The following is a 72089-nucleotide window of genomic DNA, read 5'->3' on the forward strand; positions in this document are numbered from 1 at the left end:
GAAAGATATTAACACAACAACAAGAAGAATGGAGGCTTGAGAGCCACACCATTTGGATGGTCGGAGGAGATAACAACACAATTCTTTCTCACAATTTTCCTTTCAAAGAAGAAGGGAACATACTATTTGGGACTTGGAGGATGATGAGGGAAGACATATATACAAGCTAAAAGATCTTCACAAGGAGGCTATCAAATATTTTGGGAATTTATATAAATCCAAAGAAGGGGTGGACATAGATACACAATTAGGGGTTATCAACAAATATCCACAATTTTTTATTGAGGAGGAAGATGCAGTAATCAGGCACCTGATCACAATTGAAGAAGTTGGAACCTTTCTAAAGTCATTTGCTAGAGACAAATGCTTGGGTCTGGATGGGTGGATCTTTGAATTATTTATTCATTATATGGATATCATGGGGTCAGATCTGCTTCTCTTGGCTAAAGAATCAAGGACCACCCGTAAAATTTTTGGTGCTTTAAATTCGATTTTCATCGCGTTGATCCCAAAAGTTTCAAAAGATTCTTCCTATAAGGATTACCACCCTATCTCTCTATGTAATATTACTTACAAGTTGGTGTCCAAGATAATTACTACCAGGTTAAAAGATTATCTTTCTAAACACATTACATGTGAACAATTTGGGTTTTTAAAACACCGTCAAATTCAAGATGTAGTGGCTATTGTGCAAGAGTGCATACATTCAATTAAGATCTATAAGAAGGAGGCAACTTTACTAAAACTCGACTTGATCAAAGCATACGACTGTGTCAACTGAGATTTTTTTAGAATGGTTTTACATAAAATTGGTCTTTTTGTGGAGGCTGCAGATTGGATAATGGCTTGCATCACTTCGATGAACTATGTTGTCCTAATAAATGGAGTGCCATCTAGTTTCTTTAAGGCCACAAGAAGGTTGAGGTAGGGATGCTCTTTATTGCCCCTTTTATTTTGTTGATCATTGAAGAACTTAGCAGAATGATCACTAAGGCTAGAAATAACAATTATTTTGTGGGTATAAAAATAATTAAAAATAATTCCATTACCCACCTCATGTTTGTGGATGATGTTTTAATTTTTGGGCAAGCCTCCATTATGGAATGGAAATATCTACACTTGTCCATTTCCACTCTTGGTGATCCTATAGGTTTAGTTATGAGCAACTTGAAATCAATGATTATTAATGCGGCCACTAAACATGACATGTTTATGGAGATTGCTGATATATTTGCTATAGATATGGTTGATTTGGACAAGGGGTTTTAAATATCTTGGTTTCCACCTGAAACCAAATAATTATGGCATTAGAGACTGGGCCTGGCTGATTCATAAATTTGAGAGAAAACTAGCCATTTGGTCACTAAAGTGGGTCACTCTTGGAGGTAGATTAATATTGGCACAATCTGTCCTTCAGAATTTGTCAATATACTGGATGCATCTCTATTTGATTCCTAAGCATATCATCAAACAAAGTAATTCTCTATTCACTGAATTCATATTGTTTGGTACAAGAGATGTTAATAAGATACATCTAGCCTGTTTGGCGGAAATAATTATGAGGAAAGAGGACAGTGGTTGGGGATTAAAGAACATTGAAAAAATGGACGGGCTTTAGTGGTGAAGAGCTTATGGTTCGCCTTATTTGGAGTAGGCATCTAGCAAAGGATAATTATGGAAAAATACTTAAAAATCTGTCTTTTCTGGATGGATTAAATCTGGAACATGGGTTCCATGCAAAGTCTCATATATTTGTAACAATTTTATGAAGGTAAAGCACTGGCTGCTTGGGAACTTGAAGTGGGCGATTGGGTCGAGTACATCGGTCAAAATTGGATTGGATCCTATTATAGGATTCTCAGAGAATCATTCTCTGCCATACCCTCTCATCAGGGACATCCATGACAAATGTATATATTATTTACTTAAGATTCAAATGGATGTTGATCTGATCTTCCATTATCCAACCTGGATGTGCTCAAGAGACTTGGGTTGAATTGGCAAATTGGCCGAGCATTGGGATATGTATGTGATTAATTTATATTTAGCTAGTATCTCTTTGATTGAAGAAAATGACCAATATACATGGGCTGGAAATGTAGTACAGGGGCAAATTTATGTTAAGGAGGCCTATAGGTGTATTTCACAATCACATCAGAAGGATGGGGAAAGGTGGTGGTTTAGGAAGGTTTGGAAATGGAATTTTCCTCTAAAGCTAAAATGTTTTGGGTGGTTGGTTTGGAAAAACAAAATATTAACTTGGGAAAATTTATGCAAGAGAGGTTTCATAGGTCCTGCTAGATGTGTCATGTGCATGGTTGATAATGATGATGTCTCCCACCTATTCCTCACTTGTCCCTTTGTAGTAACCATTTGGAATGGTGTTTTAAAAACCTTAAATGTCTTTGCTGGCTGGAATTCTACATTAGTGGAAAATAGTCTAAAATATTGGAAGAAGGAGTACAAGGAATATATAACACTTCCTTTTTATATATTTTGGGGTATTTAGAGGAGCAAAAATGATCATATTTTCGAAAATATCCCAATGGATATTAGTAGAATATGTTTAAAAATCAATGCTTATTTTAATGAGATAGGTCTTGTGGTACATAAGAACAAACATAAATGCATTCAACAATTGGAGCTACGAAATAGATACCGCGTGGGATTCTTTGGTGGTGCTACAAATATTAACATATGTGGCAGTGGGACATACATTGTCTTATAACATGAACATTTTTATCATTTCTCCTGGAATAGTGGTACAAGTACAAATACACGATCATAGATTATTATACTCTAGGGAGTCCCACTTTGTGTGAAATGGTTATTCTTGGAGACATTAGATGTCTATTGGGATTCAAACATTGCGATTGACTAGGCAAATGAGAAGTTTACTTTCGATCCCCCTATGCTCACAAATTGCATGAGTAGAACTAGAGAGTTGATTGGATTTTTTTTAGATGAGTGACTTTTTCACACATTCACAAAAATTAAATAACATTACTAATACACTTTCAAAAAAAAGCCATAAATATCCACTTGGCGAGATCCACAACACAACTTTTCGAAATGACAAAATTTAAAAGGCTAATCCAGTTTACTTGATGATTTCCTTATTTTGGCATTTATCTACTGACATTTTTGTTTTTAAAGATGAAATTACCCTTTTTAACATTCGGTTATATATTTATGTCTTGGTGAATTTGTATTATATGGACAGAATTCATGAAATGGTTTATATTGATATCTATTTTAAATGATTTATCTTGATATCTATTTTGAAAATAACATAGGATATTAATATGTATGAATGTTGAAATTATAAAAACAAATGTACATAATTTACTAACATAGGGTATTAATACGTATGAGTCTTGAAATTATAAAGACAAATGTACATAATTTACTTAAATACAAAGTTCCGTTGGTTTTCTTTCCTTGAAAAAAATAAAAAAATAAGATGAAGTATACAGAGCCCAAAATATGAATATTGCTGTATGCCGAACGCAACACCTCTCCAGCGATACAATGATGGCACTCGACAGACACAAATGATTCATAGAACTCGAGTATATGCAAAGATGATAGGCGAGACATAGAAACGTTATGCGGTCATGGCGTCCTTGTCAAGGCCATGGAGCTCACGCTACCCAAAAAATACATTCCTTTCATTGCTTTTGTTTCGCAGAGGCACGGCCACAGCCATACCCAACCGTTCTCATTCCCGGTTGGATTACAATGAGGTGGAGAGGGTATGCACAGTGCTAGAGCAGCAGCAGTTCTCCTCCGATACCAAGCTCCGACGCCTGCTGGGCAATATCAGTCTCTCGCATGAATTCGTGCTCAGCGTACTAAACAGATTTCTGAGGGAGAGGAGGCCCGCATGGAGGTTTTACCTCTGGGCAGCCACTCAGACAGAATTAGGCTACAGCCATAACACCATCACTTCAAATAAGATGATCGACATTCTGGGCAAAACCAGAGATTACCGGACCATCTGGGAAGTTCTTCAGCAGATGGGCACCAATGGTTTGCTGACAGTAAAGACCCTCGAAGTGTCTGTGAAAGCCCTTGCAGATGGTGGGCAGGTTAAGGGGGCACTGCGTGTATTCGATTTTATGACCCACCATGGCGTTAATGTCGATGTTGGGGTCTTGAATTTTGTTTTGGACTCGCTGCGCAGGGCCAGGCTGGGTAATGAAGGGAACAAGATATTTAGGCAGGTAAAGCGGATGATTTCTCCAAATGTTACTACGTATGGTTTGGTTCTATCTGGTCTGTGTAAAGTGAATAACTTGGTGCAGGCCATGGAGGTTTGGAATGAGATGGTGGCCCTGGGGATGAAATCCGATGTCACAGTCTGTAACACCATGCTGGAGGCCCTCTTAAAAGGTAAGAGATATCCAGATGCCTTTAAGCTCTTTCAATTCATTTCTGCCATTGCCAATGTGAAGACTTATGCCATTATGATTGACGCCCTTTGCAAAGATAACAAAATTAGACAAGCCCTGAGATTGTTTGATGAGATGAGGGAGTATGGGTTGGCACCTGACGGGGCGGTGTATAAGTCCCTCATTACGGGTCTTGGCAATGCAATGAGATTAGATGAGGCATATAGAATGCTTGAGGAGATGGGAAAGCCTGATACTGGGGCTTATAATGCTCTCATCAAGGTCATGGTGAATCTGTGCCGATCGGATGAAGCTAACCGTTTGTTCCATAGGATGATCCAAGATGGTTGTGAGCCGATTATGCACACCTATGTTATGCTCATGCAGGTGAACTTTGGGTTTCGAAGGTGTAGCGAGGTCCTTTGTCCTGATGTTGATTTTCATACCGTGTTTGTGGGTGGGCTTGTCAAGAAAGGCAGATCAAGGGAGGCTAGCAAGTATTTAGAGGGCATGATATATGAGGGTGTTGACGTTCCTCGCTTCGACTACAACAAATTTCTCCATGATTTTTCCCCAACTCCTGATGGGTATAATATCTTTGAAGAGGTTGCAGAGAAATTGAGGCAGGCAGGCAAGGCGGATCTGTCGAATGTATTCCTAAGGTATTCACAAAAAATGACCACCAGGGACAGAAGAAGAGTAGTTCGAAGTAGCCAAATAGGCTAGACAAAGCTCTTCAGTTGTTTAGGGACTGATACACTTTTTAACTTGTGAGCATCTGGTGTGAACCCTCGCATGTCTTAGTCAGGACTTAGAACATGGGTGCATAAGACAGCCCACAAAAAATCTTGCTTTATTGAGCGAACAACTTCTAGCGCTTGTAATTTGTGATCTTTCAGTTTGAGCCTTCCTTCTTTCCTTTCATGGCTGTTTACAAGCAGTAAAATTGGCGCAGGAACAGGTGTATTGAAGACTAACAGATAACCAATCATCCCATAAAGGGATGGGGTCCGACTGATATTGTTATGGCATCATCACATATGAAGGGATGATCTTCAGATATTGCATGAGTGTATGAAAGGATGATAGGAGATTGCATCAGTGTATATGAAATGAACATAGGAGATTGCATCATCTTATATGAACGGAGACAATCAGAGATTGCATCAACGTATATGAAGGGACCAAGCACTAGATGTTACACTGAAATGTTTTACAAATGTGAAGATTTTTTGAAAATTATCACCCGTTTTATTTCCCTTTTAAAATTCATTACACAGAGACAGCTACATTTTTGAGCTTGAATTAACTAAGATATAAATGGTCTTCGTGAATGATGTCCAAAAGGTTGGGTTTTATACGGATATACTTAATGTCTACTGAGAACTAATGTGGTTATCATCTCTCATCGTGGTACGTATGCTTTACCCCTCGGAATACTTAAAGTTTCGAAGAGTCATTCGAGACTTATGCTTGCATTGTGAAGCTTGCCCTCATATTGTCTACCTATTATTTGAAGGAACAGTGGCATGATTTCTGAAAGTCATTCTTGCATATCTTTTGGAGTGGGACATCATCATTTCATGTAAGAAGGCAGCTATTACTGGACTGAAAATGCTCATACTTTTGCCACTGATGTAAGCAGAAGTTATTGTTAGATTCGAGGTATGTAATACTCAAGCACTAATTTACCTGCTTGGGGCATGAATTTTGATCCATTGAATTGGATGAATTTGTGATGGGAGCGTTACTGATAGGAAGAGCACATCAAGATGTTGTTTTAGCTTGGGATCCGCCGTGATTTCCAGGATGAGTAGGATGCATAAATCTGTCGCTCTTAGTACAACCGAGGTAGAGTACATTGCAACTAGTATGGCTAGCTGTGAGGCAGTGTGGTTGCGGAAGTTCTTTGCAAAGCTATTTGATTAGGTGCTCGATATGACTGTGATATACTGTGACAATCAAAGCAGGATTTGACTTTCAGAGAATCCAGTATTCCATGACAGGTCGAAGCACATCGAGATCAAGTACCACTTTATTAGAGATATGGTACTGAGAGGAGCAGTGAGGTTCCAACACATCTTGACTGATGAGCAGGTTGCAAACATTCTCACCAAGCCTTTGTCAAAAGCGAAGTTCTTATTCTTCAGAGAGTAGCTTGGAGTGTAGGAGAATGTATCCCTCCTCGAGAGGGAACACTGTTGATCGAGAACACTGAGCATATGCTCTCCCCCAGTCTTTCGACTAGCCATGGACTTGGTGAGGGGGGATTGAGCAACGAGGCTCTTGGGTGTGAGGGTACTCCTTAAAAGCCATGACTTGGTTGAGTACATGCCCCAATATGCATCCTACCCGCAAGTCACCTTTGTGTCTTTATTGACCAAAGGGCCATGGACTTGGTTAATGTTGCTGGGATTGCCACCCATCTAGCTAGTGGGTCAGGAGACTTAGGTGTGTGTAATCTTTACCAAGGTCATTTATGACTGCCATCGACTTGGTTGTGGTAAATCGATCTCCCCTAAGTATTGGATGTAGGTGTTCTACCACTTGATTATTGAGGATCAAGTTGGGTGAGGGTGGACATAAGGTGTCATCATTGTTCAGCTAAGAGAGATGAGACGAGATGAGATGAGCTTCTCTTCTCTTATATTGAGACAAGTACATCCAAGATGAGACATATGATGCAGCGGAAAATACCTCCCTAGCTAAGAGGGAGTGTTGAAAATTGGACAGTTATGGTTGAAATTTCATCACCAAAATAATAAAGAAAACTCACGTTTTTGACCCTTGACCAAGTCAACCTAAAGTAGACAAGTCGGCCTCAAGAGGAAATTGACCCTCCAAAGTCACATAAAAATAGACCTCATAGACTCCTCATTTGGCACATCCATCACATCATCAATCAAGTTTGATCATCTTTGAAATTACAGGAGGCATCCACATGTGCGAAGGAGGAGAGAGAGATTTGTTTGATCAAAGTTGACTTTTCTATTTTGCACTGTTTTGGGCTATGTTGACCACCGTTGACTTGGGCTATTTGCTTCTGGTTTGACCAAATTTCTTGACTGTCTTGGAAGGCCGAATTGAAGGAGGCTTTGACCGAACTTTTCAGGCACTTTGACTGAGGTTGACCGCACGCTGGACTAGGGTTTGACTGTGGAATTTGAGAGAAAATTGTAGGAGGTTTTGTCACCATTTTGATTGAGTTTGACTGAGCAAGGCCAAATATTCTGGGTAGGTTTGATTGTTGACTCTGAACAATCATTGTGGGTTGTTGACCGTGGTTGACTGAACCTCTATAGGTCGAAAATTGTAGACTGATATATTTGACCAGATTTGACTCTCTCATTATTGATTGATTTTGGATTGGTTGAGTTGAAGAGTCAAAGCATTGACTTTGGCTGGTTTATGGATGTACTATTGGGCTGATGTATCTCATGATGAACATTGATTGACTAATAGAAGAAGAAGAATTGGTTGTGGTAAATCAATCTCCCCTATTGTTGTCTGAATCATTCTTCTTCTTCTATGGATCGAGTCATCATTGTTCAGCTAAGAGAGATGAGACGAGACGAGATGAGCTACTCTTATATTGAGATATGTACATCCAAGATGAGACATATGATGCAGCGGAAAATACCTCCCCAACTAAGAGGGAGTGTTGAAAATTGGGTAGTTATGGTCGAAATTTCATCACCAAAATAATAAAGAAAACTCACATTTTGACCCTTGACCAAGTCAACCTAAAGAAGACAAGTCAGCATCAAGAGGAAATTGACCCTCCAAAGTCACATAAAAATAGACCTCATAGACTACTCATTTGGCACATCCATCACATCATCAATCAAGTTTGATCATCTTTGAAATTACAGGAGGCATCCACATGAGCGAAGGAGGAGAGAGAGATTTGTTTGATCAAAGTTGACTTTTCTATTTTGGACTGTTTTGGGCTATGTTGACCACCGTTGACTTGGGCTATTTGTTTCTGGTTTGACTAAATTTCTTGACTGTCTTGGAAGGCGGAATTGAAGGAGACTTTGATCGAACTTTTCAGGCACTTTGACTGAGGTTGACCGCATGCTGGACTAGGGTTTGACTGTGGAATTTGATAGAAAATTGCAAGAGGTTTTGTCACCATTTTGATTGAGTTTGACTGAGCAAGTAAGGCTGAATATTCTGTTGGGTTGATCGAACTTTTCTGGGTAGGTTTGAGTGTTGACTCTGAACAATCATTGTGGGTTGTTGACTGTGGTTAACTGAACCTCCACAGACTGAAAATTGCAGACTAATATGTTTGACCAGATTTGACTCTCTCATTATTGATTGATTTTGGATTGGTTGACTTGAAGAGTCAAAGCATTGACTTTGGCTGGTTTATGGATGTACTATTGGGCTGATGTATCTCATGATGAACATTGATTGACTAATAGAAGAAGAAGAATTAGTTGTGGTAAATCAATCTCCCCTATTGTCATCTGAATCATTCTTCTTCTTCTATGGATCGAGTCATCATTGTTCAGCTAAGAGAGACGAGACGAGACGAGATGAGCTTCTTTTATATTGAGACATGTACATCCAAGATGAGACATATGATGCAGCGGAAAATACCTCCCTAGCTAAGAGGGAGTGTTGAAAATTGGACAGTTATGGTCGAAATTTCATCACCAAAATAATAAAGAAAACTCACATTTTTGAACCTTGACCAAGTCAACCTAAAGAAGACAAGTCAGCCTCAAGAGGAAATTGATCCTCCAAAGTCACATAAAAATAGACCTCATAGACTCCTCATTTGGCACATCCATCACATCATCAATCAAGTTTGATCATCTTTGAAATTACAGGGGGCATCCACATGTGCGAAGGAGGAGAGAGAGATTTGTTTGATCAAAGTTGACTTTTCTATTTTGGACTGTTTTGGGCTATGTTGATCACCGTTGACTTGGGCTATTTGCTTCTGGTTTGACCGAATTTCTTGACTGTCTTGGAAGGTCGAATTGAAGGAGACTTTGATCGAACTTTTTAGGCACTTTGACTGAGGGACCGCATGCTGGACTAGGGTTTGACTATGGAATTTGATAGAAAATTGCAGGAGGTTTTGTCACCATTTTGATTGAGTTTGACTAAGCAAGTAAGGCCGAATATTCTGTTGGGTTGATTGAACTTTTCTGTGTAGGTTTGACTGTTGACTCTAAACAATCATTGTGGGTTGTTGACTGGTTGATTGAACCTCCACAGGCTGAAAATTGCAGACTGATATATTTGACCAGATTTGACTCTCTCATTATTGATTGATTTTGGATTGGTTGACTTGAAGAGTCAAAGCATTGACTTTGGCTGGTTTATGGATGTACTATTGTGCTGATGTATCTCATGATGAACATTGATTGACTAATAGAAGAAGAAGAATTGATTTTGGGTTTTCCCCTGGTCTTTGACCAAAATCTTTGTGTCTCATTATGCTTGGCTATCTTCTATTGTGCATTTACTGTTCATTGTTCTATCTATAATTGCTTATCTCTTATTGGGGTTATTGAAATTGGAAGAAATTGTTTTAAGTGATCATAACATCATAGAACACTATGAAAAATCAACAGGGACAATATAAGGTTTCCTTTTTATGTGTGGAGCATCAAGTGCTCTGGGAATCGAGTGATGGCTAATGAGGGGGGTAGAGCTCATGCTAGGCTTATGCCCACGCGCTAATTTTAGTCCCATCCATCTTTTGCATTTTTCTTTTCTTCTTTTAGTGTGGCTTTTTTTTTCTTTTATCTTTCTTTTAGTTGCATCAACCTCCAAGATAATGTTTTTCGGCCCAGATCCAAGGATAATGATGAGAGATTGCCAATCTCCATGACCAATGGCCACTTGCTCGGAGAACTGATGTGAAATAAGGGAAATGATGGAAAGTGGCAAGTATGAAATATCATCGGCATGCTACTTCAATTAGAGCCCCCCCCGCTAGTGTCCTTCCTATAACCCTAAGGCATAAAAGGAGGTCACACTAGACTTGGATCAAAGATTAACCACCCAAGTGAAGTGAGGGAACAAGAATATAGTGAAGAGCGGTCAATCATTCAGACCAACCCTTGATCCATATCAGTATGCCCCAAACAATAAGAAAAAACACATGAATAGAAAATGGTAAAGGTACTTGTCGATGGCTGACCCTGGCTTTAAGAAGGAATGTAGGAGGGGAGAAAGAAATTTGATGAGAGCATTGTCTGTGGAGGGTCCATAACATCATGTCAAGTGCTGATCAATAGGGCTGCTGGTTGGCTAGTTGTCCAAGGAGGAGAAAAATTTCTCCTATGGGTTGTCCACTTTTTAGTGGGTAACAATTCCTTCAAACAAAATGAAATTTACTATGGTTGCAAAGAACTCTTATTGTTTTCTGTTCATACGAAAGTCACATACAGGATATTTAGATGTGGAAGTAATCACTCTTAGGGTAACTGTTGATTTTTGTAGCATTGGACAGGTGTTCTAGTCTCGACTTTGGTCAGAGAGGCTTAGAAACATAAGAGCTCCAGAACCCATAAAAAGTTTCAAGAGAAAACACCTAGAGATGGCTCAATTAAGTTATTTTGTCAGTAATTAAATTTTTCTATGTCTAACTTAAGGAAAATGATTAATTAACAAGAATTAATTGAGAAAAGTGAGAATTCGCTAGAAACTCACATGGATCAACTCAGAAATGATCTTAGTCATTGATGAGGACTTAATCATGGTTATTGGTGAGCCAACGAGATATTATAAGTGAAGGTTGATGGGGTTGGAGCAAAACACGAGAGAAAAGCCAATAGTGCGAGTTCCTTGGCAGATCGAGCCATCCAGCTTCAGGGGTTGAGCAAAGGAAGAGAGTTCGAGCCAGAAGGGACGCAGAGGGGCAAAGACAGTGATTTCGGAGGAAGTTTCTAGTTTTGGAGAGTTAGGAGAGGAGGCCGAATTATTCCTCTAGGAGGCTGTGCAGGGACTACGCAGTAGCCTCAAGAAGGCAGTTTGATTTGGCTGAGTAGGAGGAGGATTTAGTTGCCAGAGGTTGGGATAATTTTCTAGAGGGCCGGAGAATTCTTTCCAGAGCATCAATAATTAGTTGGAGGCAGATTCGTGGTAGATCCAGGCAGAGCGTGTGTGTGACTGCGCAAGGCTTGTGCAGAACCTGCGCAAGGCTTGTGCAGAACCTGCGCATAGGGGTCCGAGTTAGCCATTTCGAGTGGCCAAACTAAGCCAGGATTGCTTGTAGAGGAAGGTAAATTTTCTTCAGTTGATTTTGCCATTATTTCTCTTAGATTGGATTTTTAGTTTGGGCATCCATAGATTGTACTCAGAAGTTCACTGTTGCATAATAATAAAACCATCATCTGTTGCTCAGGTTTTCCCACATTGGGTTTTTCTGGGACAATTTTCCAAAAATAACTATGTCAAATTTTAGTTGTGTGTGTGCTAGCATTTTCTCAGTTTTCAATTTTTCTACAACGTTTTTATTTGAGAAGAATTGCAGTGTGATTAATTCGATATTTTTGTCGTAACTAAATAAACTGCATAATTGATGAGTTAGAAGAATTAACTCCAGTTGCTGCATTTGAAGGAAAATTTCACATGGTATCAGAGGTAGTTTGACAGATCAGAGGCTCAGAGACAAAGAGGGAGAAATTCACAGTTCAGAGGTGTTGAGAAATCTAGGGACAACTTAATTAGATGATTTCTCTTACTTTGATAACTTCTTGTGATGTTCTTTTAACTTAACTTGAGGTAATTGTTATTAACTTCCTCTTTCACTTGATTATTATTGTGTTCTCTATCATCAAACTACCAAACAATGAAGATCAAAGAGACAAGAGGACACAAAATGTAGGCTGCTATCCAGGGCCAAAACCTCTCCTCTTGAGAGGAAAACCCACAAGAATTCTTCTCTTCTTATAGAATCTTCAAATGATGAATTCCAAGACCTAAGACCCTTGACAAAGACCCCTCCAAGACCAAGTCAACCTTCCTTCTTGATGAGCTTTCCTTACACAACTTACAACAAACTTTGACCTTCCAACAACAACTTTGACCCCAACAACTTCTCCAACAACTTCGACCCCAACAACTTTTCTAGCAACTTCGACCTCCAACAACTTTTCAGCAACTTTGACTTCCAGCAACTTTTCAGCAACTTTGTCCTCCAACAACTTTCCAACAACTTCGATTTCCAACAACTTTCCAACAACTTCGTCCTCCAACAACTTTCTAGCAACTTTTACCTAGTAGCTTCAGAATTTCATTGCACTTTAAGAAAGAGAGAGAGAGACCCAAAACTTTGACTCTAGCTTCCTTCTTAAACTTCGCTTGCCTTAGGACTTCTTCCTTTTAAGTTCGAACTCTTTTTCTTGCTTATTCGTATGGCTTGGATGTGTGCTTCAAATGAGGTATATAGGCTTTCCAGGGGTACTAATTGCCTCCATGAGACTGACTTGATCTTTCATGTAGTCCAACTTGTTGCAACTCGTTGACAAGGTCTTAGAGGGTCTTTTATGACTCAAATAAATTTCTTCACATAATACAAGATGCCCAAAGGGGTCTTAACATGTATGACAGTGACTCTTTTGACTTCATAATTCTATGACAAACCTAGAAGCACTCAATGGGTGCTTGACCTACAAATAAATTTACCTTGATCATGAAACCCATGCATCAAGAATGAAAATAATAAATTTTCTTTTTTTCTTTAATATCAAATATATAAAATTATGATTACAATAGACATTATGAAGACCGAACCTAGTTACATATTTCAATAGGAGGGAGCAGCAGAATAATTTCTCCAAATTTGTGTAGAACTAGGCAGGGAATTTGAACTACTGGGTAGAAGGGTCGATTTTCTAGTGCAGGTGGCAGGAAAAATTTGGAGAGCTCAATAGTAATTTCAGCAAGTAGTGGTGAAGCCGGGAAGTAGTTATGGTGAAGCAGATCAATATTTTCGCAGAGTAGATTTGGGTGCAGTTGTTTTTGTAGCAGTTTTGCAATAGGAGAATCAACGCTTGGTGGAAGAGAAAAGCACACGCTGTGGAATTTCTTCCAGTGGGTTTCTAGTTTTAGCCTTGAAGGAAATCCGAAATTCCCAGTTGCAGTGGCAGAGCCAACAGGCAAGATGTTAGTTTTTGTAGCATCAGATGTGTTCTAGCCTTGAAATTTGGTGGAGAGGCTAGAATACACGAGATCTCCAAAACCCAAAAATCGTTTCTGGAAATTCCACCTAGAAATGACTTAATTAGATTATTAACCAGTTTTTAAATATTTCCTAAGTCTAAACTTAGGGAATATGGTTAATTAATCAATGTTAATTAAGTTAAGGCGAGAACCATCTAGAAACTCACACTGATCAAACTAGAGATGATCCTTGCTATCGATTATGTTTTAATCTTGGCCGCTGGTGCTCCAACAGAGGATTATAAGAGGAGGTCGATGTGGTGATGGAGAATACACTTGACACTTGAGCAGTTCGATTTCTTGGTAGATCGATTTCCAGAGTAGCAATAGTCAGTTGTCGGAGAGAGCTAGAGATCGAAGCAATGAGTGAGGGGCAGAGACAGTGAGGTTGGAGGAGGCATTCCAGATCCAGTGAGTGCATTTGCAGAGAGGCAGAAGAGCCACAGAGAGGTTGACGCTGGGGCAACGCAATAACTTCTAGAGGAAAGTTCGATTTGTTGAGAGGGAGAGACGTCTTCAGTTCCAGAGGCCGGGAAGGAGTCCCAGAGTGCCATAGAAACATCTTTCTAGCCAACATAAGGCATAACGACTTCATTAGAGACTTTTCAGAGGCTTGACGTCCAATAGGCTGCACAAAGCAGCGTAGAGGCTGACGCAGAGGGTCAAAGGGCCGAGTTTCTGAAGGCAAGTTGTGCTGGGAGATTGTCTGTGGGGTGAGGAAAATTCCTCACTAGATTTTTGCCAGTATTTTTCTCTGTAGGATTGCCAGATTTTGGCATCCAGTTGTACTCATAATTTCTCACTGCTGCATAATAATAAAACTCTTCGCTGCTGCATTGGTTTTCCCAAGTTGGGTTTTTCCAGGGACTTTTGTCCAAAAATAATTTTGTTAATTTTATGTGTGTGCTAGCATTTATCAGCTTCTAGTGTTTTATTTTTCCACAGTATTTTATTTGTGAAGGTTGCAGTGTGTTTATTTCGATATTTGCCATAGCAGATAAATTGTTAATTTATTTAACAATTAGGATAAATAATATCAGTTGCTACAATAGGATTCCAATTTGGAATTTTCACATGGTCTCAGAGCACAGTTGATCAACTGGGGAGCATAAAAGCAAAAAGAAGGAATTTCACTGCTCAGTAAGAGCAGCAGGCCAAAATTCCCAAGGGCAGCGCAGTCTTTTGCCAGGAAGCCGAGTTACTTGAGGAAACTCGACTTTTTTCAAGAGTAGAAAAAAATCGATTTTCCAGATCGAGTAATTCCAGAGGCAAGGGAGCGGCTCAGATTTTTCGTTTGGAAGATCTCTAGCTAGATGTAGAGTGTTTTGCAGCAGTTTACTAGAGCAGAGCCAACGTCGGGGTCGAAGAGAGAAAAACAGACAGAGGAAAATTTTCTCACAGGGAACTTCTGGTCTCAAGAAGTTCAATTTTTCCTTGCAAATTGGCAGTAGTTGTGATTAGATCTTCTCACTCCAGAAGGGAGTGTGAATTGCAGAGCAACAACCAAGCAGAGGGAAAGAGGGACCTTTTCGAGGTTTGTTTTCTCCAGTTTTGAGTTTCCAAATTTTGTAGCTCTGCAGGGATGGGCGTACGAGATTGCCAAAGGAGGCTGTGCGAGTTAGCCAGAATGCAGATTTCGGCAGTAGATCGACTACCAATAGTCGGAGGTAGATGTCGGAGGAAGTGCAAGTTGTCTAGTGTGAGTTGCAAAGAAAGGAAGGGTCCCAGCCAGGGACTAGGCTCGAAAGGAGATAGTGGGGCACCTATTCCAGGTGGAGGAGTATGAGACTCCAGTGTGCCAGATGGGCAGGGTCCAACACAGTTGCAACAAGGAGATCAGTCAGATTAGTTCTAGTTTATTGTAGCGGGACTATCACCTTTGCTACAGAAGCCCACGGTGTCATAGTAGCAGATTCAGTGTCAACAGACGCTGTCAATCATTTAGATGGCAGTTGCAAATCTAGTTGCAGTCAATTCCCACGAGACAGTTGTAGAGCTAGATGCAGTGACATAGGCAGTGTGAATTGCCTAGTTGTAGTATGCAGGTGTAGTTCTAGCTAGGAGATTCCCAGCGCAGAACTACGCAATCCAATTTCTAGTGTAGGAGGACAGTGCGAATAGCTAGGAGGGATAAGAAGATTAACCATAGGGAAATCGAGACTTAGAGGGAGTGTAGCTTCAGAAGGAGTAACTCTATGGAAGTTAGTACTTTAGGATTTGAGGAGATTACTGCAGTAGCAGTGCAGAAGCATCAACAGAGCAGTAGCAACAACAATATGAGTAAGTCAGATTTTGCTATGTTCGCTGATATACCTTTGGGGGTGAGGTGGGGTGACTTAGCGTTGTAGCCCCAGAGTGCTACAGATGGGCAGGATCTTTGAGGAGTCCACCTCATGGATCAATACCTTGCTACAGGGGCCCATAGTATTCAGTAGCAGGATGGATCAATGACAGTCAATGCAGTCGGTACCAGAGTGATAGTTGCAGAGACTAGTAGCAGTCAGATATTGGGGAGTGCTGTGCAGAGTTGGCAGTAGTGCAATTGGCACAGTGCAAAGTCAGCAACAACGTAAAGTCTTCAGTAGATAGTGCAGATGCTTGTAGTAGTCAGGACTCGGAAGACCGATGCATCATACTAAACACAATTGATTCAGTAGTTTGAATGATTTTCAATTGTAGATGTTGCAGTTGTAGCAGTAACAGATGAGAGGGAGTTGTAGTGTTGGCAACAGTACAACAGGGTCAGCAGCAACACAGATGCAACATATATCAGAGTTGCGCAGTGGTTGGTGGGAAATATGGCCAGACATCAACAACGTGACAGGAGATGATGCAAAGACAATGTGTTGTGGCAGGGAGTGCAACACTAGAACACATTCCTCGCTAAGAGGGAGTATTAGTTTTTGTAGCATCAGATGTGTTCTAGCCTTGAAATTTGGTGGAGAGGTTAGAATACATGAGATCTCCAAAACCCAGAAATCGTTTCTGGAAATTCCACCTAAAAATGACTTGATTAGATTATTAACCAATTTTTAAATATTTACTAAGTCTAAACTTAGGGAATATGGTTAATTAATCAGTGTTAATTAAGTCAAGGCGAGAATCATCTAGAAACTCACACGGATCGATCTAGAGATGATCCTAGACATTGATTATGTTTTAATCTTGGCTGTTGGTGCTCCAACAAAGGATTATAAGAGGAGGTCGATGTGATGATGGAGAATACACTTGACACTTGACACTTACACTTGAGCAATTCGATTTCTTGGTAGATCGATTTCCAGAGTAGCAGCAATCAGTTGCCGGAGAGAGCTAGAGATTGAAGCAGTGAGTGAGGGGCAGAGACAATGAGGCTGGAGGGGGCATTCTAGATCCAACGAGTTTATATGCAGAGAGGCATAAGAACCACAGAGAGGCTGACGCTGGGGTAGTGCAACAACTTCTAGGGCAAGTTCGATTCGCTGAAGGGGAGAGGCATCTTCAGTTCCAGAGGCCGTGGAGGAGTCCCATAGTGTCGAGAAGCATCTTTCCATCCATCATAAGGCAAAACGACTCACAGAGACCAGTCAGAGGCTCGATGTCTAGTAGGCTGCACAGAGCAGCACAAAGGTTGACACAAAGGGTCGGAGGGCCAAGTTTTTGAAGGCAAGTTGTGCCAGGAGATTGTCTGTGGGATGAGGAAAATTCCTCACTAGATTTTTGCCACTATTTTTCTTTGTAGGATTGCCAGATTTCAGCATCTAGTTGTACTCAGAATTTCTCATTGCTGCATAATAATAAAACCCTCCGTTGCTGCACTAGTTTTCCCAAGTTGGGTTTTCTAGGTACTTTTGTCCAAAAATAATTGTGTTAATTTTATGTGTGCTAGCATTTCTTAGCTTCCAATTTTTTTTCACAGTATTTTATTTGTGAAGGTTTCGATATTTGCCGTAGCAGATAAATTGTTAAATTAATTAACAATTAGGAGAAATAATACCAGTTGTTACAATAAATTGTTAAATTAATTAACAATTAGGAGAAATAATACCAGTTGTTACAATAGGATTTCAGTTTGGAATTTTCACACAGGATAACACATTCCAGAAAGGAGTGCGAATTGTAGAGCTGGTAGCTAAGCAAGAAAGGAGGAGACTCTTGTTTATTTTCCCAGTTGTGAGTTTTGCAGAAATGGCCTTAGTAGGACTTTGTGATCAGGGCAAAGTTAGAAGGTGCATCCAACTACATTATTTGGAAAGCTAGAATGTCGTTCCTACTGGATGAGTATGGTCTGAAGATGTATGTAGAACAAGCTATAGCTGTACCTACAGATCCGCATCAGCTAGAGAACTACAAGAGAACTACAATAAGGAGATGGCCAAGGCAAAATAGTTGATCCTTGATGGAGTTCAGGATCACATTGTCTCACACTTAGCGACCAAGAATACGGCCAAAGAAATGTGGGTTGCTCTCGCAACATTATACCTGAATCCTTCCGAGAATCGGAAGATGTTCCTGAAGGAGAGGTTGAGAACCACTAGGATGCAGAAGGGAGAAGGAGTTACCCCCTACCTCACCAGAATTCAAGATATCCAGAATGAGCTTGCTGCAGTAGGAGAGGCGCCACAAGAAGCTGAACTTGTGCGTGTAGCTATCAACGGTTTCATCGAGGAGTCGGCTACATTCGTCCAAGGCATCACTGGACAGGATGAAATACCTGGATGGGATCGATTGTGGGCATATTTCACGTAGGAGGAGATGCGACTTGCTCTAGTCAAGAGTAGTCTCAATGGCAACAGTAGAGGATCGAAGAGTGTGAAGGAGGAGAACGTAGCCCTTGCATCAAAGGGAAAGGCAAAGAAAGGTCCCAATCAGAGACAAGGCTCACAGGGAGGAGAAAAGAAGAAAAAAGATTGGTCGAAAATCAAATGCTTTAGGTTTGGTGAGTTTGGTCACTACAGTACCTAGTGTCCTAGGAGGAAGAAGGATATGAAGGAGAAGCAGGAGCAGGTAACAACTTCGGCAAAGATTGATCAATTGTCCTCCATGTTGGAAGGAGATTTCACTTTCTATGTAGCTATACCAGGGTTGCGGGGGAGCAACCCCTCTGCCATGAACCCACTCCCAATTCGTGCTCCGCTCGGAAGCACGGTCCTGAAATCGTTTCCGAAGGCAGAGCGATTTAGGGAGAGCGCTCCCTTAAAAAAAAACACTCCTTGGTTTTTAGGGAGCGATTAGGGGAGCTCCCTAATCTTTTTTACAATTTTGTTTTTTGTAGTAACATTCCAACTGCAATTTTTTTCAAAGAAAGAAATAATTTTTGAGTGGGGCAGCCTAATGATGAAGCCTATGGCCCTAGTATTGATATGCGTTTCATGGTAATGTTAAATTCTTAAAGTAAAAGGATGTCACTTTTACTTAAATTTTTAACATTACCATGAAATGATTCAAGATGTTTGAGAGTGGTTCCAACCTCATTGGATTTCGTATGGAGAAAGTAGAAATTTAGATCTCATTCAAAATCTAGCAGACTTATCAATTTTTCAGGATTTCAGGATTGGGGGGATTGCAATGTTTCCATTGGATTTTGTCATGTGTTAGGGTATGGAACTCATATTTAATCAAGAGCACCAATCCCTCTATGTACCTTAACGTTAGTGACATTTGTTGTCGAACTCCTCTATCTTGACCTTACTAAAAATGTACCCATCACTCAAACAAAATCTTGACTTGGCATGCTATGTTTTTTCTATCTTATGTTAATGCTTAGAGGGTGATATTAATGACAAAGATCCCTATACAGATCCAGAGGTAATGACAAAGATACCTTTGGATATTAATGCTTAGAGGGTGATATTAATGACAAAGATCTTGATTTTCCAACAAGACTAAAAAATTAGACATTTCTCGTGGCAGCAAGAGGCCCAAGCATTAGCAATAGATAATAGATTTACTTGTCTTTTCTAGTTTCTAGTAGTTTTTATAACTGTTGACTCTTTCATATTTATTATGATATTTTTTGTAAACAATATATGACAATTTAAGTTTGAAGTTGGCAATTATAACTCATTGGTAATGAATTATGAATATGATGCTTCGTGAAAGTTGAAAGTTGTTTCATTTCATTTCATGTTAGATATTATTTGTTGTAATGGTTACACTTAGCTTACAAGTACAACTTTGGTGATCAATCATGATAAATGTTATATATTGAATTTTGAAAGCTTGAAACTTTAAGATTGATGAATCATGAGACTCAATATGTTGTATGTTACTATGTTACTAACTTGTGGACTTGTTTGATGAAGATTATAACTTCTAGATGATTGTTGTTATATGGTTCAATATATGTTTTTTATGCTTTTACATCTAATTCATCATTCTACATGCTTTTGTTGACATATATGCATTAAAATATATATATAAATTCGCTCCCAAACCGGGAGCTTCTGAAAATGTCGCTCTCGCTCCCAAGTAACCTTGAGCTATACCTCCAGGAGAAAGGTGGGAAGACATTGAGCTTTAGACTTGCGTAGAGCCGGGCAAGGTCCATCAAGGTGAGCATCAGACAAGTGTTTCCTCTTGGATCAATACCCTTGCTATAGGGGCCCACATTATTCAGTAGCAAATGGATTAATGTCAGATGGCGCAGTATGTTCTTGAGGGACAATTGCAATACTAGTTGTAGTTAGATGTTGAGGTGCACAATGTAGTTGCAGTTGCTGTGTAGAGAGACTTAGTGGACAGTGCAGAGACTGGTAGCAGTGAGTGACTCAGGAGACATTTGTAGTCCATAGATACAATTGATTCAATGTTTTATTCTCAGTTGCAATATTTGCAACAACAACGACAACATGAAATCAGTTGCAGCGCAGTGGCAAAGTTGGCAGCGTTACAGGGTGTACAATGTAGTGTCAGCAACAACGAAGATGTAGGGTGATTCAACTTAGAGTGACAGATGAATCAGAGTAGCGTAATGGTTGGTGGGTAGTGGCAGGCTGTTGTAATTGTCAGACATCAGCAACGTGTATGGGAGATGATGTTACGAGATAAAGAGAACACCTTCCTCGCTAAGAGGGAGTGTTTATTTTTGTAGCATCAGACAATTGTTCTAGTCTCGACTTTGGTCAGAGAGGCTTAAAAACACAAGAGCTCTAGAACCCAGAAAAAGTTTCAGGAGAAAACACCTAGAGATGGCTCAATTAAGTTAATTAGTTAGTATTTAAATTTTTCCTAAGTCTAACTTAGGGAAAATGATTAATTAACATGAATTAATTGAAAAAAGTGAGAATTCTCTAGAAACTCACATGGATCAACTAAGAAATGATTTTAGTCATTGATGAGGACCTAATCATGGCAGTTGGTGAGCTAATGAGGGATTATAAGAGAAGGTTGATGGTGTTGGAGAAAAACACATGAGAGAGAAGCCAATGTGCGAGTTCCTTTGCAGATTGAGCTATCTAGCGTCAAAGGTCGAGCAGAGGAAGAGAGTTTGAGCCAAAAGGGATGTAGAGGGGTGGGGACAGTGATTTCAGAGGAAGTTTCTAGTTCCGGAGAGTCAAGAGAGGAGGTTGAGTTATTTCTCCAGGAGGCTACTTAGGGACTGCGTAGTAGCCTCAAGAAGGCAGTACAATTTGGCTGAGCGGGAGGAGGATTCTGTGAAAATTTTTGAATCTAACACTTCAGAAATCCTTATTGTTATTTTTGGTTTATTATCTCCTACTTGTTCTTTACATTAACAAGTTATTTAATCATATAAACATTGAAATAAACACAATAGAAGCCTTCACAAATATAAGATCAGCAATTGAAACAAACTGAGACAACACAAGGGACACCGTTATTTTTGGACAATCGTCCTCGGAAAAACCCAATGCGAGAAAACCGATGCAACATATATGAGGGTTTTATTATTAAGCAGATTTCTGAATACAACTAGGGTGCTAGAAATGGCTTACCCTTCAGAGAATATCCTTTCAACCTCTTGGCCCCTCTGCATCCTCTGCGCTAGCCTCCTCAGCCTCTGCGTCAACCCTTGCTCCCTCTACGTCAGCCCTCCAAGGCTCTGCGCCGCCTCTCCCAGTATTCTACTGCCTCTCTGATATGTATTCTTCGGCCTCCTGCCCAACTGCCCCTCGCTGCAATTGATTACTGGTTCGATTTCCTCAGCAAACCTCGCCCCAGAAAATCGAACTGACTAATCAACTTGGTGTCTTGGTGTATCTCCAACTGACCCTCAAGCTTCCTCTTATATTTTTCCCGTTGACGATTCAACGACTGAGATTAAGTCCCTAATCAACTACTAAAATTAGATTTGGCTTGATCCTCGTTATTTAGAACTTTCTCACCCATATTATATTAATATACATTAATATTTTACTTTTCCTAAGTTTAGACTTAGGAACCCCATTAAAAATATTAATTATTTTAATATCTCTTCATCCAGGTGGAATTTCTCCAAAAGATTTCTGGATCTTGGAGATCTCATGTGCCTTAGCCTCTCCACCAATTTTCATGGCTAGAGCACATTCGATGCTTACGAAAAATCAACAGATTCAGTTGTTGGAGGCCAAAATAATTTTCCAAATGGCCAAAGAATTCTTTCCAGAGCAACAACAATCAGTCGAAGGTAGATTCATGGCAGATTTGGGCAGAGTGTGTGAGTGATTGCACAAGGTTTGCGCAGAAGCTGTGCAGAGGGGTAATTGTTAGCTATAGTTCGAGTGGCCAAACTGAGCTAGGATTGCTTGTGGAGGATAAATTTCCCTTAATTGATTTTGCTAGTATTTCTCTCAGATTGGATTGCCAGTTTGGGCATCCATAAATTGTACTCAGAATTTCACTGCTGCATACTAATAAAGCCCTCATTCGTTGCACCAGTTTTCCCACATTGGGTTTTCCCAGTGTGATTAATTCAATTTTTTGTCGTAACAAAATAAACTGCATAATTAATCAGTTAGAAAAATTAATTCCAGTTGCTGCATTTCAAGGAAAATTTCACAGTAACAACACTTGTCATTTGTGGGATATAGGTATGATTGAATTTTTTTATTTTGAATTGGGTAATCAATACTTGTACAACACTCTGCGTTTCTTCATCTCATGTGATATTTCATACATGATTTTCATGTCGAATACCAAATAAATAATACTTTTGACAGTGTTCCACGAGGACACGCTCCTAGGGTGGGGGGCACACCCCCATGTTTCCCATGAACGGGGGACATTAGACGCTTGGGGAAACATTTCCCCACCTCTCCCTTTGGGGGAAACTTGGGTAAATGCCTGGGGAAATGTTTCCCTAGTGTGGGGACATGTTTGAGATGTTTGAGAGTGCTTCCAACTTCCAACCTCATCATACTTCATATGGAGAAAGTAGAATTTCATATCCCATTTAGAATTCAATAGACTTAATAGTTTCTAGGATTGAAGATTGATAGGATTATCGCATTTCCACTAGATTGTACAATGATGAATTTGCATGAGACGAATTGTTATTGTTGGGATTTTATCATTATTATTTTTATGTTTTATAATTTAAAGACGGGGACACCTATGCTACGTACCACAGAGTCCCCCCACTCCCCTTAAATTTTTCCTAAAATTTTGGGGTGCTCCCACATGCCCCTTTGTGTGTCTCCTCGCTCCCATGCTCCCACATCCTAGAAACTTGGTGGAACATAGCCTTTTGAAGCACTGCAACAAATCCAAAATGTAAATCTTAATGGTCATTTGTATAATAAACATATGAAATGTTTAATTCCCTGTTACATGTTCTCTGATTAGAAAGGTTTCATATGTCAATGATATCAGTCCCATACTGATCTTGAAGTTGTTTTGAGAATTGTTTGCATTATTAGTTTATGTGTTGAAATTTCTAAGCATGACATGTAAAAAATTCCTACTGCATTATCCGGTTTATTTCACCTACTTGTTTATTCCTTAACAAGTTATTTATAAATATAAATATTGAAAATAAACACAAATGCAGTCTCAACTCATATACAGATCATCAACTGAAATAATAGACAAACACAGAAGGGACACCGTTATTTTTGGACAATTGTCCCCGGAAAAACCTGATGCCGGAAAACCAGTGCAACAGTTCTGAGGGTTTTATTATCAAGCAACTTTCTTTAGTACAACTAGGGTGCCAAACTGGGTCACCCAACTGAGATTTCTACACTGCAGTAATACCTCTTCTCGGAAGCAGATATTCAGCTTCTCAGCACTAGTCTGCCCCATGAAAATCCTTTTGGCGCTTCTCCAAGGCTCTGCGTTAGCCCTGCTAGCCTCTACGTAGCTCTGGAACCCCCTGCGTCAACCTTCTGCCTCTTTGCGTCAGCTCTCTGGCCTTCTGTGTCACCCACGCAGGCCCCTCAGCCTATGCGCAGTCTCTCGCTGCATTTGCGTGGCTCTTGCTGGCTCTGTGTAGCCTCCTCAATCACTACGCTGGCCCTTTGGCACTATCTATGCCTCTCTGCTATGTACTCACTGCCCCTCGCTGCAACTCAAATCACTTGTTCGATTTCTCTCAGCAAACCCCGCTCCAGAAAATCGACTGATTGATCAATCTTGGTGTGTCTCTAACTGACCCTCAAGCCTCCTCTTATTCTTTTCCTGTTGAGTCTTCAACGACCAAGATTAAGTTTCTAATCAATGACTAAGATTAGATTTGGCTTGATCCATGTCATTTAGAACATTCTCACCCAGTTTTATATTAATACCCATTAATATTTTAATTTTTCTAAGTTTAGACTTAGGACTCCATTAAAAATATTAATTATTTTAATATCTCTCTAACCGGGTGGAATTTCCCCAAACCATTTCTGGGTCTTGGAGATCTCATGTGCTTTAGCCTCTCCACCAATTTTCATGGCTAAAGCACATCCGATGCTACCACAAATCAACACTCCCTCTTAGCGAGGAATGTGCTCTAGTAATGCTCCACCACTGAACATCACACTGATCCTCCAGCACTGGTACTTGTGTTGATGCTGGGCCTGCTGCCCTACATCCATTGCACTGCTGCCTCCTGTACTGCTGCCCATGGCTCTGCCACTGCCACTGCTACACCTGTACTGTAGCTCCCTCTCAACATGCCGCATCATGCTTCCCATAGCACTACTATTGCTCACTGCTGCACTGCAACTCAGTTACTGAGAATTAAGTAACTGATCTACCCAACTTTGACATCCTTGTCAGTCTGGAAGCCTCCTGATGCTGAAGCTACCTCTGCTGCTATCCTGTGCTCCCTCTGTTGCCTCTGCGCTGCTGCAAACACCTTTGTGCCTCTCGCACTGCTGCAACCTCCTCTGTGCCTCTCTGCACTGCTGCAACCACCTCTGTGCCTCTCGCACTGCTGCAACCCCCACTGTGCTGCTACAGACCTCTGCACTCTAGCACTGCCTTGTTGCTTCATCCACATCTTTCTTCTACCGACATCTGTCATCCTGCTATTGTCACTCGGGGCTCCTGTAGCTGGATATGATCCAAGAGTTTGGGTACCTCAAGGATCCTACCCCTCATCTTTTGTAGTCCTCCTGACTACAGCTCGATGTCTCCCCACCTCTTCTCTAGAGGTGTATGAGCACTCATGGCACAATTGTCATTCGTCTCGACTTCTTTCTCCGCCTTAGCCGGAGTTGCCTTGGAGTCAAAAGCCTCTCCCTTATTCTTCTTTTTGGGACACTGGGTTGCATAATGACCCAACTCCCAGAATGGAAGCACTTCACCTTGGAGATGTCCTTTTTCTTCCTCTTCCCCTGCTGTCCCGCAGATGCCAGAGCCGCATCCTCCTCCTCTTTCTTGATTTGACCTCCTTTGCTGCTACTTCCTGCCTTGGTCAATCGTCTGATCTCTTCTTGGCAAAGAGATGCCCACATCTCTTCCCATCTTGGAAGATCAACTCCGGCCAAAATGCTTTGGACAAATGTCTCCCAATCCTCGGAGACTGCATTCAGGGCGGTCCAGTTAAAATTGGCAACTAGGGCCAAACTCCATGTGGGTCATCTTATTAATGGCAGTTGATATTTTTTCTTGGATCCCTCTCATCGAGAGGTGTAGGATTGATCCAAAGATCATCCAATTTCGATAAGTATTCATGGAGATATGAACTTATTTGTGTTATGGGACAATTCGTCAAGGTCTGCCAACAAACAAATAAACCCCTCTTGTGCTCAATGTTTTAGTATAAATAGAGGTGCCTTGAAAGTCATTTGGACACACATCCTCTTGGTGATCTCTTCCTCTCCATTTGTCTTTGGGTTTTGGTGAGAGGAGAAATCTAAAGAGGATACGTTGCCCTAGAGGATGCCCTAGATCTTAACGCTATCATGGAGGAGATTTTAACGCAGTGAAGAAAGGGTTCTATGCAGCTAGTCAAGATGCCTTCTACGCAGCCCTAAAGGAGGAGTCTTGGAGGAGCCCTAGCCACAGGTATACATGCCCTAGCTGCAGTCAAGGAAGGAAGTAAAGTATAAGCCCTCAACGCTGTCAAGAAAAGGCTCTCTAATCTAAGGAGCTTCAACGTAGATCTAAGGAGTACTAGAGGGAGCCCTAGCCACAGGTATACATGCCCTAGCCACAGTCAAGGAAGGAAGTAAAGTATAAGCCCTCAACGCTGTCAAGAGAAGGCTCTCTAATCTAAGGAGCTTCAACATAGATCTAAGGAGTACTAGAGGGATCCCTAGCTACAGTAAAAAGAAGTCTACACACAGCTGAAGGATAAGCCCTCATATGCTATCCTAAATACCCTAGCCGCAGGTCATGATTTGCTGTCACAAGTAACCCTCAAAACACAGCAAAAGAGAACCTTGATCTGATGTCTGAGTAGCTCCTAAACCGCTGTCCTTAAAGATCCTAATCCACTGTCATAATGGAGACTCTAGCCACTGTATTGAGAAGAGTTCTATATGCTGTCTAGTGGAAGGTCATGAAGCCCTAGCAGTAGTGAGGAGATCTGAAAGGGAGATGTATTACGCTGTCAATCTAGAGACCTAATTGGTAGCCCTCATCTAGCTCCTATTTGCCATCATGAAAAAGGTCTTATATGCAGCTCTATTAGTCGCAATAGAAGAGGCCCTAATTAGCGGCATACAAAGACCTAAGACGTAGCAAGAAGAAGTGATCTTATGCCGCAGCAAGAGGAAGTATTTCCTCAGCACTAAAGTCACATTTCTCTAGGTGACATCGTGACACATTTGAGATCTGTTATGGGCGTATTGTGCTGCAATAAGGCTGATTGGTAGACATTGTTCTTCAAGGGTAATAGCTGGGTATTGTATGATAACCTTGCTTGTCATTGGGCTAGGCTGTAGGTCATAGCCAACAACATATTGTGTTAAGGGTTGCACAAGGATAAGGACTGAAGGTTGATGTGACTGCTTGTGTGGTCAGCATGTTAGACAACTTGGTTAGATGCAACAGTTGGATGCAACACAGTATTAGAGACAACAATGAAGTGCAACATAGTAGTCATTGAGTGCAGAGTGCAGCATTGAGTGCAAATCGGTGATGAGAGCAGCTCAGTGATTGGAGTAGCACAGTGACAGGAGCAACAACATGAAGTGCCTAGCATGGTCATTAGGTCCAACACTGTGATGATGAGTGTAGCATGGTGCTGCACGGTGAGGTGCAACATATGGACGAGATGTAGCACAATGATAGGTGAAGGAGTCACCTTGGAGAATCAGTTGAAGCAACATGTCTTCAACTGATCTCATGTAGAGATGATCTATTCTCTTATCTTGAAAGTTGAAATGTTGACTTCTGTTGTAAATGTACTATCTCTCTCTCTCTCTGCTGAACTATTGAAGAACATATAAGAAGAATTGATCAAGGGTTCCCCACATTAGGGTTTGTCCCTGGCTAGCGCCACATCTTGTGTCCGTCCTCTTGTCTTGACTTGTCTTTTGTGATTTATATTTATGTTCTATCTGCAATTTACTTTAATGCTGATGTGATTGCTAATCTGGAAAAGATATTGAGCTAACTGTGAAAATTGAAATAAATTTCTCTAGCATAGAACATGCCTAAACTTAACAGGTCGTCACTATGAACTCTTGATCCGGTGTGGCCCCTATGGAAGTAAGTTGGTCCTGAATCTCTTGCAACCTGCTAAGGTATAAATCTATCTGCTCCCCCTTCTGCATCTGATATGACCGTAACTGATTCTCTAACATCATCTTCCTCTGCGCGGAAGTGCCCTGATACAATGTCGTCAAGGGATCCCACATCTCCTTTGTCGTGTTCTTCTCGGCAATATATGGTACTGCATGATCCTTGACCCCATCAAGGATTATGCACTTTGCCTTCGCCATTGCATCCTCATACCTTTCATTATCAACTGGGTTGATTGAGATAGCCACGGTTCTCAAGGCGAAGCCCTTGATGCGATGTCTATCCAGAACATACAAGATCCTGGCCTTCCAGATAACAAAGTTGGAGGCCCCGTCCAACTTGTCCTGATCGCTCAGTCCGTTCATTGCCATCACGGCTCCTCTTCTGGACTCCCTCTGAGTCTCGTCTTCCCTCCTGGAAGTTGTTCTCCTAGACTCCCTTTGAGTCTCAACTTCCCTCCTAGAAGATCTCTCCTAGACTCCCTCTGAGTCTTGATTTCCCTGCTGGAAATCTTCCTGCCAACTGTCGATCCGATCCTCTCCGATCCTCTTTGCAACTACAACACGGATCTAGATTGCTTGGCTAGAAATCCTCTAAGGCAACGACTCCCTCTACCTTAGTTCTGTCCCATTAGGTATTGTTCTGCTTTGACAACAACAACACCCCACCAACTTCCCAATCCACAATCTGCCCACAACTCCCTAGGCCCCGACAACTAAAGAAACTGAGCCTTTCAGCTCTGTGCAATCCCTGCAATGGCTGAATCACTCCTTTGGCCAACTGCGTCAAACTTATCTGACTGAGTAGGATGACGTGGCTCTTCATGAGCCTCTTCTGCCTCTCTCTGCCTCTGCGCTGGCCCTTTCTCTGGCTCGAAATGATGATGCAGGCCCTCTGCATCACTCCTTCTCTGCTGCCTTCTGCTTAGGAACAACTCTGTCTCTCGGGACAACTGTTTCTGCTGCAAATTTTCTGATTTCTGCTGGTGCCTTCAGTTCTCCTGTGATTTGCAATGCTCTGATACCATGTTGAAATTTCTAAGTCTGACACGTCAGAAATTCCTACTGCATTATCTGGTTTATTTCACCTACTTGTTTATTCCTTAACAAGTTATTTATAAATATAAGTACTGAAAATAAACACAAATGCAGTCTCAACTCTTATACAGATCATCAATTGAAATAAAAGACAAACACACAAGGGACATCATTATTTTTGGACAATCGTCCCCGGAAAAACCCAATGTGGGAAAAACGATGCAACAGTTCTGAGGGTTTTATTATTAAGCAACTTTCTTGAGTACAACTAAGGTGCCAAACTGGGTCACCCAACAGAGATTTCTACACGGCAGTAATACCTCTTCTCGGAAGCAGATATTCAGCTTCTCAGCACTAGTCTGCCCCATGAAAATCCTTCCGACGCTTCTCCAAGGCTCTGCGTTAGCTCTGCTAGCCTCTGCGTAGCTTTGCATCCCCTTGCGTCAACCCTTTGCCTCTTTGCGTCAGCTCTCTGGCCTTCTGCGTCACCCACGCAGGCCCCTCAGCCTCTGCGCAGTCTTTGGTTGCCTTTGCATGGCTCTTGCTGGCTCTGCATAGCCTCCTCAATCATTACGCTGGCCCTCTGGCACTATCTCTGCCTCTCTGCTATGTACTCACTGCCCCTCGCTGCAACTCAGATCACTTGTTCGATTTCTCTCAGCAAACCCCGCTCCAGAAAATCGAACTGATTGATCAATCTTGGTGTGTCTCCAACTGACCCTCAAGCCTCCTCTTATACTTTTCCTGTTGAGTCTACAACAACCGAGATTAAGTTTCTAATCAACGACTATGATTAGCTTTGATTTGATCCATGTCATTTAGAACATTCTCACCTAGTTTTATATTAACACCCATTAATATTTTAATTTTTCTAAGTTAGACTTAGGACCCCATTAAAAAGATTAATTATTTTAATATCTCTCTAACCAGGTGGAATTTCCCCAAACCATTTCTGGGTCTTGGATATCTCATGTGCATTAGCCTCTCCACCAATTTTCATTGCTAGAGCGCATCCGATGCTACTACAAATCAACATTATTTAGCCCAAACATGTGTTCTAGTCTTAGTTGGTGTCTATGAGGCTAAGGAACACAATGGATTAATTTTCTCCAATATCCAGAAAAAGTTTCTAAGGAAAAGTAACTTAATTAGAATTAATTAGTCAGTTTATTAATTTTCCTAAGTCTAACTTAGGGAAATGGATTAATTAATCGAGATTAATTGAGGTAAATCGATTTTCCTCTAGTGACTTTTAGAAAAGTCATTTGATGGGGTCAAGATGATCTTAGCCATCGATTGAGATTAGATCGTGGCTGTTGATTGCTCAATGAGAGATTATACGAGGAAATTGATGGCCATTTGGAGAACACATCGAAGACACAAATTTTGCAACGATAGCAAGGGCGTAGTGATAGCGTGGAGGACGCCAACAATGGGGTTTTAGCAGGAAAATTGAGAGAATTTCCAGAGAAATTCTTCACGAAGATTCCAGTTATTCTAAGAGACGGAAGGAGGCCAAATTATTCTGTAGAGAGGCCACACTAGCCAATACGAGTTACTAGTGCAAATCGCCGGGCAATAGTTCAATTCCCAGTTGCCGGAGGAAGTGCGAGTTGCTCTAGCGAGTTGCTGGAGGCAAAGAATGAATTTCTGGAGGCGGTGCGAGTTCTAAGAAAGGCTGTGTGCATTTTCAGTTTTGCCAGTGCGTGTTGCTGGAAGGAGGTGCAAATTGCATAGAGGAGAGTTGAGCTTGTTGTAGAGGTCTGATTTGGCTAGTATAAGTGGGGTAAAGATATTGGCGGAGCTTTTCTAGTGAGGAAAACAATGTATGTAATTCTCAATTGCTGAGGATTTATTAATAATATAAACCCTCATCTGCTGCACTAGTTTTTCCCACACTGGGGTTTTTTTCCAGGGACATTTGTCCAAAAATATTGGTTTTCTTTATTTGTGTGTGTGTACAATATTTTCTCAGTTCCTATGGTTTATTTATTTTCCGTCGCATACAAATTGCAGAGGACAGATATTCAAATTTGATAGGAGAATAATAACCAGTTAATTGCAACAATATTAAAATTTCACATGCATCTCCTTGGCCACCATTGCATGTAAGCGAAGCATTTTTGGCTTATCTAAAACTTTGTGGGAAAAATCTTCAATCATCAAGGAGCATCAAAGCAACCATTCTGCCGTGGATCCTACCTTTGGAAGTTTCCTCGATACCATGATTTTTCACTTTAGGTGAGTTAGTTGTTCAAGCAAACTTGCCCTAGGCATCCCCCATATCAATGATAGGCTTAGGACTGATACAGGGATTCCTCCCTTGGCTTGCTTTTGTTGAGCCTAAATAGTGGAGTAAGACACTAAGTGACAGATGGTAACTTGGTAGTATCCTTAGGCCTTTCCACAAGTGAGGCTAGGAGTTTTCCTCTAGAGATATTCTGAGAGATAATAGGTACCATCCTTGAAATGAGGGGAAGTACTCGTGGGTTTTCCCTGGACTTTGTAACCTAGAAAAAAAATGTACAAAATCTCTTTGTTCATCTTCTCACAACAATGACAAACAATTTTCATCACTCATGAATCTAAAGTGATAATGAAAAAACTACTTCAGTTTCCCGAAACAAATTTCAAGTGTTGGGACATTGGCCCTGCTGCTCTTGTTTTTAATAGCATGGAGAAAATTTTGGCGAATTAATTCTCCATTAAAGAGTGGTAAAGGTTTGCCATTGGTTTCTGTGGTTGTTAGAATTGTGATTCCTTCAAATTTTTGTGGTGTTAGTTTTTCAATGCAGCAGGAAATAGAAAGGATTTTTTCCCAATTTGAGACGAATCTAGCACATATATGATGATTGAAAAACAAGTACTTGTAAAAAGGCCATGGCGTTGATGTGGATTCAACATCATTACAGAGCCCAAAATTGTGAATATTATTGTAGGCTGAATGCTATGGATTTCCCCAAGGATACAACAATGGCAGTCAAAAAATACAAATGTTTCATAGAATTTCACCATAGAAAGATGGTAGGCGAGAAATAGAAATGTTTTGCAGACATGGCGTTTTTTTCAAGGGCATGGAGCTAATGCTACCCAGAAAATACATCATGTTCAATGCTTTTGTTTCACAGAGGCACTATAACAGCCATACCAAACCATTCCCATTCCCAGTAGGAATACAGTGAAGTGGAGAGGGTATGCACAGCGCTGGAGCAGCAGCAGTTATTCTCTGATACCAAGCTCTGATGCCTGCTGCACATTATCAATCTCTCATGAATTCATGCTCAGCATACTAAACAGATTTCTACGTGAGAGGAGGTGCACATGGAGATTTTACCTCTGTGCAACCACTGAGACAGAATTAAGCTACAGCCATAATACTATCACTTCAAACATTTTGATAGACATTCTAGGCAAAACTAGTGATTACTCGACCATCTTGGAAGTGCTCCACCACATGGGCAGCAGTGATTTGCTGACAGTGAAGACCCTTGAAGTTTTTGTGAAAGCCCTTGCAGATTGTGGGCAGGTTAAGAGGGCACTGCAGATGTTCGATCTTATGATCTGTCACGGTGTTAATGTCAATGTTGAGACCTTGACTTTAATGTTGGATTCGCTGTGCAGGGCCAGGCTGGGTAATGAAGGGAACAAGATATTTAGGAAGGTCAAGACGACGTTTTCTCCAAATGATACTATGTATGGTTTGGTTCTATCTGGTCTGTGTAAATTGAACAACTTGGTCAAGGTCACGAAGGTTTGGAATAAGATGGTGGCCTGGGGTATGAATTTTGAAATTTGATGTCACAGTCTGCAATACCATGTTGGAGGCCCGCTTAAAAGGTAAGAGATATCCAGATGCCTTTAAGCTCTTTCAATTCATTTCTGCCGTTGGTAATATGAAGACATGCCATTATGATTGATGCCCTTTGCAAGGATAACAAAATTAGACAAACCTTGAGATTTTTTGATGAGGTGAGGGAGAATGGGTTGGCATCTGATGGCGTGGTGTGTAAGTCTCTGAGAATGGGTGTTGGCAATGCATTGAGATTAGATGAGGCCTATAGAATGCTTGAGGAGATGGGAAAGCTGCTCTCATCAAGGTGGTGAATCTGTGGTGATCAGATGAATCTAACCGCTTGTTCTGTAGGATGATCTAGTATGTATGTGAGCCGATTATGCACACCTATGTTATGCTCATGCTGGTGAACTTTGGGTTTAGAAGGTGTAGCGAGGTCTTTTATCCTCTTGTTAATTTTTATACCGTGTTTGTGGGTGGGGTTGCCAAGAAAGTCTGATCAAGGGAGGCTAGCAAGTATTTCGAGAGCATGATATATGAGGGTGTTGATGTTCCTCACTTCGATTACAACAGATTTCTAAGTGATTTTCCCCAACTCCTGATGGGCATAGTATCTTTGAAGAGGTTGTAGAGAAACTGAGGCAGGCAGACAGGCAGGCAAGGTAGATCTGTCGGATGTATTCCTAAGGTATTCACAAAAAACGACCACTATGGACAAAAGTAGAGTAGTTCTAACTCTAAGTAGCCAAATAGGCTAGAGAAAGCTTTTTAGTTGTTCAGGGATTGATACACTTTTTACACATTTGTGAGCAGCTGTGTGAACTGTCCCATGTCTTAGTGAGAACTGAAATCATAGATGCCTAATAAGAATGGGGTTAGATTTGAGCCCTGAGCTTTGCTAGCTCAAAACAACAAAGAGAAGGTTAATGAATTGCTGCTGTAAATGTGTTATAGCAAAGTGTCTCTTTAACATTGTATAAGCTATATCACAAGCTAGAGTCACGGGTTCTCTTCTTGTCACTTGGATTTTGTAGAACATATGCTAGCCATTAGAATACACCTCAAATTGACCCAAAGTCAAGACATAAAAACTGTCATAAGGAATATTTGCATGCTAAAAATAGAATTTCCCAAATAGAAGTCCAAATATTTTGAAATAAGACCTTATTATGAATATAGACCACTCTACATTAATGGGAAAGAACTGAAAGTTTTCTGGTTTAAGGACAATATCCCGAGGGTTTACTTTGACTATTATGAAGTCAAATCGTTCAAATGTGTTGTATTATATAAAGATACATGCTTTACATATTGAAGAATAAGGAATGGTGTTTCCATGTTTTCATCATTCGTGGAGCAAGATGATGGTTTCATCTGAATGAATGCAGAGCTGAAGTATTGGGAATCTAAGGTTGATGATAATCAAAATTCTGAAAACTAGCATGCTGGAAGTAGAAAAACATTTATAAATTAAGGATCCATGCAGATTAATGAATTCCCGCCTGATGTTTGTGGAAACACAGCAAATATTAAACATAGAATAAAGGCCACAAGATAGCCAACAAAAAATCTTGCTTTATTAAGGGAACAACTTCCAACACTAGTAATTTGTGATCTTGCAGTTGTAGCCTTTCTTCCTTTCGTGGCTGTTTGCAGACAATAAAATGGGTCAGGAATAGATGTAATGAAGACTAATAGATAGCTGATATTCCCATAGAGGGATGGGATCTGACTGATATTGTTATTGCATCATCATATATGAAGGAATGATCTTCAGATATTGCATCAATGTATCTGAAAGGATGACAGGAGATTGCATCATCTTATATGAAGGAATGACAATCAGAGATCGTGCCACTGTATATGAAGGGATGGCACTCAGAGAGTGCATCATCGTATATGAAGGGACCAAGCACTAGTTCTCAATTTTTGAGGAATAGAGATGTAGATGTTACACTGGAATGTTTTACAAATATGAAAATTTTCTGAAAACTATCACCTGTTTTATTTCCTTTTTTAAATTCATTCCACAGAAACAGCCATATTTTGGAGCTTAAATTAACTAAAATGGTCTTCGTGAATGATGTCCAGAAGGTTCGGTTTTATATGCATATACTAATGTCTACAGAGAACTTACGTCGTTATCATCTCTCATCTTGGTACGTATGCTTTACCCCTCGGAATAATCAAGGTTTCAAAGAATCATTGAGACTTGTGCTTGCATTGTGAAGTTTGCCCTCATATTGTCTACCTATTACTTAAGGAATAGCCGTATGATTTTTGAGAGTTATTCTCACATATCTTTTTGGATGGGACATCATCATTTCATGTAAGAAGGCGTCTATTACTGGACTGGAAATGCCCATACTTTTGCCACTGGTGTAAGCAGAAGTTATTATTAAATTTGAGGTATGTAATACTCAAACACATTACCTGCTTGGAGCATGGATTTTGATACATTGAATTGGATGATTTTCTGAATTTTAACTCCGTGATATTAAGATTCCCTTCTATCCCAGGAGTTGGGTACTGATTTCCTTTACTCGAATTGGCTACAGATCCATAATCACTTGTTAACTGATGAAAAACATAGATTGTCATATTCGAGATTCGTTCTGAGCATTGGTACCATTTCAATTTCCATTTAACCATGTCTAAGCTCATAAAAAAAATTATGATGAAATTGACAATGGCTTTAATTGGACAATGTACTAAACATAATCACTACTACAATACATTGATTACCACTTAGTGATAACCAACCATACTCAAGTTTATAATTCATTTACTTGAAGTGTTGGAATTTCTAAGTTTAACCCATTAGAAATTCTTCCTGTACTATTTGATTTATTTCTTCCTACTTGTTCAATTACTTAACAAGTTATTTACCATGTAAATATTGAAAATAAATACAAGTATAGTATCAACACATATAGATCATCAATTGAAAGTAAACAAGTACACCAGTGACACCGTTGTTTTTGGACAAATGTCCCCTAAAAAACCCAATGCAGGAAAACCAGTGCAGCTATTTAGAGGGTTTTATTATTATGCAGTTTTAGAATACAACTTGGGTGCCAGAAATGGCTCACCCAACAGAGAATGCCCTCGGTAGTAGTACCTCTCAGCCGGAGACAAATATTCTGGCTAAATTACCAGATGAACGATCTCACAACAACAATGCAACTTCTGCTGCTCTGTGTCACTTTGATAGGGATTGCGTCACCCTATCCAGCTCTCCAGCTCTCAGTCTGTCCCATGACATTCTCCCAATGCTGCCTCTAGGCCCTGCGTCAACCTCTCTGGTGTTGCGTCAGCGTCTCTGGGCTCTGCGTCAGCCCCTAGAATCTCTGTGTCTCACACACTGGCCCTCTCTGGCTTTGCGCAGCTCCTGGCTGCCTTTGCATGGACACTGGCTGCCTTTGTGTAGCCTCTAGTTGGCTCTGTGTCAACCTCTCACGGCTCTGCGCTGATCCTCCTGGTACTAACTCTACCTCTTTGTTATGTATTCACTGCCCCTCAGCTGCAGCTCAGATCACTCACTCGATTTCTTCAGCAAACCCTGCCCCAGAAAATCGAGTTCTTGATCTCTCTTGGTGTGTTCTCCAACTGACTCTCAAGCCTCCTCTTATACTTTTCTCGTTGGTCCATCAACGACCGAGATTAAATCTCTAATCAATGGCTAAGAGTACATTTGGCTTGATCCATGACTTTTGGACCATTCTAACCTAGTTTTACATTAATAGCCATTAATATTTTATTTTTCCTAAGTTTAGACTTAGGAACTCCATTAAAAATATTAATTATTTTAATATCTCCCAAATCGATTAGATTCTGCCCAAACCATTTCTGGGTCTTGGAGATCTTATGTGTTTTAGCCTCTCCTCTAATTTTCATGGCTAGAGCACCTCCAATGCTACCCCAAATCAACACTCCCTCTTAGCGAGGACTGTGCTCTAGTAATACTCTTCACTGAGTATCACCCTGATCATTCAGCATCAGTCCTTGTGTTGATGCTGGGCCTCCTTGCCCAACAGCCTCTTTACTGTTGCTTCCTGTATTGCTGCCCATGGCCCTACCACTGCCACTACTGCATCTGTATGACAACTCCCTTTGCATCTGTGCTGCTGCCCATGGCCCTGCCACTGCCACTGCCACTGCTGCATCTGCACTGCATCCCCTCTCATCATGCTGCATCGTGCTGCCCATAGCACTGCCACTGCTAACCACTGCACTGCAACTCAGTTACTGAGAAGTAAGTAACTGATCCTCCCAACTCTGACATCTCTGTCAGGCTAGAAACACTCTCGATGCTGAAGCTCCCTCTGTCGCTGACAAGTGCTCCCTCTACTGACCTCTGCGCTGCTACAACAACTCCATGCATCTCGCACTGTTGCCTCACGCTATCCCGGGACTCCTGCACTGTAGCACCCTCTGTCACTCCATCCACATCCGTCTCTACCGACATCGCCAGTCCTGCTACTTTTCTTCCGGGCTCCCGTAGCAAGGTATAATCCAAGAGATTGGGTACCTCAAGGATCCTGCCCCACATTATCTTTAGTCCGTTTGACTACAGCTCGATGTCTCCCCACTTCTTCTCAAGTGGCGCATGAGCACTCATGGCACAATCATCATTTGTCTCCACTTCTTTTTCCGCCCTCGTTGGCGCTGCCTTGGTCTCAAAAGCCTCTCCCTTACTCTTCTTCCTCGGACACTGGTTCGCATAGTGACCCAGTTCCCCACAATGGAAGCATTTGACCTTGGAGAGGTCCTTCTTTCTCTTCTCCTGCTTTCTCGCAGATGCGAGAGCCGCATCTTCTTCTTCCTCCTTTTTGATTCTGACCCCTTTTCCGCTACTCCCCGCCTTGGTCACTCGTCTGATCTCTTCTTGACGAAGAGCCACCCATAGTTCCTCCCAATCTGGAAGGCTCGACCTGCGCAATATGCTCTGGACAAATACCTCCCAATCCTTTGAGACTGTGTTCAATGCGGTCCTCACCATCAGTTCCTAATCTGGCGTGGCCCCTATGGAAGTTAGCTGATCACGGATCTCCTTCAATCCATCGAGGAAGACATCTATCTACTCTCCCTTCTGCATCTGGTATGACCGCAACTGATTTTCAAGTAACATCTTCCTCTACACAGAAGTATGCTGGTACAATTTCTTTAGGGCCTCCCACATCTCATTTGCCGTGTCCTTCTCGGCAATATGTGACACCACATGATCCTTGACCCCATCAAGGATGATGCACTTTGCCCTAGCCATTGCCTCCTCGTACTTCTCATTTTCAGCTGGGTCAACTGGGATCGCTATTGTTTTCAAGGCGAAGTGCTTGATGTGATCCCTGTTTAGAATGGACAAGATCCTGGCCTTCCAGACTATGAAGTTGGAAGCTTCGTCCAGTCTATCCTGATCTCTCAGCCCATTCACTGCCATCTTGCTGCTCTTCTTCCGACTCCTCTGAGTCTCTTTACTTCCCCCGTGGATGTCCTCGGTTCGACTCCCTCTGAGTCTCGATTTCCTTCCTGGAAATCCCTCCTCCTTGGTCTTGCCCCTGTTAGGTACTGTTCTGACCACAGTTTCCCACCAACTTCGCTCTGCAAGTTATCTGTAGCCTCCTATACCCTAGTAACTTGAAGGACTGAGCCTCTAGGGCTCTGCGCAATCCCAACACCGGCAGAATCTGCACCTCCTGGCCACAACATTGATCCTTCTTGACTGAGAAAGATGGCCAGGCACTACGTAGGTCAGGTATGCTCCTCTTTGCCTCTGCGATGATCCTCCTCTTGGCTCGAATTGATGATGCAGACCCTCTGCGTCACCCCTTCCTTGCTGCTTTCTGCTAGGAACAACTTCTGTCACTCGGCACAACTGTTTCTGCTGCTACTGCTCTTCTGGGCTGATGCCTTCAATTATCATGTGATTTGCAACCTCGCTCTGATACCATGTTGGAATTTCTAAGTTTAACCTGTTAGAAATTCTTCCTGTACTATCTGATTTATTTCTTCCTACTTGTTCAATTACTTAACAAGTTATTTACCATGTAAATACTGAAAATAAATACAAGTACAATATCAACACATACAGATCATCAACAAAAAGTAAACAAGCACACGAGTGACACTGTTGTTTTCGGACTAATGTCCTTGGAAAAACCCAATGCGGGAAAACCAATGCAGCTATTTAGAGGGTTTTATTATTATGCAGTTTTAGAATACAACCAGGGTGCCAGAAATGGCTCACCCAACAGAGAATGCCATCGGCAGTAGTACCTCTCAGTCAGAGACAGATATTCCAGCTAAATTATTGGATGAATGATCCCACAGCAACAATGCAGCTTTTATTGCTTTGCGTCACTCTGATAGGGACTGCGTTACCCTATCCATCTCTCCAGCTCTCAGTCTGTCCCATGAAATTCTCCCAGCGCTGCCTCTAGGCCCTGCGTCAACCTCTCTAGGTTCTGCGTCAGCTTCTGGAGCCTCTGCGTCAGCCCCTAGACCCTCTGCGTCTCACATGCTGGTCCTCTCCGGCTTTGCGCAACTCTTAACTGCCTCTGTGTGGCAACTGGCTGCCTCTGCATGGCCACTAGTTGCCTCTGCGTAGCCTCTAGCTGGCTCTGCGTCAACCTCTCACATCTCTGCGCTGATCCTCTTGGTACTAACTCTGCCTCTCTGTTATGTATTCACTGCCCCTCAGCTGCAGCTCAGATCACTCACTCAATTTCCTCAGCAAACCCTGCCCCAGAAAATTGAATTCTTGATTTCTCTTGGTGTGTTCTCCAACTGACCCTCAAGCCTCTTATACTTTTCTCGTTGGTCCATCAACGATTGAGATTAAATCTCTAATCAACGGTTAAGATTAGATTTGGTTTGATCCATGACTTTTAGACCATTCTAACCCAAATTTATATTAATACCCATTAATATTTTATTTTTCCTAAGTTTAGACTTAGAGACTCTATTAAAAATATTAATTATTTTAATATCTCCCAAACAGGTTAGATCTTGCCCAAACCGTTTCTGGGCCTTGGAGATCTTATGTGCTTTAGCCTCTCCACTAATTTTTATGGCTAGAGCACATCCGATGCTACCCCAATCAACATGAAGTAGAAAGTACACCAAGAGATCATGATACTTATTAACTACAACCTGTTATAATAGTTGCCAAGGGGTGTTTTAACTTTCACCTCTCGGCGTTGGGCGTACCTGTACAATTGCCACCCTTGAGATGAGGAATTGAAATGACGAGTGACTCTTCTAGATTTTGGCAAACATTCCACCAATTATAATGCATTTCCTTCTTGCCTGAACAGTAGATTAAGGAGAAATCACATAACTGACTCATGGTGTCTTACTTGCTAACAATTTTAGGGAGTTCAAGCTCAATATTGTTAGTAGGGAACTCAATTGCTACTCCGTATGAGGGAGGTGTGTAATTCCTTTTGTGTTCAACATGGAGTTGAGAACTGTCCTAGATCCATCTTAACTCCATATCTATCATGAGTCGAGAGGGATCAAAATGTGAGGAATCGTATGCGCCTCTGGGGATTTGATTGCTATAGGTACATGGTGGTTAAAACATTTCAATGGTATGTTTCTGTGTATGAGGGAGATATGTAATTTTTTTGTGCTCAACATGAAGTTAACTTGTGGCATATTAAGAATGAATGTAGATCCATCTTAACTTTGGATCTATCATGTGGTGAGAGGGATCAAAACTTGAGGAGAGTTTTGCACCTCTAGGGATTTGATCCCTCTGTATGCATGACAAATCTGGGGTTAAGATGGATCTACACTGGTATTAAATGCATCAATATACATATCTCAAATGTATACCAAATACTATTTTTTGCGAAATTTCACTCACCCACCTTCATCAAAAAACTCGAGGAAATATAAAACTTAAAAAATCACCTTGACAATGACCATTTTAGACAAAGCAATTGAAGAATTAAAGTCCAATACGAGCTATGGTATATTCAACATAAACAACATTCTCTATTGACTCTGTCAATTGACCAAGGGCAAGTTGACAATGCTATTTCCAAACCATTGTAACCAAACACATGCCATCCTTTAAATCTATACAGGATTTTGAAAATGTAGGTTAAGTGGATAGCTCTCTACGCTGATTTTCCATTTATGTTGAAGGGAATGCAGGGGAAGGAAATCCTCGTGTGCCAAAGAGGAGTTGACACATCAATACCTAGATAATCAACTATTGCCTCTTTCATTGTTTTATATCATTTCTTCAAACTTTAAAGCTGTTATTATTATGTTTTGTGATTTGTTTTGTAAATTCTTTACTTATAGGAAAATTATCAGATATCTTGGGTTATGGGTGGTTCACATCTGAGTGGGGTGCTTAGGACTATGAAGATGTTAACTTTGTAAATCTCTTAGCCCATGTCAAACTTATTTTTTCAAACACTTTAATGGGCTCAAATTTCCATGTGTTTTTTGTTTTGGAATCTTTTATTGCACATATTCTTCAAACACTTTAATGACCCCAAATTTCCATGTCATTTTAATTTTCAAGTTTTCTAAAACTTCATTCGTAGCATTGCAATAGTAACAATACATCTATGAAGTAAGAGGAATTGTGAATTATGGTTTAGGGATTAATTTGTGAGAGAATTTGCAATAGATGGTACTCTTACCTCTTAAAGTCTGAGGAGTTGGGAATTATGGTTTACGGATTAATTTGTGAGAGAATTTGCAATAGATGGTACTCTTACATCTTAAAGTCATTCCACTGCCTCTAGGAGATAATTCATTGACTCCAACTTCAAAGCATAGAGCAGTCCTGATGAGTCCAAATAAAATATGCGGTGTGATTGGTGCTTTTTCTTTATGCCAGGGGAAAATAATACAATATAGCAACAAAGTAGAGCATGAGAGTATTAGCAATGCTAATTTTTTTTCATGCGGAAAAAACCCGTAATTTTTATTAATAAAAATAAAAATTACACTTTGTAAACACAACCAGTGTGTATGCAACTAAGGTCCAATATAGGATCAACAATGAGAGCAAAAAGAGGACTGTGAAGCAGCCTGTAGGGTCTTCGCACAAAGTGCCTAAGAAAAAAAATGAAAAATAACAAACTATATACATAAAATTATGGCTGACTAGTGCAAATTTTTTCTCTTTTCCTTTCCATTTGTGCACTTTTTGCCAACCATCAGAGTTTGGTTCAACAGGAATCAATGCCAAATCTAGTGCCTCATGAGGAGCCTCCTTGTCAGAATCTGAACTTTCTGATACATGTGCTTTTTTGGATCCACCAAATCCATCAAGAGTCATGGAGTCTTAGAGATCCTTTTCAACCTGGTGCACATTGTCAGTGATCTGTTGTACCATGGTGTCCCCTTCTTGTCTCCTGCAAGTCTATTCCACTTGTTCCCTCTTGGCATGAATAACTTCTTTTTTGTCTTCTTTTTCATTCTTAAAGGGGAAATGTTTTGAGAACTGCCATCCTTTTCATTTGTTTGCTGGTTTTTTCTTCATCTTGGGGTTCTTCTTGTTGGAAAATGTAACTAGGTTCAGTCTTCATAATGTCTTATGTAATCTTCATTTTATGTATTTGATGTAATGAGAAAAAGAAATTAATTATTGTTATTTTTTAGCATGGGTTTGATGCTCAAGGTCATTTTATTTATAGGTCAAGCACCCATTGAGTGCTTCTAAGGCTTTGTCATAAAGTCTAGGAGTCAAAGAGTCACTGTCATATGTAAAAGACCCTATTGGGCATCATGTATCAAGTCAAAGAAATTTATTATGTGCCAATAGGGTCAAAAGACTCCCTCCAAGACCAAGTCGGCTTGCAAGGAAACAAGTCCGCCTACAAGAGAGAAGTCGGCCTCATTAGGGCTGTTTGAACCTCACCAAGAAACCTATATATACAAGGCGCTTTACCACACTTGAAGACAATCAATCCAAGTTTGATCACAAGGGAAAAAGAAGCCTTATAGCCAACAAAGAAGAGGAGAGCATAAAAAGTGGAAGACCGAAATTTTAAGGACTGTTTTAGGGCTACATTCTCCCACATGTGTGGAGTGTGTAGAGCATCATTTGTTGCAGAAAATTGCAGTCATATTGGGAGGCCGAAATCAGGTGTCAAAAGGATCATCTTGCAAGCCGAGTTATAAAGGAAGAAGCTCCCTAAGCGAAGGAAGAAGGAAACTTAATCCACCATATTCCACCAACACATGTGAGCTAGGGTTTCTGTAATTAGGCCGAAAATTGCAGGTCCAAAATTGACGTCGAAGGAGAAGCTACAACAGTCATAAAGCAAGTTTGACTTGGGTTGACTTTGTAAGGCACAAGCTCATCAAGGATAAGTTTGACTTGGACTTGGAGGGGTCTTTGTCAAGGGTCTTAGGTCTTGGAATTTGTCATTTGAAAATTCTATGAGAAGAGAAGAATTCTTGTGGGTTTTCCTCTCAAAGGGAGAGGTTTTGGCCTTGGCTTGCAGCTTATATTTTGTGTCCTCTTGTCTCATTGATCTTCATAGTTTGGTAGTTGTTTGATGATAAGAACACAATAATAATCAAGTGAAAGAAGAAGCTAATTAAAAGTACTTCAAGTTAAGTAAAAGAACATCACATGCAGTTATCAACATGGTATCAGAGCTAAGGTGACAAGAAGAAGAGGCAACTTGAAGATCACTCCATTGAAGAAGGATACATAAGGGCCAAACATAATAAGAGCATCAAGTCATCAAGTCATCAAGGAGAGCTAAAGAGCATCAAGGAAGACTAGTCTACACATCATCTTGAAGGAAGGAACTCTTGAAAGAAGAAAAAATACCTCAAGGACCCCACCTCCACTCAAAAGACTCTACACACTTGAAGTATTCTTGGAAGCATTCTCATTCTATCCAAAGGAAGCAAGAAGAAGCACTTCATCATCATCAAAGGAATCAAAGTGATCTCCCTCACATTGAAGAAATGATCACATCTCAAACATCCTTGAAGAAAATCATCTCTCCCCATCTAGAAAAAGAAGCATTGTCTTTTTGAAGAAAGAAGATCATCAAGAAAGCAATCATCATCAAGGAGGCATCTTCAATTGTCAACAACAAAGGAGTAGTGGAAGTCAACATCATCAAGAAGCATCTTCACTTGACAAGTACTCTATATTTTATGTCTCAATCTACAATGACTTCTTTCTGCAAGGAGAACAACAAACTTGTTGGGACATCGAATTACCTTGCATGGAAGAAGAGAATAGATTTGATCCTCATAGAAAATGAAGTTAGTGAATATGTCACGGGCTCAATCACCAAACCTCCTCAAGAGCAATATCAAGCACTATCAAAGTATATGAAAGGAGAAGTAAGAGCTCAAAGAATCCTTATTGAGTCAATCAAGGATTTTCTCATTCCTTATGTAGCAAAGTTGAAGACATTGAAAGAGATCTATGAAAAATTGGTGGAATTGTTCTCTGTAAGTACTACAAGAGAAATTATATCGTTAAGAACCGAACTATACAAGATGAAGGTATCAAAGGAAGAAGGGGTAGCCTCATACCTTATGAGGGTATCTCAAATAAGAGATCAACTACAAGAGCTAGGAGAAGTAATGTTTGATCAAGAAATGACCACCATTGTACTCAATGCACTACCAAATGAATGGGGCAATTTTGTATCAAGTATCTATGGAAAGAAGGAAACTACCCCATTCAATGATCTATGGTCATTATGAAAAATTGAAGAAACCAGATTGAAGGCAAATAATGATGTTGGATCAAGTGAACAAACTCAAGCATATGCAACTATGGCAAGGAAGAAAAGGAAAGTCTCAGAAATGATTTCAAAAGAAAATTGACATGTATAAAATTTAATGCTATGAATGTAATGAATATGGCCATTTCAAAAAGAAATTGTCCTAAACTCGAGAGGGACAATAAAAAAATAAAGGAAAGAAATGAAGCCCGTGTCACCGAGAAGTAGAAGAACAAGAAAAGAAGAAGACAAAGAAGGAAGAAGTGAAAGACCTTTACTATGACTAAGATAACATCATATATTTAGATCTTTTCAATTTTTAGAAGATAAAAATGATGATGGAAAGCATCACAAGTATGATAAGATGCATAATAACAAAGATTGAGATGACATCATCATAGAGACATGGAAGGATAAACGAAGTAGAATTTTATATGGTTGAAGCAGTGATAGTACATGATAGAAAGGAAGTAGCTCATGGCATATTCATTGGAAGCATAGAAGGATAACCGAAGTAATAGTTTGAATGATTGAAGCAAGTCATCTAGCAAGATAGGAAGATAAAAATTTGTCACACCTCATCTTCATTAGAAGGAAGCATTTGCAGAATAAGGATCATCAAGATCCTCCATAGAATATTTGTTGAAAAGATTCACCTCTACTTAGAAGAAGCGTCACATAGGTGGTCTACATTCCACCTTGTGTGGGATCCACAATTTAGAAGGATGATGGTATGATGACAAAGATGTGCAACATGTCAAGTTGGTTGAAGTATTTTCATCTTCAAGCAAGGAAAGGAAGTTGCTAGAAGAAAGTATAGATGACCACATGAAGGAAGAGGTATGTATATATTTGGTAATAGATAGATAAAGTCATGTCATCATATGGTTACAGATAAAATGGTTAAAATGCTCTATCTCATGAACATGATGAAAGAAAAAAGAACTCTTCCTTTTGTATGATACATGAAGGCATGAATACAATGTGCCTTGAACTCTTCTACATGATGACATGATATGACCTCATGAAGAATATGAGGTGGTTGACAACTATGGTTCCTATGATAAAGGAACTATGTAAAAGGTGAAAGAAGAGTTTGTGAAAGATGTATCTATAGTCACATAAGATAAGATATAAGTGATTAACATCTGATAACAAGAAGGATTAGCTATGAAATCTCCATGGAGACGGTATGAAGACCCTGATATGTATGTTGGAGAAGGAGAACCTTGGTAATATATGTCTTGGATATGGATTCTTATAGTATGAGAAAAATGATGTTGATGTTGCAAGAAGTAGATGTGTTAAAATTGGCAACTAGGGCCAAATTCCCTATGGGTCAGCTTATTTATGGCAGCTGATATTTTTATTGGATACCTCTCATCGAGAGGTGTAGGATTGATCTAAAGATCATCCGATTCCGATGAGTATTTATGAAGTTATGAATTTATTTATGTTATGGACAAATTGTTAAGTCGGCCAGCAACTTATGTAGGCTCAAGAAGCCCAAACGTCATGTCCATTCAACCTATACGTTTTTGGTATAAATAGAAGAGGATTTGATGTCATTTGGCAGATACACATTGAGGTGATCTCCTCCTCTCCACGTCTTGGGTTTTTGGAGCAGGAGAGAGACACCATGAGAATGTACGCTGGCCTATGATGCCCTAGTTCTAACGCACAACAATACACAGTAAACGTGATGCCATATACGCAGCCACGGTAGATGGAAGCTGCAGTAGAAGGGAGCCACGGTAGATGGAAGCCGTTGTGATACGTTTCCCTAAGCCGCAGTCAACGTGAGAATCTGCTCCTGAAGAGCCGCAGTCATAACGCTGTTCATGAGAAGACCTTAAACGCAATTCATGGGCAATGACACAATGCAGCAATATATATATATATACGCAGGCATACAACGCAACATGGCAATATATATTACACACTGTACATGGATTACATGCACAGCAATGCCCTATACTCTACACGCAGCTCAATACGCAGTCATGGCAATATCTGATATGTCGTTCAAGGTGACACACAGTTCATACGTAGTCATGGTAATATCTGATATGCCATTAATGGTGACATGCAACTCATACACAGTCATGGAAATATCTGATATGCCGTTGATGGTAACACGCAGTTCATACGCAGTCATGGTAATATCTGATATGCCGTTCATGGTGAAACGCTGTTCAAGGAAACCTGATATGCTATGGTGAAACCAGATACGCTGTTCAAGGAAAACAGATGCGCTATTCATGGTGAAACCCTATAGCAGTAAGGGTAACAATGAAGCCGCAGTCATAAACGGATCCGCATTTCTATATGGGATAAATCTAGGATCTAAATCAGCCTCCTCTCGGCATACCTGTAATAAAAGATGATGCCCTCGGATGGATAAGTCAGCCTTCACTATGACATACCTGTAGCAGCCTCAACAAGATGTATTGCAGAGCCATGGAAGAAGTTTCCATCATAACAGAGATTCTCGACATACATAAAGAAGGAGACTATATCATCACAACATGAGGTAGTCTCATCATACTTCAAGGAAGAGTGATAATGATCATAGTCTAGATCATGACTGAAATTGATCATACATAGATGTGATCTCATAGTCTCGGAAGAACTCAGGGCAGCATGATGATGGATGAGACAACATGATGATGCAGCATAATGATCATGGACAGCATGATGTATGGGCAGCGTGATGTATGAGATCATGAGCAGCATGATGATGCATGATGCTGCATGATGGTGCTACATGGTAAGGTGCAACAAATGGACGAGATGCAGCATGATGATAGGTGAAGGAGTCACCTTGGAGAATCAGTTGAAGCAGAATGTCTTCAACTGATCTCATCGTTATACGAAATGATCTATGCTAGATCTAGATAAGTCAAAGTGTTGACTTCTGTTGTAAATGTACTATCTCTCTCTCTCTTTCTCTGTTGAACTTTGAAGAACATAAAAGAAGAATTGATCAAGGGTTTCCCCACACATTGTGGGGTTTGTCCCTGGCTAGCGCCACATCTTGTGTCCTCTTGTCTTGGCTTGTCTTCTGCGATTTATATTTATGTTCTATCTGCAGTTTATCTTAATGCTAATGTGATTGCTAACTATGAAAATTTAAATAAATTGCTCTAGCATAGAACATACTTAAAATTAACAAGATGTCATGACAAAGAGCCATCCTGAAAAGGTAATTTTGATTTGATATTCATTTTATTTTTTATTTTTGAAAGAAAGCATCTGGTTGGGTTGTAGCAGGGCTACCAAAAGAGGGTTGTAGAAATTCCTCTACAACTAGATTGGATGGAAGATCCTGAAAGAAACATGATGTGGAAAAGGTAACAATATAAAGGATAGCCAGATGATGACAAGGTCACTTCCTAATGAAGAGAAGGATGCCATGACCATAGGTTCAACACTATGTTTCATTGAAGGGAAGTGATGTAGAAGATGGCTGATGCCCTATAAAGAAGTTCTGGAAGAAGAAGGCTCCATGATAAAGAAGTTGAAGTTCGTCCATGACATGATGATGTAGTGTTAAGTTATGGTATGTTCTATGCTTAGAGAAATTTACTTTTCTTTCTTATTGTTATTCATAGATTAGCAATCACATGTGCATAAGTAAAGCGCAGATAGTACATTAAACGATCAGCAGGAAACAAGCCAAGACAAGAGACACGAGATGTGGTAGCGAGCCAGGGACAAACCCCACAATGTGTGGGGAAACCCTTTGATCAAATCTTATTTTATCTTCAATAATTCAGCAGAGTGATAGTACAATAAATCTGATTTATATCAGTAGTAGCAAACCCTAGATTAGCGACATCAGCATTAGCGACTTCATCAAAACTAGTGCAGTGGATATCTCGCAAATCGACTGTCAGATCGGCTTGATTCCACCATCAAAAATGCGGCCGGCCTTTAGAGGAGGTCTAGATGAACCTACAATGCAGTTCAGAGGAGGATATCTGATGGTCAACGTTGGTCAAACTTTGGATCTGTAGTTGCAGCTTCAGGTTCAGCAGCTTCCTTCCACATGTGTGAGAGAGAGTCTCTTTTCTGCGTAGTAGAGAAGAGCCTCTTTTCTGTGCAAGAGAGAGAGAGAGATGTGATGAGATGAGTGAGTACAAATGAGGAAAAGTCCTCCTGTATTTATACACAACTGTTGATGTTTGAATAGATGCGACTATTGGGCTTCTGAGCCTACATGAGTTGTAGGTCGGCTTGATAATAATTCCATAATCAAAATAAATTCATATCTCCATAAATACTTATCGGAATTGGATGATCTTTAGATCAATCCTACACCTCTCGACGAGAGGAATCTAATAAAAATATTATCAGCCATGAATAAGATGACCCACATGAAGTTTGGCCCTAGTTGCCAATTTTAACACTCCCTCTCAACTAGGGAGAACTTCATCTGCAATCTGTCTGTCGGTTGCTACTATTCATCTATCAAATGCACTGCCCTGTACAACCTGACCCTTGCCGTGCTCTGCTCTATTTTGCCTGTTTTGCTTTGTCTTGTTCTGCCCTGTACTGATCTGTACTGCTCTGCTCTGTTCTGCTTTGTTTTGTTCTGCTCTGCTCTGTTCTTCTTTGTTCTGTTCTGCTTTGCTTTTGTCTGAATTATGAAGAAGAAGAAATGATCGAGGATGTATCATACTGACTCAAAGTCAGTCTCAAAGTATGTACCACTGGTCCCATACCAGTCTCAACCAACCTGAAGTCAACGTCATAGTGAGTACAACTCCTACCACTGGTCCCAGACTATTATCATCATCCATTGACTCAAAGTTAGTCTCAGAGTGCGTACCACTGGTCCCAGACCAGTCTCAACTGATCCGAAGTCAGCGTCATAGTAGGTACCACTCCTACCACTGGTCCCAAACCAATATCGCAATCTCAAAGAGTGTACCACTGGTCCCAGACCAGTCTCAACCGACCCGAAGTTAGTGTCATAGTATGTACCACTCTCACTGGTCCCAGACCAGTACTGCACTGACCCGAGGTCAGTCTCAGAGTATGTACCACTGGTCCCAAACCAGTCTCAACCGACCCGAAGTCAGCATCATAGTGGGTACAACTCCTACCACTGGTCCCAGACCAGTATCATTGATCCCAGATCAATGAAGGTCATCCTAGCGTAGGGAGTACGGTAGATACAACGATGCGTCCATCGGTACTACTATGGTCCCTAACTTCATTTCCCTGCTCATTGATTAGATGAGAGGTACTTCCCATGAGTCCCTGACTGCATGGGTAGGATGCCTTGACAGGAGAACTTAATCAATCTCGTCCTCACAAGAGAACTAATCATCTTGCTACACAATCGCCATGGAGAACACATCATCCAGGCCTCACAGGAGAACTAATCATCCTGCTACATAATCGTCATGGAGAACACATCATCCAGACCTCACAAGAGAACCAATCATCCTGCTACATAGTCGTCATGGAGAACACATCATCCAGACCTCACAGGAGAACCAATCATCCTGCTACATAGTCGCCACGGGGTGTACATGTACACCACCAGGGGATGGTGAATCACCCTGTGGTCATATGTCGCTCCAAGAAGTACCTCGCACCCCCCTGGAGCTCCCAGAGCTCAATGCATCATACAAGACCCTCATCGGAGGGTCTTTGAACAACACCAAGTTGTTCTCAGAAAGTCAGGAATTTGACTTTCCCTAGGGGCTTTGTCAGAATGTTGGTGACCTGTTCATCTGTACCGATATGTTGGAGCCTTATAGCTCCCCGCTGCACCATATCTCGAATATAGTGATACCTGATATCGATATGCTTGGAGCGATCATGAAATACAGGATTCTTTGACAAACGAATCCCACTTTGGTTGTCACATAGGATCACGGTGGTATCCAATGTAAATCCAAACAGCTCACTGAAGAGCTTTTGCAACCAGATTGCCTCACAGTCCCAAATCTGGTTCGACATCACTACCATATAACTTCTGAAAGTTAAGATCCTCGAGGTAGTCACAGGCTTGCAGTCCACCATACCGAATCTTTCCAATATCTTTACCACATATTTTCCTTGAGATAGGAAAATTTCCACTGGCTTCTACCACACTTCAAGTCCTAGGAAATAGTGTATTAGTCCTAGGTCCTCCTCTTCAAATTCAAAAGCCAACTCCCTCTTACAATTGTGAATGAGAGGTCTGCACCTGTTAGAAAGAGGTCATCCACATACAGCACCAGTATGAGAGGATTGTCATCTTCAACCTTAAAGGTTAGGATCGGCTTCACTCCTAGTGAATCCCAACTTCATCAAGTAGCTATCGATCCTCTCATACCATGCTCGGGGTGCTTGCTTCAGCCCATAGAGAGCCTTCTTCAACCTGCATACATAAGATTTTTGATCATAAATCTCAAATCCTTCGGGTTGCTCCACGTAGACCTCTTCTTTGATCGAACCATGCAAGAACGCGGTCTTAACATCCATCTGATGTAGTTTCCATCCTTGTGAAGCCACAAGGGCTATGATCGAGTGGATGGTGGTATTTCTGGCAACAGGTGCAAATATCTCGTCATACTCTTTTTCTTTCGGTTCCCTGGTGTCAACTTCTAGAGATCTCCTCACGGTGAACATTTCTTCAGGAGTCTTGGAACCCAATGCTTGATGAGGGCATCGGTTTTGTACATATACAATGATGTTTGCAGCTTCGGCCCATAGAAACTTCGGAAGTCTTTGATCATGGAGCATGGCATAGACAACTTCCACAATCTTATGGTTCTTCCTTTTTGCCACACCATTCTGTTCAGGAGTATATGGTGTAGTAGTCTCCCTCTTAATGCCAGCCTCTTTACAAAAGTCATGAAACTCATTAGATTCATATTCAGTTCCATTATCATTCCTTAAGATCTTGATCTTCTTTTCGGTTTGACTGTCGATCAAGGCTTGAGATGTGTCACAAGACATGACACCTAGCAGACTTCCTCCGACCTGATATAATGAATCAACTCGAAACCCAAGAGTGAAGGCATTTTTAATATTATTTTTCCATACATGTACCTTGCCATTGATGAAAGCCACCTTGTAGCCTTTGTCTTCCATTGCCAAAATGGACACCAGGTTCTTTTTGAGGTCAGGTACATATAATACATCCTGTAAGTGGATTGTATTACCTTGATTCAATTTAAGAGAGACATTGCCTACACCTTTCACGAGATATTTCATATTATCTCCAAGGACAATTTCCAGGTTAGTTTCTTTCTCTATCAGGTTATAGAGAACTTCTTTGTAACCAGTGAAGTGCCTTGAGGCACCACTATCAATGAGCCAAACTCCCATTGAGTTCGAAGGAGTAGAGGTAGATAGAGAAGTTGGTAGATAATATTCATCCTGCTTATTTTCAACAATGTTAGATTCATACTTGGAATTTCTAGCCTTCTAGAATGATTGTCCTCCTCCTTGACTTCCAGCACTCCTTTTACCTCTGCTGTTAGATTTGTCGTTCCTTTGATAGTCATGAGAGGATCTTGATCATCATCCCGGTGTGAGTCCTTTCTATCAGGGCACTCCCTTGCATAGTGGCCTGCTTTATCGCAAATGTAACATTGTCCTTTTCTTCCACCCTTAGGTCTAGCCTTTCTTTTTGATTTAGTCCTAGAAGTGTTTCTTTTCTTAGCATGAGAAGGAAAGGCAGTAGGAGGACCTTTAGGCATGGGCATTTCTTCCTCTTCTACCCTTGTTTCTACTTGGATGCATCTAGCCATTAATTCTTCGAAACCAGGAATTACATTATTGTTTAGAAGAGTAGTCCTGAACACGTACCATTCGGATGGTAATAATCCAAGAGTCGTGAGTGCCATTTCCCTGTCAGTAATAGTCTCCCCAATAGATAGGAGATCGTTCTTGATTTCGGTGATCTTTAAGAAGTATGTTTCTCATCTTTACCCTTCTTAATTTCTTTCAGCTTATTTCTAAGAAACAAAACTTGATTTGCATCATTAACTTTAAATAAACTCACCAGTCTATCGTAGATTTCCTTGGAGGTGTTCAGGTTGGAGATGTAGGCCACCAAGTGCTTGTCAATCGAGTCCTGGATGATCTTCTTTGCTTTGACTTCTCGGTTTTCCATTTGTTCTTGGCAGCAGTGGATGCATTTGATGGAGGCTCAACAATATTGCCTCTCACATGGTCCAACACTCCTTGATCTTCTAGGGTTAGATCAATAGACATCTTCCATCCGTGATAGTCAGCTTTCTCACGGAGCTTGTCCTCGGCAGGAAAGAGTGATGAGGACCCCATAGTTCTTTTAGGATAGCCTTGCCAATCTTCTCTTCGGTGATTGCTCTTGCTCTTGCTCGGGCTTTGTCTTCACCTCAGCTCTGATACCATGTTAAGTTATGGTATGTTCTATGCTTAGAGCAATTTACTTTTCTTTCTTATTATTATTCATAGATTAGCAATCACATGTGCATAAGTAAAGTGCAGATAGAACATTAAACGATCAATAGAAAACAAGCCAAGACAAGAGACACAAGATGTGGCGGCTAGCCAGGGACAAACCCCACAATGTGTGGGGAAACCCTTTGATCAAATCTTCTTTTATCTTCAATAATTCAACAGAGAGAAATAGTACAATAAATCTGATTTATATTAGCAGTAGAAAACCCTAGATCAACAACATCAACATTAGCGACTTCATCATCAAAACTAGGGCAGTTGATATCTCGCAAACCGACCGTCGGATCGGCTTGATTCCACCACCAAAAAATGCGGCCTTCAGAGGAGGTCCAGATGAACCTACAACGCAGTTCAGAGGAGGAGATCTGATGGTCAATGCTGGTCAAACTTTGGATCTGCAGTTGCAGCAGCTTCCTTCCACGTGTGAGAGAGAGTCTCTTTTCTGCGTAGTAGAGAAGAGCCTCTTTTCTGTGCAGGAGAGAGAGAGAGATGTGATGAGATGAGTGAGTGCAAATGAGGAAAAGTCCTCCTGTATTTATACACAACTGTTGATGTTTGAATAGATGCGACTGTTGGGCTTCTGAGCCTACATGAGTTGTAGGTCGGCTTGATAATAATTCCATAATCAAAATAAATTCATATCTCCATAAATACTTATCGGAATCGGATGATCTTTAGATCAATCCTACACCTCTCGACAAGAGGAATCTAATAAAAATATTATCAGCCATGAATAAGATGACCCACATGAAGTTTGGCCCTAGTTGCCAATTTTAGCAGAATAACACCAGAAGATCAGCGCAGAGGTTGGAGAGGTAGACGCAGAGCCTCTCAGGCAGACGTAGAGGCACCAAACTATGCAGTCACTAGAGGTCTTGCGTGGGTGACACAAAGAGGCCCAGTGCTGACGCAGAGAGGCAAGTGTTGATGTAGAGGGTTTGGGAGTTGCGCAGAGGCCATCAAGCCTGATGCTGAGACTAGGTGAAATGCTGAAGTTTTTTTTTTTTTTTTTTTCGTTCTTTTTTTGTTGGGTAAAGCCAGTTTGGCACCCAGTTGTACTGAAGAATTGCTAAATAATAAAATCCTCTTCTGCTGCACTGGTTTTCCCACATTGGGTTTTTCCGGGGACAATTGTCAAAAATATCTGTGTTGATTGTTGACTCTTGTGCATGTGTTTGTGTCTGTATTATGGTGTGATATCTACAGCAGAATTTATTTTAATGTTTACTGAAGGGTTTTTCGTAAATCACACCATTTAGAGAAGCATTCTTTATATCTATCTAGCATAAAGGCCAACCAAAGCAAAATGCTGAAGACGTGATGATTCTGATAGAAGTATACCTTGCCGCAAGAGCAAAAGTCTCATTGTAATGAACTCTCTCTTTCTGAGAGAATCTTTTGGTAGTAAATTTGGTCTTACACTTTTCAAAGCTTGCATCAGCTGCCTGTTTGATCTAGTACAACCATAGAGAAGGAGGTTTCCATCTTGATTACTAACTCATCCAGTCATGTTGCAGTTTCTGTGCTCCTTGCAAACTGCATCTACTGCTATGTCCCCTTCACCTTCTTCTTCTCTAGATATTGGCTTGCTTAGTGTCTCTTCTTGTGACATCTGAAGCATGCCACATGGTTCTGGTCTTTCTTACCATGGTTAGAAGAACATGCCTCTTCTATCTTACCCCTCTTGGTGAGAGCCATTTCTTGAACTTGTACTCAAGCTACAACCATATCTTGTCTTGTTTCTTCCTGGACCAATGTCTCCCAAAGCTTCTGAATTGTTGATAGCCTACATGTGTTCTCAAGTGCCGACACCTTGCACAAAAGCTTTTAGTGGTGGCGAGAAATGATTCAGTGCAATAGACATTAACACCTCATTATCGATCTTCATATTGATTGCAAACAGCTAACCTCTAAGCTTGGTGATCTTTATCTGGTAATTGGCCACTATGTCTGTATTACTCATGTGAGTATGGGTGAGTTCATTTGTCAGCAGTAACTCTCGGGAAACATTGACATGCTGAGACAGAGAATTGAATGCCTCCTATATCTCCTTCACTGAATTGCTAGCAATTTGAGGAATTAGGTTATTTTGCAATCCTGCAAGGAACCCATGATGATTCTCTTTGCTGTAGCAGCTTTCTTCTCATACCGTGCTAACTATTAGGGAAAGGTAGAAACTGTAGCCTTCCCTTCATTTATGCTCCACATATTCACCTTTTCCATTAGCATCTGCAGTTTACATTTACAAGGGTTGAAATTGGAACCTCTCTCTATTTGATCACATTCTTTGAGGCCTGTCATAGCCATTCTTGCCGTTCCTTCGAACATGATATTAAACACAACAAATCAGCCAATATCAACCACCTGTCACAGGTTCAAATAATCCCTCTTGGGCATCCACCTCACTCAATTCACTGGAGTTTCCTGGGCATCACGGCCGCTGGCGTCGTTTAGTTCTTGGTGCCTCTTACAAGCATGGATCTACGCCAATCACTGGAGATTCACGGGCATCAGATCTGCTGAAATCCATTCCTCCTAGCACCCCCTCACTGGCAGCTGATTTCTCCATACATGGGATGGAGAATTTCAGCAGCACAGTTGTGATACCATTTGAGAATTTCACCTCATGACATTATATCTGCACTCAAAGAAGTTAAGCACTAGAGCTGAATTTGAAACCTTCTGAGACACCTGTTGGAATTTTAGAGATGCAAACATCAAATTGCTGCAGGCAATATCCAAGGGTGCAAAGTTCTGTGTAAAAGACAAGGTTGGGGATAATAGGTCGAGAGGAGAAGCTGCTGCAATTCTAGCCAAGGACGTTGGTTTGCAATTCCAACCAAGAGGTTGTGGATATCTTCACTCATTTCCTTAGCATGAATAAGCATGTTCTTTTTCCTCCTAGAGTTCGCATTAACAGGGCCCTTTCATCCTCTTGTTACATCCTCTGTTGGCTACTTTCTCCAAAAAATGGATCCCATTTATACTTTCCTCGGCGTCCCTGCAATTCTTATCCTCTGTAGCCTGTCCTTTAATTGGGCTACATAAACGTAATAGTTGACACACTTATTTTATTATTGTCTGGTTGCATTTCCATATAGCAAAGGAGTTAGTAGAAGCTTCTCTAACAAATAAATGCTATTCACTTGCAAAAATCAGAATGGAATTTAACAATTGCCTGACATCTGACTGCAACTATATTGCAGTGGCTTTCAGACTCTCTACTCAGAAACAAGCTTGTTCATGCTTGTGACTCTGATCATCACTTTCCTGGGTTAGGTTCTCAAATTTTTGATAACTGATTCTATGTCATTATGGGCTATTTTACATGTTGATTTTCCTGGACCTGCCTTAAGTAACAATGCCTCCGAAATTTCCATTGCATGCTTCTCTCCAAAGTGCTATCGTCTATTCTCTTGAAACTATGTCATCTGAAAGTTAATTTTGGTTCCTGTAGCTTTAGAGTCAGAAAGTTACATGAATATTTGTGCAGTGAATTTAATTTGATTGCTTTGATGTATCATTTAATTGTTGATTGTCTTTTAACTAACAGAGCTTTATAAGATGGTGTGTGCACCAAATGATACTGCATCGGAGATAAAAATTCCTGCTGTTATGTTGCCAAAGACTGCAGGTGCAAGTTTCCAAAGAAGATTGAAGGAAGGTGGATCAGGTTAGTTTTTCTTCAAGTATGGCAGCATAGGAGCTGGAGAAAATATTCATATAATAATTTTGATGTGTATGTATGTACCTATGTATGGAATAATTTTTTTCATATATATATATATGTATGTATATAGATTTAATTTTATGTCTATTATCTCAATCTTTGTCAACATTCATGATCATCCTTACAAATAGTGACGGGAGAATTTTGTTCATCTAAGATAATCGGTGATTATGAAGAAATGGCAGATAGATTGCACTGTGCAAGGAAGATCCAAATATTGTGGACATGCTTGAAAATCATTGTGTCAATATTTTTGTATAAATCTGGGCGTCATCCAAGTAAACTGTGAGAAATTTGCCTAGGTGAGGCCAAAATATATCATTGATAATTCACTAAGCATTGTAAGGGCATTGACTTGCACCTGCACTAGAACTCCCAAATGGACGTTGGATAATTGCTTTTCCTCAAGAATGCAAGAGGATCCTCATTCTTGTTTTTCTTACATGATGCAGCCACCATTGCCACACCAACATTGGGAGGATCCCTACAAGTAGCTGACCGTATTATGATATCTACCAAAGAGCAGATAACTGTTATTATAAAGAAGTCCCTAGTTAAGAGGGAGCTTGGGCAAGTCCCTAGTTAAGAGGGAACTTGGGTATATTCCTTTTATAGGAATGAGTAGATCCTCCCTAGTTGAGAGGGAGAGATAGACACATCATTCTTGTCTTCTTTATGAAGAAAGAATGGAGAATTGGGTAAGCATGTGAGACTGATACTGAATACTCTTTGAGGATGAGGTAGGGGATCCAATAGGTAAGAGTATTCGAAGAGGAAATTCCTTGAGGATGTGCCAATCCAAGACAGGAATGGTCCTAGAAGGACATACCTTGTGAACATCTGGATGGGGTATGTGCCTTGAGAGGAGACAATGATGAAGGTGTTTATGTAATATTCCTTATTAGCCATGGCTAATTGGAATATTCGATTTTTCTCAATTTTGCCTTCTATAGCTATTTATAAATAAAAGGGTGAGGAGAGGGGGACATACTCACTTCATGAATAAAGACACTCCCTAGTAGCACAACGTTGTAACTTAAAAGGTGAGCCAAGGGGGGCCAAAGAACCACGTAGAGGAGGGGCCCACATAGACACTTGGAGTGACTGCACAGATGTTGAGAAACACGTGGCAAGAGGAAAGCTACTTTGGAGGAGGTGAGCCTTGGGATTGAGAGAGGCCAACGCTATAAAGGAGAGAGGAGCCTCCTCATTTTGTCATTCGATTATGTGCATTTGAGCTAGTCACTTCGACTTAGAGCACACTAGCTGTTTAGCTAGTCTGCAGCACTGTTTAGTGCACTGAGTGTCTCCGTTCGGAGATCTCACCCTTAGCCCCGGGGGACTTCGAGTGCCTGCTTGGGCAAGGTATTTCCATCAGTATTTTGGCAGTAGTTTCATTAGCTTTTTTGTAGGAGGATTGAGCATCTTGGATGACTGCGCAGTCTTGAGAGGGATGACGCAGTTCTTTTTGGCAGGAGTTCTAGATTGAGGTTTTGCAGGGGGATTTGTTTTGGGAGGTTGAGCAGGGGATCAGCCCTTGCATATTGAAGGATTTTGGCTGAGTTTTAGGCAGAGTTGTGGTGGGTTTATTTCAGTGGCAGCGCAGAGCCTTGAGGGATTGCGTGGGTCCTCAAGGGGGCGATTTTCGGGTGTTGGCTATTTCAGAAAAGCTTTTTGGGTTTTTCTGGGTTTCTTGAGTAGAATTTGATTCCATAGTTTCAGCATTTTCTGAGGAGGGGAACAACCCCAAATCTTCATTTGATTTCTAGCAGTAGCAGCAGCATGACAGTTCTCCAGCAGCTTGGACGCAGTTAAGAGAGAGGCCATTCCTTTGCTATTCTGAGTGTATTTCTTCACTTGCTTTGTGCAAGTCGAGGTGCCATCTTTCTGATCACTTTCTGTACTCATTCTATTACTCAGTATAATAAAATGGCTTAGCATTTCTCTCTGCATTTCTTGAGTATCTGCTTATATCTCATGTTTATATTGTTATATGTTGCACCATTGTTATTTTCATCACTTTGAGCTTCCCAGTTATTATATCATTTATACGTATTTGGTTGGAGTTTACTGGGGTTTGGGGAATATCTCGGAAACAAGATACTATGGTGGTATCAGAGCATAGATTTGGTTCAACCTGTGGACCTAACAATCTATGACACTGGGGGAAAAGCCCTACATCTATTACAGAGGTAGGAGATACAGAGACACTGGGCGTAGGTTGGAGAACACTTACAGAGAGGGAGACTGTGTTTCGGTGGTGGACGCAAAACAAGAGGAGCCTGTGGTGGATGCAGAGCAGGAGGATCCGATGGCAGATGAGGACGGGAAGAGATTTGCGGACATGCTCCTCAAATCAGTACAAGATCTGTCGAGGCAGATTGAGGTGATGGGGCAGAGATTCACGGCAGTAGAGGCTAGACAGCGTGAGAGCCCACAGGTTTTCCAGGTTGGTGAGGGATCGGGTGCATCCCACCATTTGCCAGAGCAGCGTGATACTACTCAGCAGGTGGCCTCACATGCCCCTACACGCTCTACCATGCCCACTTTCTTAGGAGCAGACATAGGGGTCAGAGCCCAACAAGAGGCAAAGCTCGGTCATATGGGTGATTATTTTGCAGAATACCAGGCCTATGGGTAGGAGTTCAGGGAGGCTCTCTCATTCAGAGACTTGTTCAGCTCTAGCGAGATAGTTAACCCCGTGACCATCACAGAGGGTACCGACATTATCATGATGGTGACACCCACCGTGTAGCTAGTAGATTCCACTTGCCTATGTTTGATGGTTTATCAAACAGTTCGGCAAAGTCTTGGGTGGAGACGCTGGACATTTACTTCCAGCTTAACCGGATGTCAGAGACGGAGGCCATCAAGGTGGCGACATTACATTTGGATGGTGAGGATCAGGGTTGGTGGTTCCATGGGATGGTTACACTCAGACACTCCACAGTGACGACATATGCCGAGTTCACTAGGAGATTGATGGAGAGGTTTGACCGGAGGGATCCGGAACAACACTTTGTGGAGTTGATGAGGCTCAAACAGACTGGGAGCCCAGAGATCTACATTTCAGATTTCTTGAGGGTTTCAGTGATGGTGCCAGATCTATCCACGACATGGAGGATCTACATGTATGTTGAGGGGTTAACAGAGCCACTTCGGGGTCTAGTCAGATCCGCTAGACCAACCACCCTTAAGGATGCTATTGGCAGGACCCGGGACTTACAGGATGTCTTACCCAGGACCCGGACACCTTACCCCTAGCGACAGGCTTTTCAGCCTAAGGGGAAGGATGTGAGGATTCCGCCTCTGAAGGGGAATCCAGGACGAGTACAGATTGATGATGATGCCAGGAGGGAGTTGAAGAAGAAGCGGTTGTGCTTCACCTGTCAGGAGCCGTGGGCACCGGGACATAGATGTGCTACTGGCAAAGCACATTTTATTGAGGTCTTCTCCGAGAGCAGCGGGGAAGAGGATGAGGAGGATGATGTGGAGGCAGGAGGTAGTCATGCTGCGCAGGATCGTTTGCCACCTCCACCACCAGCAACGGGTGGTGCAGCTTTTGCACCTACTGGAGGGGCCCTTGCAGTGTTGCGAGGAGTTCCCAAGTATTTGACGCTACGCGTACGGGGGACAGTACGTGGCCAGTGGGTATCAGTTTTGGTTGACAGTGGGGCAACCCACAACTTCATCAATGCACAGATGGTTGAGCAGAGAGGTATACAGATGGAGAGCTTCGATGGATTTTCAGTTTTGGTCCTACGAGATCAGACCATGGTGTGTGCTCATTATGTTCCAGAGTTATCAGTGACGATGGGCACCTACACACTGACTGACCACTTTTTTGTGGTCGATATTCCGAACACCAACATGATATTGGGTGTTTAGTGGCTTATCACTCTAGGGAAGGTCACGACAGATTGGAAGACCTTAGAGATGGAGTGGGATGATGAGAAGACAGGGAGGCATGAGAAGATACGGGGACAACACACATATCTGCCTCAGACTGTTTTGGCTCATCAGATGGAGGCAGTCTTCCGGAAGGGAGACGTAGAGTGGGCAGTGGAGCTGCGTGCATTAGAGGTAGGGACTACAAGGCAGATAGTGCACCAAGAGATACAGTCCATCCTTGACCGGTATGCCATAGTATTTGGGGAGATTCTGCCAGGACAGCCACTGAACCGGGGGTTTGAGCACACCATTGAGCTTGAGCAGGGCATACAGGCAGTGATTACTACCCTATATAGGCATCCCAAGGCCTATTGGGATGAGATTGAGCGGGCCATTCAGGAGTTGCTGGCTCTTGGGCACATTCGGCCGAGCACGAGTCCTTTTGCTTCTTCCGTGGTGTTGGTGAAGAAGGACGACACATTGAGGATGTGCATTGACTACAGGGCCTTGAACAAGAAGACCCTGAAGAACAGGTACCCCATACCTAGGATCGATGAGTTGATGGATGAGTTGAGAGGAGCTCGGTTCTTCTCAAAGATTGATTTGAGATCTGGGTACCATTAGATTCGCATGGAACAGGACATTCCCAAGACTGCCTTCAGGTGTCACTATGGGCACTTTGACTTTTTGGTGATGCCCTTCGGGCTAACCAACGCCCCAGCTACATTCTAGTGTTGCATGAATCATATCTTCCGCAGTCACTCGAGAAAGTTTGTGTTGGTATTCTTTGATGATATACTCATTTACAACAAGACTTGGGAGGAGCATCTCCAGCACATTGAGACAGTGTTGTGCATCTTGGAGGAGTAGCAGATCTATGCCAAGCTCTCCAAGTGTGAGTTTGAATTGACAGAGATGTTGTACTTGGGACACATCATAGGGGTGGACGGAGTGAGAGTCCATGAGGAGAAGATTAGGGCCATCAGAGATTAGCCGGAGCTGAGGAACGTGATGGAACTTCGGGGATTCATTGGTATTTGTACTTACTACCAGAAGTTCATCAAGAGTTTCTCACAACTTGCTGCACCCTTGACGGATTTGACGAGGAAGGGGGCATTCAGTTGGTTGGATATAGCACAGTGAGCCTTTGACAGGCTCAAGGAGGCGATGAGCAGCTGCCTAATGCTTGTATTGCCAGATTTTTCGCAGCCATTTGTTTTGGAGTGTGATGCGTCGGGAGAGGGGATCGACGCAGTGTTGATGCAGGGAGGTCACCCTATAGCCTTTGATAGCTGGAAGCTCCTTCCGCACGAGAGGTTGTTTGCTATATACGACAAGGAGATGCTGGCTATCATGCATGCATTGGCCAAGTTCCGATAGTATCTAGTGGGTAACAGGTTCAGGGTGAGGACTGATCACAATAGCCTCAGGTTCTTTTTGGAGCAGAAGCAGCTACAGGAGAGGCAACAGAAGTGGATCAGTAAGATCCAAGCATATGACTTTGACATTGAGTATGTCAAGGGTAAGAACAACATGGTAGCGAATGCCCTTTCACGTAGACCAACCACGTTGTCTCTTATGAGCTTGGACGCAGACTGGAAGGCTCGACTCTTAGTAGAGTACTCCAAGGACAGATTTTCATGTGAGGTTCTGGATGGGCAGGTGGCTGATGACAGGTACAGGGTTGTCGATGAGATCATCTACTACAGGGACTAGATCTTCTTGATTGAGAGATCTCAGCTCAGGAAGAAGATAGTTCAGGCATCACATGATTCACCATTGGCAGGCCATCAGGAGTTTACCAAAACCTACAGGGCCATTAGAGAGAGGTTCTCATGGAAGGGCCTCAAGGAGGACGTACTCCAACATGTCCGGGAGTGCGACGTTTGCCAGAGGAACAAGGGAGAGATGAGCCATCCCGCAGGATTATTGCAACCTCTTCCCATTCCGGAGGGGAAATGGGAGAGTATTTCGATGGACTTCATCACAGGGTTGCCCATGGTGCAGGGCAAAGATTGTATCTTTGTCGTCGTTGATCGAATGATAAAGTATGCACATTTTTTCGCCATATCTGCTCACTACACAGCAACACAGGTGGCTGAGCTATTCTTCAGAGAGGTCTTCCGGCTACATGGTCTTCCTAAGACCATCATCAGTGACAGGGACAGCTATTTCATGGGCGGGTTTTGGCAGGAGCTTTTCCGGTTGGTGGGGACGGAGTTGATTCCGAGCACCAGTTATCACCCATAGACGGACAGGCAGATGGAGATAGTAAACAAGTGGCTGAACGTCTACTTGCGTAACTATGTCAGTGGGCAACAACGAGCATGGCTGAAGTGGCTGCATCTGGGGAAGTACTGCTACAACACTACTCATCACATGTCCATCGGTATGTCACCATTTTATGCTTTGTATGGGTATCATCCTTTATCTTTTGCTGACGTGATGTTTGGTGCTAGCAAGGCTCTGAGAGCCAAGATTTGGATCCAAGAGAGTCAAGATATTCTCCGAGCTCTCAAGGATAATATGGCTACAACACAGAACCAGTAGAAGTTGTATGTTGACAGGGGTCGGGTGGAGAGATAGTTTGAGGTAGGGGACCTGGTCTACCTACGATTACAACCATATCGACAGTCGTCACTGAAGTAGAAGGGGGCTGAGAAGCTCAAGCCCCGCTTTAATGGGCCATACAGGGTGATACACAAGATTGGACAGGTTGCATATGAGTTGGAGCTGCCCCAAGGCAACAAGATTCATAAAATTTTTCATGTATCATACTTGGAGAAGGCATTGGGGCAACATGTGACAGTGACAGATGAGCTACCACCCACGGATGATGAGGGGCATTTGGTGTTGCAGCTAGAGGCTATTATTGATACCAGGGAGAGGCGGCTGCGGAGCAGGACAATCCGGGAATTCTTGGTGAGGTGGAAGAATTTGCCAGATGAGGATGCCACTTGGGAGAGTGAGAAGATCTTACAGCATCCATTCCTTCAGTTGCTTGAGGACAAGCAACATTTTGCCGGGGGAGACTGCAATATTCCTAATTAGCCATGGCTAATTGGAATATTCGATTTTGCTCAATTTTGCCTTCTATAGCTATTTATAAATAAAAGGGTGAGGAGAGGGGGACATACTCACTTCATGAATAAAGACACTCCCTAGTAGCATGACGTTGTAACTTAAAAGGTGAGCCAAGGGGGGCCAAAGAACCACATAGAGGAGGTGTGATGCAAGAAAGTGTTACCTTTGCGGACAGAGGCAACCCCTCTAGCCCTAGAGTGGGTCTAGTCACAAACAAGGACAAATCAACAGTAGCTTTCCTTAAATAGTTCAAGTTGGAGGCCTACCTCAACCGGTGTTCGATGGAGTTCCGTTGCGCTGCTCCAACTTCTGCTTCCTTTTCTCAATGAGTAATCAACCTGAAACAATGCAAAGGAAATACAACAAAGCACGTAATCGTAACAACAAGTCAAGAAGTCATGAGCTATCTAATACATTACATATAAGACATAGGAAAACATCATTGATTGCATTAATTATGAAATAAGAGTAAGCTTACAACCAAAGTCTTGACGTCACAAGCCTTCTCAGGAGGGCCCAACCACATGTTCCTCAAGCATTCACTCTTGAAGATGGATCTCCCAGTACACAAATCTCTCTCACTCACAAGTTTTACACAAGATCAAAGGCACTTCACAACCTTTCTCAAGCTATCAACAATCCCACACTTGTCACACTCACACCAGCGATCTAACAAGCTCACCAGTGCTAACAGCAACACTCCAAAGACTAAGAATTCCAAAACTAGCAGCTCATAGCAATGGTGAGAGCTTAAATAGGAGGAGTCTCCATGAATGGTGGGAGGATGAGCTTATCTCCAAGGAAGGTAGCACAAATGACGGAACAACCACGCCAGAGAAAGGAAGGCGACATAAACAAGGCCAACAATCAGGTCTGGAGTCATCTGGAAGGCCGACTGTTGGAACAAATTCGCCAAAACTGGATCATCGCGGGCACATAAATGGTCTGCCGTGCTGACATCGCTATTGAATAATGTAGCTAGTCATGTAATCGCGGGAAACTACAAGATACAGTTGCGCTGGCACATGAATTTCGACCATCGTGGGAATCATGTGTACTTCCGCGATGGCAACACTTCTGGACTGTTTTGGAGCGCCCATCAGCGCGTTTATTTAGCCAACAGACGCGATGAGGCAAAAACCTTTGGAAAAGTGGGTCATTTGGCAACATCAAAAAGCATGAGCATGAATGACTTTGGACTCATGACACAGTAGGAAGACTGGGATGAAGGCAGTGAAAAATTACTGTGTAACAGATGTCTCCTAAAGTATGAAGCCCGAGAGAGAGAGAGGGGTGAAATGCTTTACGAAACTGACTGAACTGGAACACCATCCAGAAGAACTTGCGCGCAAGTACAACTGATATTGACGATTTTGAATTACATGTAGTCTAGGCATGGACGCAGCCATCCAAAAGACATACGAAATAGGTCTGTGGTATGGACGCAGCCATCCAGCTAATGAGACCATGATGATGATAAAGGTATGGTCGCAGCCATCCATGAAGACTCAGGCATGGTCGCAGCCATCCATCAATGAGTCATGTAATCATAAAACCAATCCACGCAGCCCGAACATATGTAATCTGAGTTCGGGGTCTTGAACCCATCCGATCATAGTACAAATCCTAACATGCGAATAGATGTGCTGAGGTCGAGCATGATAGAACATCGCTTGATTATCGGCCAATGATGAAAATCGTTAACAAGCGCGAGAGAAACCACCAATAATGCTAATGGTTCTCAAGGTACTGTCCAGCACAATCCACGAAGCGTGAAAAAGGAGTTGAAGTCGAACACTTGTGGAATCACCTAATCGACGACCAATGATGAAAGTTGATCGTTAGGTGCGAAGAACTTGCCATTGAGGCATGCAAGCGATAAGGTACCAAAAGGGATCTCTAGATCAATCTCCTGGATAATGAGCTAAAGTCGACAGGAGACGACCCGTCGCAGGAGGGCCATAATGTTTCCCCCATCAACGACACGAGATAAAGAACAAGAGGTAGATGGCGAAACAGAGGATCAGAGAAGACGAGGGTGTAAACTGCAGAAGGATTATACTCTTGAACATGTCGGCGACACGACTCTGGAGGGGGGGTGGCAGCATTTAGGCACCAAGGGATCAGAGGCTCGATGGAGACGACATGAATCAAATGGAATGAGGCTAGAATGATAACCCAAACCCGCGGAAGGCCAAATGACGATGTATGGATGTCCCAACTCGACAAGAAGCAAAGTGTCGATGTTCAAGAGTGACTAGGTGCCATAGACAATCAACGATAAACCTGTTGTTACGTCCAACCTAGTAATAGTTTAACGAGCCCTAGGAAGGAGAGGCTCGAGTCTCGTCATGGTGACGAGTCCAATGTCGTCAGGGTTTAACGAGTCCGACATAGGTAAAACTCGGAGTCTTTTTCATGTTTAGAGAGTTTGAAAAAGACACGGAAAAGAAAACTCCAGGAGGGTCCTTTTTCGTAGAGTTGTGTCTCTTGAGCCCAAAAAAGTATAAAACGATACTCGAAAGAACCGCCCGACCATTACGATCGAGGAGTACTTTTCGTAAGTAGTGACTTTGACCCGAAAAAATAGAAAAGCGGTTTCGCAACCAATAACGAGCCTGAAACGATAAAAGCCCGATAATCTTTTTTTGTGTTTAAACGGTCGAAAAAAGAGCTTAAAGGCGACCACCTCTTATTTCTTTTAACGAGTCAAGAGGGAAAACTCGACAATCTTTTCGTCTTTAAATGGTCGAAAAAGCGCTGAAAGTAGACCTCCATTTTTATTTTCTTTAACGAGTCAAAAAGGGAAAAATACTCTGCAATCTTTTCATCTTTTACGAGTCAGAAAAGAGCTTAAAGAAGACTCGTCCTAGAGGAACGAGTGGTATAAAGGGTAGCAACTGGTTCCAGAAATGGTGGAACTGCTCAAAACATGTAATGGTCAAAAGGTTGGCTAATAAAACCACTCATCGCTACAATTCCTCAGGAAAGGATAAACAACCAAGTGAAAGCATATGATCAGCCAAAGAGATGGTGGCGATGGAATGAAACAACCAAGGCTCATCTAGCAAAATTTAGTGGATAAACGACAATCACGAGATGTAAATCGACTATGGGTTCATTTTTACACAAGCTTGAACCATGGAGAACTCTGCTTGGGTTCGGTTTCATATTTACACAAGCTTGAAACGAAAAAAACTATGCTTGTTATAAGTTCGCATGCCCCTAGCATAATGACGCAAATCGAGGTACATGCCCCCCAAGCTTCATTGCATTCAACGAGATGGATGGAATGAAGGTTCACATTCGAGATCGTGGAAAGACTCGACTTGGATTTTACGAGATCTTAATCAAAGACTGGATTTGGAAAGGGAGTTGTTTCATTTTTTAATGAGGTTGACACAGTAAAAGAACTATCCTCATAACCCTTGTTTCATTTTTTAACGAGCTTGACACAAGGAACTGTGCTCCAGGGTTCTTGTTTCATTTTTTAACGAGGTTGACACAGGAAACGAACCATCCTCGGGACTCCTTGTTTCATTTTTTAACGAGGTTGACACAAGATCAAGAACCTTCCTCATAACCCTTGTTTCATTTTTTAAACGAGGTTGACATAGGGACAAACTATCCTCGTGACACCTTGTTTCATTTTTTAACGAGGTTGACACAAGATCAAAACTATCCTCGGAATCCTGTTCATGGGCCATCCGAGAACGTGGCTCCCAAGAGGTTTTCACGGGATGGAAGAAACACACTCTGGGGGGAACACATGTCAGGGTGCACCAATGACAGGTTGGGTTCCAATGCCCCCAGTACATGATGTACGAGACCATCTGCATGATCATCAGCAGAGGCGGAGATGGAACGGGTGGCCACATAATTAACCTGTGGCAAGGAAGGTACTGCTTCCGAGCAAGAGCCGAGAGGGGGTGGAGGCTGCGCAGGGGGCACCGGGGGACTAAAGAACGATAATTGATCTATGGTCACCATTCTTCCATCATGTGGAAAACAGACCACACGGAAAAGGGAAGAAGACTAAAATCTGCACCTTGAACAACCATGACGTCTGTATAGACGGTTTTGCCCCCCAAAGTAACATGAAACTTTGGGAGGATACCCAGAGGTTGAAAAGGTTCTTCATCGAATGCCAACAGATTCTGTGTAACCGGCACAAGCTGTGGGGAGCACAAAGCTTGCCAAGTAGTGGAAGGCATAAGACTGACAGACGCACCCTCATCCAAGACAGTGCCAGGTACTGCCTTATCGTAGGCGTGTACTATAATCTCGAAAGGCACATAGGATGGAAGGCGGAAAGCGGTCAAATGGCTCCAGTCGAAGGTGACGACCAAACTACTTGGTGGGGGAATCGTATGATTGGCCCCCTGCCCCCTAGGAACTGAAGGACTCTCGGGATCGGCTGGGATAGGAGAGTCGTTTTCGGATGCTGGAGAATCTGATGAGACGAGGAGAACATGAGCATGACGCTCTTCCGAAACAGAGTGGTCAACAGGTGGTGAACCCAAGTTGACACTCTTTCCGACCAATGGTTGGTCTGGAACAGGCTGAGCACAGCCAGGCTCGGAAGGAGGAGGACGGACAAGAGAAGAATCTGCGTCAATCTCTTTGTCGATGGAGGGAGGGTCTGGAGAGAGCCGTTGATAACCAACGGGAAGTTGGGGCGAAGAAGCTGTAAGACTGTCCAAAACGGCGGAAGCTTTATCCATGAGCGGACAAAGGTGAAGGGGATGATTGCCTTCACACAGTCTACAGGGGAATCGAAGCTTTCCTTCTTCCTACTGTTGCCAGTTGAAAGGATAGCATCACGATGAGCTGCAGAGGACGATGAGGGACGAGCTAGGTCATGAGACCATACTTCTAGGATCCTTGGAATGCCAGGACAATCACGAAGAAGATGGTCACCCTTGCATAATTTACAAGGAAACTTAACCTTCTGCGAAGTAGCAGGAGGTGGTTCGACCTAGGATGGACTTGGAGCGGTAACTGCACAGGTGGCCTTGGAGTTATCAAACTTCTTCTTCTTCTTCTTCTCCTTCTTCTTCTTAGGCTTCTGGTTACTAGATATGGAGCTTTCACCAGGCGAAGGAGGAGAGGAGGAGGAAGAAACAAGAGAAGAAGGCGTAGGCTCAACCTTGGAATCAACATGTCTTGGTTCGGACGAAGGAGACGGTGGAATAGGAATCATAACACTTGGGACCACCGAGGTTGAAAACAACCATACGGGCAAACCCGCTGGTAAACCCAGGCAAAGACAAAGTTGCCATATACGGAGCACCGACATTTCCAAAAGGAGGAAAAGGACTAGGGTTTCCATCGGAGGGAAAACCTTGGCCGGTAGACTCGGGGAATGTTGCCATCGAGAACGAGAAAGAACCCTACTCAAGCTAACGCAAACAAGATCTAACCGGGTAAATGTGAATCGTGGCCAAATAAATTTTAAGACACAGGAACAAAACTTGACCTTTTCATTTTTAAAGAGTCGAGAAAAGGACAAAAGATGACTCTAGTCGCCTTCGAATATTTAATGAGCTTGAAGTGACAAGTGCTCAGATGGACCTTTTCTTTTAGGGAGTCCGAAAAGGAATGAAAGTGACTACTCTGGAGAACTAGGCAAAAAGGTTTACCAGACAAATCCGTAAAACTGCATATACACCTTGGTAGTCATATGAAAACCAAGGACTTTCCGTACGACAGTTAATCTTCCTGAATGCTGCGTTCGGTGCGTTACGGATTGTAAGGCGGCAGACACGGCTTTCTATGGATAAAGGATGATAACCTAGTGGGGTCTCCCCATATACTCGATGGTACGTGGGAGCACAATTCCGTACTATACCACTACTGAGTCACAAAAGGAGGAATCATCCAACCTTGAGTGGAAACAAAAGTGACTAGGTTTAACGACGCCGGAGCACGTCTCTAGCCTAGACCTCTAAATGTGTGCGTTATGTTCTAATGCGTTGTTAGATTTATTCAGTTCATTTTAAAGTTGATCTTGGATTATGTTTCAGTTTTCAGGCCTTACCGTATGTATATAACAGAACCTAGGATGCAGCTAGAATGAATGAAATATCCTTTTTCTTCGATGAACACCTACCTATGGGAGGGTAGAGAGATCATTCCCAAACCAAGAAAACCAAGGCAACAAACAGTCACTCAATGCAAGCAGACATCAATTCTTAAAGTGCATGGATACTACTAATGAGAGATCTAATCATTCGCTTTTCAATATGCAACTTGAAATACAAATTCACTTTCACTTTCGCATGCCAAATGAAATGCAATTTTTTTGATTTGATGCCTCTAATCTAAAGAAACCAATAAGCAACAAACAAATGTGGAAAAACGGTTGATCCAAACAATTGTAATCTATGTCCGGGTAGTGAAGAGAAATCGAAACAATGCCAAGATTGGTCCAATAACAATCACTAAACAATCAACCAAAAGTAAGCAAAGGGGAAGGCTCAATCAAACCAACAGCAAGCAGTAAACGAATCTTTGCAAACAGGCAACCAAGCGAAATTGATCCAAAAGACTTGAAACAATGAAACTAGGTCACAAAGTAAGAAAAACAAGATTCATTTAACAAAGCTCACAAGAAAGTGCCTCAGCCTCTAAACAGTGAAAAACAAGTCATCAAACAAGTGAGAACAGCAAGGGACTAGCAAGACTGACGGATTCAGGAGGCAGAATTGAAAAAATTCAATCCTACAGCAATCAGCGCGGGCAATACACTAGCAATAAAGCGCTGATAAAGAACAATACGCAGCAACAAAGCGATGTCAGCACGGAAGTACACGACTTTTCCGCGATGGTCTGATTTACAGAACCGTCGTGACTGTTAAGCGTAATAACGCGATGAACAGGATACTACAAAAGGGGTGACGCGATGACAGCGCGACTGTTAAATTAAAAGCCGTGATGATGTTCAAAACACTAACAAGCGAACAAAAAAAACTCCCAAACCAAAAACAATCAATCTTTAAGCAAATAAGGACATTTCCCAGATCAGGCCAGGAAACTCAGAAAACAGGTAACTAATCCCCAAAACTTCAAAAGAGACCAAAACAAAAACTCAAGGCAAGAGTAAACAAGAAAAGAACAAAGGCCAGCTCCCCAGCGGAGTCGCCAATTTGTGATGCAGGAAAGTGTTCCCTCTGCGGACAGAGGCAACCCCTCTAGCCCTAGAGTGGGTCTAGTCACAAACAAGGACAAATCAACAATAGCTTTCCTTAAATAGTTCAAGTTGGAGGCCTACCTCAACCGATGTTCGATGGAGTTCCATTGCGCTGCTCCAGCGTCCGCTTCCTTCTCTCAATGAGTAATCAACCTGAAACAATGCAAAGGAAATACAACAAAGCACGTAACCGAAACAACAATGATCTATTTACTCACAAAGTCAAGAAGTCATGAGCTATCTAATACATTACATATAAGACATAGGAAAACATCATTGATTGCATTAATTATGAAATAAGAGTAAGCTTACAACCAAAGTCTTGACGTCACAAGCCTTCTCAGGAGGGCCCAGCCAGCATGTTCCTCAAGCATTCACTCTTGAAGATGGATCTCCCAATACACAAATCTCTCTCACTCACAAGTTTTACACAAGATCAAAGGCACTTCACAACCTTCCTCAAGCTATCAACAATCCCACACTTGTCACACTCACACCAGTGATCTAACAAGCTCACAAGTACTAACAACAACACTCCAAAGACTAAGAAGTCCAAAACTAGCAGCTCATAGCAATGGTGAGAGCTTAAATAGGAGTCTCCATGAATGGTGGGAGGATGAGCTTATCTCCAAGGAAGGTAGCACAAATGACAGAACAACCACGCCAGAGAAAGGAAGGCGACATAAACAAGGCCAACAACCAGGTCTGGAGTCATCTGGAAGGCCGACTGTTGGAACAAATTCGCCAAAACTAGATCATTGCGGGCACATAACTGGTCTGCCACGCTGACATCGCTATTGAATAACGTAGCTAGTCATGTCATCGTGGGAAACTACAAGATACAGTTGCGCTGGCACATGAAATTCGACCATCGCGGGAATCACGTGTACTTCCACGATGGCAGCGCTTCTGGACTGTTTTGGAGTGCCCATCAGCGCGTTTATTTAGCCAACAGATGCGATGAGGCAGAAACCTTTGGAAAAGTGGGTCATTTGGCAACATCAGAGAGCATGAGCATGAATGACTTTGGACTCATGACACAGTAGGAAGACTGGGATGAAGGTAGTGACAAATTACTGTGTAACAGGAGGGGCCCACGTAGACACTTGGAGTGATTGCGCAGATGGTGAGAAACACATGGCAAGAGGAAAGCTACATTGGAGGAGGTGAGCCTTGGGATTGAGAGGGGCCAACGCTATAAAGGAGAGAGGATCCTCCTCATTTGTCATTCGATTATGTGCATTTGAGCTAGTCACTTCATCTTAGAGCACGCTGGCTATTTAGCTAGTCTGCAGCACTGTTTAGTGCATTGAGTGTCTCCGTTCAGAGATCTCACCCTTAGCCCCAGGGGACTTCGAGTGCCTACTCAGGCAAGGTATTTCCATCAGTATTTTGGCAGTAGTTTCATCAACATTTTTGCAGGAGGATTGAGCATCTTGGATGACTGCGCAGTCTTGAGAGGATGATGTAGTTCTTTTTGGTAGGAGTTCTGGATTGAGGTT

At 41.8% G+C, this 72089-nt stretch overlaps 1 protein-coding gene across 3 annotated transcripts; it reads left to right on the forward strand.

The window, feature by feature from the left end:
- Nucleotides 1–3445: 3445 nt before the first annotated feature.
- Nucleotides 3446–56419, forward strand: LOC149239528 (putative pentatricopeptide repeat-containing protein At1g26500). 3 transcript variants are annotated; one of them, XM_089373447.1, is made up of 3 exons: nucleotides 3446–4226; nucleotides 4308–4395; nucleotides 56244–56419. In XM_089373447.1, exons 1-3 carry the CDS (start codon nucleotides 3618–3620, stop codon nucleotides 56366–56368), a joined length of 822 nt encoding a protein of 273 aa, XP_089229573.1. In that variant the 5' UTR covers nucleotides 3446–3617; the 3' UTR covers nucleotides 56369–56419. The 3 variants fall into 3 exon arrangements, with proteins under 3 accessions (XP_089229573.1, XP_089229572.1, XP_089229570.1); XM_089373446.1 differs by having other exon boundaries at nucleotides 3448–4395; nucleotides 56244–56416; XM_089373444.1 differs by lacking the exon at nucleotides 56244–56419 and having other exon boundaries at nucleotides 3452–4226; nucleotides 4308–5740.
- The last annotated feature ends 15670 nt before the right edge of the window (nucleotides 56420–72089 follow it).

The sequence above is a fragment of the Pinus tabuliformis genome, chromosome 8, assembly GCF_031772625.1.
Source record: "Pinus tabuliformis cultivar Carrire ecotype Pingquan chromosome 8, CPIR1, whole genome shotgun sequence".
Taxonomy (NCBI): Eukaryota; Viridiplantae; Streptophyta; class Pinopsida; order Pinales; family Pinaceae; genus Pinus; species Pinus tabuliformis.

Coding starts and splice junctions, on each gene's coding strand:
- LOC149239528 (XM_089373444.1), top strand. CDS start 3,618: ATGGCGTCCTTGTCAAGGCCATGGAGCTCACGCTACCCAAAAAATACA. Junction 4,227..4,307: donor GGAACAAGATATTTAGGCAG/GTAAAGCGGATG, acceptor AACTTGGTGCAG/GCCATGGAGGTTTGGAATGA.